General features: G+C 38.9%; 5 protein-coding genes across 5 annotated transcripts in view; 3 read left to right on the forward strand and 2 right to left on the reverse strand.

Annotated features, from left to right (window-relative positions):
* LOC107779323 (transcription factor JUNGBRUNNEN 1-like) overlaps positions 1–1,270 on the forward strand; it is a 3,562-nt gene extending 2,292 nt beyond the window's left edge. The window contains exon 4 of the mRNA XM_016599727.2: positions 683–1,270. Within this exon, the coding sequence (XP_016455213.2) occupies positions 683–1,069 (387 nt within the window). The 3' untranslated portion in view covers positions 1,070–1,270. The remainder of the gene's footprint in view (positions 1–682) is intronic.
* Positions 1,271–2,472: 1,202 nt separating this feature from the next.
* Positions 2,473–12,376, reverse strand: LOC107779317 (KRR1 small subunit processome component-like). Its single transcript, XM_016599722.2, has 14 exons — positions 12,177–12,376; positions 11,968–12,033; positions 10,761–10,970; positions 10,173–10,249; positions 7,173–7,283; positions 6,312–6,380; positions 4,975–5,031; positions 4,351–4,389; positions 4,085–4,189; positions 3,886–3,968; positions 3,702–3,783; positions 3,213–3,356; positions 3,047–3,121; positions 2,473–2,930 (listed from the first exon to the last, which is right to left on the reverse strand). The coding sequence occupies exons 2-14, from the start codon at positions 11,993–11,995 to the stop codon at positions 2,820–2,822; spliced, it is 1,191 nt and encodes a 396-aa protein (XP_016455208.1). The 5' UTR covers positions 11,996–12,033; positions 12,177–12,376; the 3' UTR covers positions 2,473–2,819.
* A 4,125-nt stretch (positions 12,377–16,501) lies between these two features.
* On the forward strand, positions 16,502–23,844 carry LOC107779318 (WPP domain-associated protein-like). The gene is made up of 6 exons (XM_075235082.1): positions 16,502–16,750; positions 17,084–19,486; positions 21,387–21,513; positions 21,907–22,008; positions 22,450–22,528; positions 23,521–23,844. The coding sequence occupies exons 2-5, from the start codon at positions 17,097–17,099 to the stop codon at positions 22,525–22,527; spliced, it is 2,697 nt and encodes an 898-aa protein (XP_075091183.1). The 5' UTR covers positions 16,502–16,750; positions 17,084–17,096; the 3' UTR covers position 22,528; positions 23,521–23,844.
* Positions 23,845–24,219: 375 nt separating this feature from the next.
* Positions 24,220–26,777, forward strand: LOC107788331 (caffeoylshikimate esterase-like). The gene has a single exon (XM_016610014.2). It carries the CDS (start codon positions 25,567–25,569, stop codon positions 26,524–26,526), a length of 960 nt encoding a protein of 319 aa, XP_016465500.1. The 5' UTR covers positions 24,220–25,566; the 3' UTR covers positions 26,527–26,777.
* Positions 26,778–26,881: 104 nt separating this feature from the next.
* LOC107788339 (2-succinylbenzoate--CoA ligase, chloroplastic/peroxisomal) lies at positions 26,882–31,682 on the reverse strand. The gene is made up of 10 exons (XM_016610020.2): positions 31,267–31,682; positions 30,829–30,901; positions 30,052–30,217; positions 29,860–29,958; positions 29,349–29,446; positions 29,068–29,261; positions 28,594–28,721; positions 27,917–28,296; positions 27,488–27,702; positions 26,882–27,357 (listed from the first exon to the last, which is right to left on the reverse strand). The coding sequence occupies exons 1-10, from the start codon at positions 31,464–31,466 to the stop codon at positions 27,228–27,230; spliced, it is 1,683 nt and encodes a 560-aa protein (XP_016465506.1). The 5' UTR covers positions 31,467–31,682; the 3' UTR covers positions 26,882–27,227.
* Positions 31,683–72,089: the final 40,407 nt, after the last annotated feature.

Raw genomic sequence — 72,089 nt, forward strand, 5'->3', positions numbered from 1 at the left:
ACTAAACTAACCGTGTTTGACCAAGCTTTTTAATTAGAAGGAAAAAGTGTTTTTAAGTAGAAGCAAAAATAATCTTTGAGAAGCAAAAAAAAAGTACGTGGCTTCTTTCCAAATCACTTGTGGGAAAATCACTTTTAAAAAAAATACTTTTTACAAGGTTTGGTCAAACACTAATTGTTGTCTAAAAATATTTTTTTAATTATTTAACTAAACACAACATGTTTCTCACTTTCTTTTTTGGTTCAAACGAAGATACCAAAAGCACTTTACAAAAAGAAACATTTGAAACTAAACTTATTTTAGAAGTTTGGCTAAACATGCTATCATACTAATTCACTTTTGTTTATCAACGGAATCTAAATCTTCAGAATTAAGTTTGCCAAGATGGGATATATAGTTGTTATTAATCGATATATTTTCTTAAGCTAAATAATCATCTCTCATTCCGTAATTTTGATAGTTTACGAGGATATAAACTTATAAGCATGCCAGCATTTTTGTTGCCTGACGTATAAGTAATCAAGCTTATCATAATCTATTCTAATATCAGAATCTCTAATATCATATTGTATTATATGACAATACTGTCAATCTGGTACCATGCTATTAAATAAAATATAATTTTATCTACAATTAATATATAATTCTACATGCATGAATTAAATTGAAAATCTCTTTCCAGGAAGCATGGACTCTTTGTCGTATCTTGAAACGAAATGCTTCATATCGAAAATTTATACCAGATTGGAAAGTAGCAGCAGCAACGCCGCAGCCCAAAATATGCAGCAGCAATATTGATTCTTCAAAAAGTTCTCAGATTTACATCAGTTTTAGCACACCTCATGTGGTCAAACAGAATACCTGTAGTGATCATGTTGAAAATAAGCAGCTGTTAAACGTAGGGCAACAAAGCTCAGGATCTGCAAATGATGAAAGTATGCTATCGATCTCTACTGTTGCAACTGCATCCAATTCGAATAGTCCTCTCGACTTTAATGAGTGGTTAGAGCATGGGAATTGGGATGAACTTAAATCTATTTTCGAGCTTTCTTTTGATCCTTTCTTTTAATTTTCTACTATGGTTAAGCTCGACATGCATTGTAATATACTGAGTTTTCCTTTTCCTGCTGGATATAACTTATATAACCTCGCAGTATTTTAATTTAAGCTCTGAGTGTATTTGAACATATATATTCTAGTGCTTTATTTTTCAGGTTACTAGATGAACTTACCGTAGACGGTATCTTTTTCCTCCTCAGATGATCTAATTAATAATATTAGTTAAACACTTAATGCTATATCGACTAGACTTACATGTCGGAGTTTTAGGCCATTAAATCATGTGAACATACAGGTATTTGTAAAGAATTTTTTATACTATCAGGTCATATAAATTAAAAGATATTTACATGTAAGCTTCCTTAAATTGTAAATTTATAATCTTGAAAATAAGACAGGTCACCTGCTAATGACCATGTATATGACTTAAACTCTTTACAAAATGAATTAATGGGATTAGCAATTAAGATGAGTCTCACAGTCACAAATTAGTGAAACGCCTGAGTGCATGTAATTTAGATGGCTTCTAGTCTCTATAAGATTTGGTGTATTAATTCCATGTTCCAGAAATATACCAGTTCATGTTTTATTGATTTCTGTTGCTAGCTTACCTAGTGTTTTCTTGGTCCGAAAATTTTAGTACTCGTTTCTTTTGAATCTATAGCCTCATTTTGCTTAGGATATAACTTATATACATTAACGTTATAGATAATATTTACATTATCAGTGCATTTAGCTGGTTAAAACAAGCTATTCAGGGGTGACATTAAAAAAAATTAGAAGTATGTTATTATCATTGATTGGTTCCACAAAGCATCATTATTTGACAAATAATCATGATCAACAAACTAATTTAGATGTGGATAATATTGCTGAAGGAGATTAATAATAATCATCCACAGTGTTTCACAGTATACTTTTGAAATGATCATTAAGCAACGTGTTCAAGACAAACTTTCCTTTGACTTCAAATAAAAGTTATAATTATTGCAACTGATTTACTTCCCTGGCTGCTTTTATATCTCCAACCCTTACACAAAATAATACATGCACTTATACTCGATGGAAAACCAAAAGATCCTGAAGTGGATGGGAGAAATCTTTCTACTCAATGACTACTGATGATTTGTTGAACAAATTTGCTGCAATTTACCAAGGTTTCATTTACATTGAGATTGTAAATTCCCATTGAAGTTTGATTTCTACTGCCTTGAGTCATTAATTATGCTTTTTTGATTTCTATGTTTTTTTTGTTCCTAAACAAGTAAGCTCTTTGTGTTATCTGCGCTTTACTAAACCTAATTGACAGATCAGGAATGAATCGATGTGCTGCTGGCAGTTTCTTTCTTATGTTGCAAGTAAAGAAGCTCTAACATTTCCCTATCCATACACAGACGAGATGATGAAGAATTACTGGAAACAAAGACTAAACCAAAAGAGTAAATGATAAGTACAGAGAGAAGAATAATTGATCCATGTCAGTAAATTATTTGTAACACAAAGCAACGACATTTATCAGAGCCAGTACACAGAGCAAAACTATGGACCTCACCCATCATCACAACAAAGGGGGAAAAAGAGCGTGACCCCATTTCCAAAATCGCCAGATACTAAGACTAGCTGACAGGCATGGATGGGAAGGTCCTCCAGAATTCTAACGTCAACATGGTGGCCGAAGGAAGATACAAGATAGTGACAACACAGCAATTTACACAGCTGCAGGTTTTACAAGCACAAGCAGGCTTTCTAAGTAGTATTCCTTATCTAGAGCTCTTCGATTTCTTTTTAGATGGCCTGCTGGAACCTGCAATAAATTCCTCCGCATCGATCTTGTCAATTGATTTTTGCTTCCTAAACTCCTTTGCCTTTTTCTGCAGCAAGACCAATATGAATGCATCAAATCATTAGCAATCCAAGAATCAAAGTCCAGACACAGAAGGCTGCATATTTTAATACATCTATGAAGAGCATCATATGTTTTGTTTACCTTCAATGACGATGCCATGGCAGTGACGTCATCTTTATCCACATTGGACACGTTTTGGTTATGTGTTTTTGGTTCCTGTAAAAGTGCATACAAACAATGTTCAACAGAAAATGCATATACGGAGTGCAAAATAAAAATGCCCTGATGAGATTATGTGAATACAAACCTCAGGTGGAACAAAAGCTTCTTCCCGTTTTTTCTTGTTTTCGGCAACTCTCTCTGCCTGTTTTTCTTGCTTCTCTTCCCACTGCTTTGCTAACTTCTTTTTGTCACTTAAGAAGTATTCACCACTTTCCAGTTGTTGATCAATCTACAATCAAAAAGATTATATATGTTAGATTAAATTAACAGCGGATATATCTTAATCCCTGTCACTGTAAGAGAAGACGAGACAACTGAAAATTTAAAGATAAAAATGAATAAACCACAAAATCCAGTGAGACAATAGTGAGCAAAGAAGTAGCAGGATATACAGCAGAATTACTCTCTACAACACCACACCAATAATTGCCAAATGACAATTTACACAGCACTTAAATGTAGTGCAGAGAGTATATGATGCTTAGCATAATACTCTACACATAAAAGAGATATAGAAGAGAACGAAATAAATGGACAAGAAGTGACCTTTTATAGAACCAAAAAGATAACTCACCTTACTAGGTTGCTGAGGTGGTGGGAAGGGTGTATATGGTTTCTTTTCTTTGGTCTTAACTTTCTTTTGTTTAACATTCTTCCTGAATGGACAAAAACGAACAAAATAATATTTAAGCTTTGTAGTTGGAACTGCAGAATAAAAAGTTAATACGACTCCAACACCATATGCAAAGATGCCTTACTTCTTAAACTGCGGAAGAAATCTGTCCCAGTTCTCATTGGCCAGAGCTGGATTTTTTGCAAGCTCTCTCCTCAGCATGAGGATCTACGGTCACAGAGATACGTCAGGGGAAGTGCATTAACAGACCTTTTATCCATAACATACTGTAATAAATAGTTGAAGACCCTACAAAATTCAATTTTATAATCAGGCTCGGTTACCTTGATATGATGTAGAGGATGCATTTTGTTCAGTACACAGTCCTCTACAATCCTCCTCACTTGCTTTAGACCTTTAAAGGAACCCATAGCAGCAACCGTGTTTCCCTAGTCAATTTTAGGCAAGATTCAGGTTTGTTCTCAACTATATTTTATATCATACACTTTAAGAGTCAGTAATAAGGCCAAAGCTTTGACCTAAAAGAAGAAAATGAAAAGGACACTAAATTTGAGATTTACATGTAAAGCAAGTTATCAGATGGGTATACCTGGACAAGAATATAGCAGCCGGTCAAAATTTCCAGGGCCTACATCCAAAGTGATACATATCAAGCTATATGGCAGAAAGTAATAATTCAGCATGATGTGTCAGTATATTCACCAACATTCAAGCAATCTATAACTCTACGTTTTATAGCAGATTTGGTCTGGATGAGTGGCTGGCACAGGTAGGGGGTAGGACTAAACCTACGTGATTCTGGTCAAGGGTCATCCATTTACCAGGCAATACCCATGATTAACTACTAATGTAAAGGAGCAGTAAAATTATTACCCACAATCAGATAAACTATCTACTGTTCAGTTTAATTTTTGGCAGTTCAGTATTACATATCCATATTACTGATTCAAGACAAATATTCTGGGAAAATCTTCCAGTTGGAAGTTGGGCCATTCACTATGAATAAATAAATCATTCTAACAGGTAAGCAAATACAGAAACAAATGCTCTCCAGTTCAAGCGTGGTCCAAAGAAATCAGAAAATACTCCTTGACAAAATGATCCTTAGTCAAGAGAATGGTATTTTGGCTCAGTCCTACATAACACTGGCAGTAGAATGTTCTCCTAACCAATTGCAATTGTCAGAGAATGGTGCAAAAGCCAATTCACCAACCTTTAAAGTTGACGAGTTGGGACCCACAAGATATTGTCTGCGTTTAACAAAGCACTCCTGCAAAAAAAAAGTTTAATAACATGAATTTGGACAACGCCAACCAAATGCACATGACCAGGAATACCAACAAAATTCATTATCTAACAATGAGTATTACATCCCATTATTATCACTATTTTTTCTATCCTGATTCCAATTTATATGCCATTGTTTACTTGTCCAGGACATTCCAAATGTTTGACACTATTCAACTAACAATACGATTTTTACACAACACTCAAGCATTCACATTTTGAACTTTTATATGAGGTCTTTCCTATGGAACTTCCTTTGCAGCCACTACTTTAATATTTTCTCCACTGCCACTAATATAATATATAAGTCAAATTAACATCTTAAACTCTATGCCTAGTAAAATACAGTCATATAAAATGAAATGAAGTAGTATTCTACAAAAACCACCATTTAGTTCAAGCAAGAGTTAGTCCAATCATGCACTGTACTTCTCAAAAGCTTATCTCACCTTTACATCTTGCTAACAACTTATCTCTATTTTTTTTATAATGAATAACAAAAAGCTAAAAGGGATAACTAATGACACCCACATGTTCCAAGATTTATAGTGAACTAATCTTAAGTTTCAACTCTTAGATTAATATGCATGCCAGCCAAAGTTAAATTAAGATATGTAATCTAGGGGAAGAAAGCAGTCTTTAATCAAGAGGAAGCTTAATGTTATTTCATATTTGAGTTACAAATCTCCCAAAAATTATAGGTAAGAAATATAATTAATAACTTAAATATATCTTGTAAGTTCAGAAATAATATCCATTTTACTAGTACCTTTTATGTAACAGTGATAACCAACAAGGCAAAAGGAAACATACTCACTGCATACAGTGCAACAATTCAAGATGCCTTTGTGAAGAAATGGTCGGCCCCACGGTGTGGGATAATACTGGGTATGTTGTTGTTGTTTGTAAAGAAATGGTCGACAGGCAAACCTTGAAATAAATCTCATGCTAAGGAGAGCAGAGGTTCAAAAGTCTCTTCAAGGCATATTTTTGGGAATAGCTGCTGGGTGAACAAATAGGCGTGCGGTCGAGTGACAGGGGGCTTACTAGTCCTCTCATACTTGTCAAAAGAATATGTAATATTGTGAATGAGCATACTTATCAAAAAGTGTGTATATAGAGTGAAAGAGCATTCTGATTCTACGAACGTTCAACAAAGTGTTTGACAACTATATTAATGCATGTTCTCATCAAGATCATCCACCAGATTATAAATGAAACTGAATACATGTACTTAATTTAAGTAGGGATAGCATAGCCCACCTTGTTGCGAACCAGGCTGCCAATCTTGATGATATCACATTGCATCTCATCATTCAGGATTTTGATAGCCTGCAAAAGCACATTTCTTTTGAAATTAACTAAAAGATGAAGAGACTATTGAATGATAAAAACAGATAAAAATAGTGAAGAAATCCTACAACTTAACATTCAAATTCCAGTGGAGACAAGTTATATGGAGCAAGAACGAAACATTTGTCAATAAATGAATGTATTTTCGCTTCTCCTGTTATACTACAGATGGCGGAAAATGATAAACAAAAATAAATAATAGAAAAGTAGAATAGAAGGACATTGAACAATATGCAATAGGCAGCTGAGTGCAGATTTGCTTCCTGTGAAACAAAAATCCAAGCAGAAAGAAGATGAATTGTTCAGATGAGCAAATAAAGTGACACCTAACTCTCAAATATCACATAACAGTGTCTCGGGAAATTCGTGGACCATTAGAGGCTACAAATTTTGGGTATTTACTTATTAACACACTTTTTTTATAACCATTTCCACTGCACGACCATTGCGATTATGCGTAAGATAACCACTGGTCAAAATAAATATAGGATGGCAAATAACTTTGTAATCCATGCATTGAAACAAGGTGATACATGCATAGCAAGTCCAACCTTTCCTGGTTTATTGATAATAATAAAAAAGTCAAGCCTTTCCTGGTATTGAAACAAGGTGAGTACTATTCCATAAACTGAAGCAAGGGCTCACTCCTAAAACAAGGCTATTTACTGATTATTACTATTTAAAAAAAAAGTCTAACCAAGCATGTTAGCATGCGAAATAAGAAGAGAATCAGCGACGATGAGAAACAACAGGGATAAAAGAAATACAAACCTGGGGAGCAGGGACACTTCTTGACAAAAGTTTTACAAGATCCCTAGCTTTTACTATAATATAGGGATCCCTTGTCTTCATAGTAGTAGAAACAGTCATGGAGCCTTCAACCTGACCAGCAACAGAAGATAAAAGAAACAGATAATACAACTTGCAAAAGTGCCGACTTTTTTATGAAGTAAATTGCATTAGTAAGGCATCAAGAAGATGCATAAATACAAAAGGGATCAAAAGGCTAAGCTCTAGAACAATTCCTACAAGGAGCTAACAGCGCAAAAAACCTGTCAAACAACAAAAGGCTAGCTCCAAATCAGTATCTATGCTAATATCAGGGAGCTAACAAAATTCAAAAACTCTTTACAGGGGTGTGAAAATTTCAACTTAACAATGCAGATCTAATATTAGTGCTCATCAGAGAGGAAATGTCAGAAAAAATTTCTGGAAAAGGAATAATAAAGTAATAGACAGTCAAGGTAATAGTGTGTGATGCTCTTTGAAGTTGCTGACAAATCACGAAACTTGGAAAATTACCAGAATACAACCTCTATCAACAACACCAACAAACCCAGTATGTTCCCAACAGGTGGGGTCTGGGGAGGGTAGTCTGTACGCAAACCTTACCCCTACCTAATGCAGGTAGAGAGACTGTTTCCAATAGACCCTCGGCTCAGAAAGGGTGAGAAGAAGAAGAAGAAAACCAAGAAAGGAAGAGAGAAGAAAAAGAGGGAGATAATAGATAAGTAGTACCAAATAATAGCAACAGGGAATACAATACCTGAGGCGAACACAACCACATAACGCAATAAAAATCTAAGAATATGAAGGGACTTGCGTGCTACTAAGACTATCGGTGAGCAACTAAAAAACTACTCACTAACCTTCTACCCTAATTCTCGACCTCCACACCCTCCTATCAAGGGTCATGGTCCTCAGTGAGCTGAAGCAGTGCCATGTCCTATCTACTCACCTCTCCCCTCTTCTCAAACTCGCCGTGACCAACCTCTCACACCTCCTAACAGGAGCATCAACGCTTCTTCTCTTAACATGTCCGAACCATCTCAGCCTCGACTCCCGCATCTTGTCCTCCACGGAGGCTACTCCCACTCTGTCCCGGATAACTTCATTCTTAATCTTATCTCTCCTGGTACACCCACACATCCATCTCAACATCCTCATCTCTGCTACTTTTATCTTTTGCACATGGGAGTTCTTGACTGGCCAACACTCAGCCTCATACAGCATAGTCGGTCGAACCACCACTCTATAAAACTTTCTCTTAAGTCTTGGCGGCACATTCTTATCACATAAAACACCGGAAGCGAGCCTCCATTTCATCCATCCCGCTCCAATGCGATGTGCGACATCTTCGTCAATCTCCCCGTTACCTTGGATAATAGACCCGAGATACTTAAAACTAGCTCTCTTGGGGATAACTTGAGCATCAAGCTTTAACTCTACGTCTGCTTCATGGGTCCCGTCACTAAATTTGCACTACAAGTATTCTATTTTGGTTCTACTCAACTTGAAACCTTTAGACTCCAAGGTCTGTCTCCAAACCTCAAACCTCGCGTTAACTCCGCTTCGCGTCTCGTCAATCAACACTATATCATCGGCAAATAGCATGCACTAAGGCACCTCCCCTTGGATGTGTCGCGACAGTACATTCATCGCCAAGGCAAATAAAAACGGGCTAAGAACCGATCCCTGGTGCAACCCCATCACAACAGGGAAATGCTCTGTCACCACCCACAGTCCTCACCCGAGTCTTAGCACCATCATATATATCCTTAATCACCCTAATATACGCTACCGGAACGCCGCTAGCCTCCAAATACCTCCACAGGACCTCCCTCGGGACTTTATCGTACGCTTTCTCAAGGTCAATAAACACCATATGCAAGTCCTTCTTCCTCTCCCTGTACTGCTCCACTAATCTCCTTACCAGATGAATCGCTTACCAGAATACAACCTCTATCAACGAAATAAACTTCTTTTCTACATACTTTCTCTATGTAGGATACTTATTTCTCCAAAGCCCCCTAACAATGAAATAAATTTCTCAGATATACATGCTTTCTTTATGTGGGTAACTTTTTCCCCAAAGCCTCACCTTAACATCACTTGATATTAAGTAGATAACAACTAAACAAGATGTTGAAATATGACATAGCAACCTTAACCCAGTAGCACTCAAGATATTTTTTTTTTGGATAATGTAACGTAGAATTTTCATTAAAATAAGTACCAAGAAGGTACTGAGAAGTGTACGAGAGGAAAGGGTTACAAATCTTAACTATGTCCCATGCTGTCCAAAAAGTTCAAAATTGTGACACACTGTCTAACATATGATCCTTACACCATAAGTATAGATTCTTAAACACTGTTTTTTCTATTGTTAAAGGTAAGTATTTAACTTCAGCAATAAGAGAGTGCTGTAAAATAAGTACAATAGATTTCGTAAAAAGCTATGCTTAACAAAAGCAATGTGAGCAACTCAAGACTCCTGTTAAAAACTTGGAGGTTTATCTATAGCCACTTTGAATGAGGAAATCCAAAAGATTTCAACGATAACTTAGATTTCATCGTTTCAACTCTGCACACTCATTATTGTATGCGCAGTTGAACCGCCCTAGGCAAAGCCCCTCATATTAGTTCCCCAGGGAGTTCCAAGAGAATCAATGTTAAGCCAGAGTTTGGGTGCCTGGTGCCCCCGTCAATAAGGTCTAATTCCGGATTAATACTGTTTAATTCAGGATAATGACGTTAAACACTATTTAATATTTTAATTCAGGAATGCAATATCCTAGAGTTAGCACAGAGTAATTTTAATTCTCACCAAAATACATGAGTCAGAGTTAAGCAACCTTGGTTCTCAAGTTCGCAGATACGAGTTAGCACCTTACCGGTTAACAAATAATACATAGTTCTAGAAGTATTCTAATAGTTATAGACAGCAATGAAAATGTGTGTGAGAGGGGGGGGGGGGTCAGAATGACTTACCAAGTTAAGTTCACAAGCAATTCCATGCTCTTTCAAGGCACCTTTTACAATAGGCCAACACTCTTGCAAATATTTCTCTGATAAAAAAGCTCAATTGTTACATATCCTACACTAATGTTTCAATTATTATAGGTTCACAAGAAACATGGATAGCTTAACAAAGAAGTAGAAAAGCATACTTATCAAGAAAAAGTTAAAATGCAAACATCATCAAGTAAGATTACAATTTATAAGGAGAGACTCGGTCAGGCATTAACTAATAGATTCATTGAAATCCCTACCTGCTAAGTGCACCTCCTGTTGTCAGTTCTCGTTAACAAATCATTGAAGAAAGAAGTAACTAAAGAGTGCACCAATAGACATAGCAACTGCCTGCCCTTTCTTCTATTTGGTATCATCAAAACATCAAGTTAAGTTTAACCATATCATGTGCCTGAATATTGGCGAACAAAAAGTTCATATGCTTCAGGCAGAATTTTACACTCTAATGCATAGAGTACAAACAAGATGTGCAACTGTTGGAGCTTTTCATTAAGAAAAGCAGACGCTAATTTCTTTTGGGCAGAGAATATATTTTTGGGACCAAACCTCTGTACTGAGGGAAGAGAGTGGAAAAGGAACTGACGACAACCATCCCACTCTCATTCCAGGAAGGATCAAACTTCTCAACCTTCCAATGGTCGATGCTTGGATCATCCCATGGCTTTGGCTTGTCATGTTTTCCCTTGTGCTTCGGCTTGGGATTCGGCTCTTCATTAACATTGGGGCTTTCCTCATCTGCCATTTTAGTTACTGGACCTGCCCCACAATTCCACAAATTATTAGTCCAAAGTGACATTACAATCCAGAATGGAATCAAAAGAGAAACAGATGCTAGTAGTCATCAGAAGCACAAAGTGCAAAAAGCAAATAGCGCTCCTAAAGCTTTAAGTGTCAATGACGCCCTTCAAGACAGCCAAAAAAATTATGCAACATATGCTTGCAAACTAGGAAGGGAAACAAGCAAAGGGTAAACAGGAGAAAAAACCAAGGGTAGAAACTAGTGGTGCCCAAGATAACATTTAGTTTCCTCTGGTCTCCATTTCCTTCCTCTTTTTAAGACACTAAAACAAACAAAGGGAATTAAAAAAACCTGTTTTTACCCTTCCTTTCTCTCCATCCCCAGTCTCCAAACAATGCTTTAAAGAATATGAAGGAATGGAATGAAAAGTAAAGGACCGACAGTGCAATTAACCCAATAATATACTATCTTACTCCAAATGTTTCCTCTCCAGTACTTTCCTTTTCCATTCTAACCAATTCAGCCCTTACAATTAAAAAAATGAATTTCTCACCGCCTATAATATATACTCAAAAATTATAAAGTGATAAAATCAGATCATTATAGATCAATCAAACAGCCAAAGAATTACAAAACTCAGATTCGACACATAAATTGGGTTTCCAATAGCAAAAAAGAGACAGAGCTAAGTTACAACATTTAAGAGCAATCTCAACAATAGAATTATAGCATTCACTATAAAAATTTATTTCATCAAAATGAGGCTTTTGAAGTCCAACTTGTGAGCCTTTTATATACTCAAAAGCAAAAAACATAAATTTTGTCACTGAAAGCAAGCAGCAAAAAAAAAAATCTAGAAATCAGCTGCCTTGTTCTCCGTAAGATATTATTTAAAAACAGTTCTTTCAAAACCAAATACGCCCACACACATGGTTGCTTAAAAATCAAACCATAACCAAACTATTTAAGGAAAATGCGAAGCGGAAAAAAGGAGAAAAGAGACAAAATTCACACCTCGACGGTTCATAGTTATCTTCACCATCGGAAACTATGATTCACAGCAATTAACAATAAGTTCCCCTACAAAAAGTAGAAAAGAGCAAAAAAGAGTTTCAGCATATAAATTGGATTCCAATCAAACAAAAATCCAAAAATTCAACAGCAAAGACCAAAGTATCAGCTAAAACGAGAACAAGAAGAGAATGAGAAAGGAGAAAACATACAAGTGGAGTTGGAGAGGAGGCTGCGTACTGAAACAGAGAAAGAGAGAGATATAGCCGCTGGTTGCTCCTTTTTTTGGTACAAACCCTCTGAGAATTTATAATAGCAGAGGGTGTTTCAACAAGTTTTCGAAAAGTACCCGATGAAATAACACAAATGGTCCTGTTATTTTTTGGAATATGTTTAAAATAATTTCTTAAACATATTTCTGGTAATTTTTGTCCTTTAAATTTGCTAAAAATGGATTCTTTTGATCTCCAACAAACCCTAATGGTTAGATTTAATTTGAACTATCAAGTAAAAATGATTTAAAAAGTAATGCTACTAAAATCCCGTCAAATTCAAAAAAAATGCAATACAAAAAGTTGCACCATACAATGAAAAGGTTTTGATGCACCATATTTTCCTTAGACACCGCTTCGTGAGAAAACGGATACGTACAAGAAAATGACACCACTTGGCATGCATATTGTCTCCTGACGCGTTGATTGTGCACATGATTTTGCTTAAGATTCAATAAAACTAATTGATTAAAACTATTTATTATCTAAAAGTATGATAATTACAACTATTTATTTTCGTTCTTCTGTGGCTTATAAAACATTTTGTGTAGGCCCATGTTACTTACTATCCAACTTAACTTTTTTTCGGGTTTTGCTTCCATTCAGACTCTGACCACCTATCGATCAATGGCTATATTTCATTAGCTTTTGGTCTTCCTCTCTTCATGTGTTGACTAAGACATCATGTAGATACCGTTGCAGTTTGTGTATATTTCATCTATCAGTATTTCAATTGATTATTTGAAGACAGAGATCCAACCTGCAAAATGTAAGTTAATATCAAACAATGCATAGCCATCGCAGGGCCGGCTCTGACATTGTATGAGGTAAGGCAAGTGACTTAGGCCCCCAATTTTGGGGCCATTTTATATATATATATATATATATATATATGTATATATATATATATATATATATATATATATATATATATATTTTTGTATTTTTCATAGTAGAAAAATAGGTTTCAATTTGATTTGATTTGACAATTCTACTTTTTACTCTTCCCAAGTAAATCCCAACGTCACAATTTCATTTCACTCCTCGTATATGATATTCCATATATGAGACATACTTTCTTCCTTCCTCTTATTCATGCTCATCTTTTTTCTACAATTCTACTAGATTTCTTTCTTTCTCCTACAAGCCAACAACTAGATATTTTGGAATCAAAGTCTTCAAACTTCTTGAATCAGTCATTGGGTAATATCATTCTAATTTCTAGTATTATTTTCATTTATTATTTATTATTTTATTAATTTTACTCCATACATATTGTTTAATTTTTTTTTAGAATATAAATATGTCAACAAGAAAATATGAATCTGGTTATTCAAAAATCCAAAAGAAAAGAAAAGTTGAAAGTTTAATAAAATGTCAAAAGAGAGCCGTTGACAAATTTTTGACAAACAATGAAAAAACTAAATAACAAAATGTAGTAGAATGTTCTGTAGATGAACAAGTCACTAACTTAGTTAAGTTAGATGATGACAAAAACGATTGCAGAATGTCAAGAGTAAATAATAATAATTAAAAAAAATTAAGGCCTCACTTTTTATTTTCGCCTTAGGCCCCATATTATGTTGAGCCGCCCCTGAACCATCGTCACAAGATTGGCATGCAAAAAAAAATAAAAATATGATACAAAAGGAATAAAAACAAAAAATGAATTTGGATCGATTTATATAATACTAATAGCCTATTTGGCCAAGTTTCTAAAATCTGCATATTTTGAGATGAGTTTTTTGTAAAAACTTTTCAAAAAAGTACTTTTGTTGAAAATTAGTTCGTGTTTGGCTAATCAATTTGAAAAGCATTTTTGAGCAGCAATTAGTGTTTGACCAAGCTTTTAAAAGTGTTTCTAAGTGTATTTTTTTCAAAAGTACTTTTCAAAAAATTGTTTAGGGGGAGAAGTTACTTTCTTCCGCCTCTCATAAACCACGAGGGTGTTTGGTTTAGTTTATCTACGCGTTTGGTAAACACTCAAAGTGCTTATAAGCTAAAATCAGCCATAAGTCATAAGCTGGTCACCTCCAACTTATGACTTTTCTGCTTATAAGCACTTTTAGTTTGACCAACACTTTTACTAGTTTATCCTTAATAATATTTTCTAATTCACAAAATACTTTTCCCAAAATAAATTTCTTGACTTTCTCTTCATTCCATATTCATTATTAATTCTTTTCTTTACAAAGAAATTTTTAATTTATAATCCTTTGAAAAAAATTCAAGGGTATTTTAGTCATTTTAACAAAAGAATAGATTATCATAACTTTTTAATCAAACACATCAACTGTTTATTATCAGTTTCAACACTTCTATCTAAACACGTAAATGATTATTTTAAAAATCAGTTTCATCACTTAAAAATACTTTTCAGCACTACAAGCTTATCAGCTATTTACAATCAGCTAATCCAAACGGGCTTTATTTCTGCTTCTTCTCAAATTTACTTTTTTTCTTCAAAAATATTGATCAAGCACCTTAACTTTGAAAAAAAATCACTTTTGACCAAGTAAAAAGCTTGGTCAAACGTGCTATAACACTGCCATTAGTCTTTCTCTATATGACTAAAGGTATGCTTTAACAATAAAACAAATTAGTTGTTGTTGTCTTCTTTCTATTTTCTACTATACTAGTTATTACATTTATCTATAATGTTTTAAAGAGTATGTGTGTTTTAACGGAGGAGAAACGAGTAACTTAAGCGGAATAATATTGTGATGAGTCATGGTGGTTTATGTCTTTGAATTTGTTGGGAGAGAAGAGAGAAAATGCCGGTTACTCAATATTAATTTTATTTTTTAATTTAAATTAATATTTTTTCTTAATTCAACTTTATTAATTTTCTCCTGTAACCAATGAAATTATACTTTTAATGTCTTTACAAGGAATTAAAAGATTAATATGAAAATAGTTGAAAAAGGTATGAATAGAAAAAGACACATACATTGGGTCGTTTAGTTGCGGGTTAGAGTTATGCAAGTATTAGTTATACATGTATTAGTTATGCAGAAATAAGTAATGCATGGATTAGTTACGCATGTATTAGTTATACATGAATTAGTTACGTAGGGATTATTTTTTTGAATATTTGGTTTGTTGTATTAGAAATTGATACACATTATATAAAATTTAAAGTTAAATACTTATTTACTGATTTTGTCTCTAATAGATTGAGAAGAGGAAGAGCCTAGCAGTCAGGCATGAGTACTCTCCAAAGGGTTTGATACAAATCAATTAATCGAAGGAGGCCTTTATGTGTAAAGTAATAGGGGTAAATTTGTTATTTTAATATTTTATACATGTATTACTAATACATATATTAGTTATTCCATCTTTTACCCCGCATAAAATAATACAAAGATTGGCTCATAACTTATACGTGTATTATTTATGTAGAATTGTAAAATGACAACCAAATATGGTATTACTTATGCTTAATTTTGTACAAAATAACTAAAGGCTACCAAACATTGTATAAGTTATGTTGCCCCCAATACATGGGTTCAAATTGCAAATAACTCAAATTTATAAATTTAATATATTATATTTTAAAAGGAATTTAAAAAACGAGTTTAACCTCTTTTGCCAAAATAGTTAAGAAAATTTAGCAAAAATTTAAAAATGAGTTTGATTCCGACTACCAAGTTTGCTTCCGACTACCAATTTCTAACATGCAACATACCAGTGTTATTTTACAAGTGGAGGGTCGGGGAAAGATAAGTTGTACAAAGTGAGACTCTTTCGATAGAAACTCGGCTAAAAAAACGTTTTCAAAGCAAATTTATAAATATAAGAATAAAGAAGAAAGATGAAAATGTTAAAGAAAATAAAAGTATTGATAGAAAATATAGTAAAGATAATCAAAATATCCATTTCAACTTTTCAGGAAAGAAAAATCAAAGGTAAAAAAAATGAAAGAAAAATCAAATTCAATAAAATGATATTATTATTTTTTAATTTTATCCAAATACAAACAAATTATAAATGCGGTCAACCACTTCTTAGGACTCTCTGCAGCTTTCCCCATTTCTTCGGCCACTCCCCTTTAAAAATAAATTATTACCAGAATTACATATTATAATTAATTATCATCATCTATACAGTTTAGTGCAATATTTATTCTTAATTAATATAATATAATAGTGTATATTGTTTTCCTAATTGACGTACTATGACCATCTTTCCACGAAATCCAACTATTTTTCTTATTGGAATCAAACTCCATAATCAACGTTCCAATAAAAATCAGTCAAAACTAAAAAGCGACGGCAGTTTGTGTAAATCATCTAATTTAAGCCTCATTTCTTATATGTAATCACTCCCGCTCATTCCCCCCAACCTTCTCCTTCTAATCTTCCTCTCTCAAAACCCTAAAGCTAATACTCCACTGACTCTGAGAAAAATTCAAGAGCTCTCATACATCTTAGCATTTACCAAAGACCCATTTGAACTTGTTATTGCTCTTTTGGTATCTTTATTGCTTGAAGGATAATATCAGTTCTTTCCTTGTAAGTTCACACATTTAAGCTTTTTTCTTATATAAATATCTGCTTTAATTAATTGTTGTAATAATTGAACACCCTTTTCCCTATTATGCTTGCTCTTTAATTTTTGGCAACTTTTTTGCTTACTTCGAAAGTTGTTTTATTTGTTGAGTTTTGTGTTAATTTAGCTTTGAGTGTGTTCACTTCCTCCATCATTTTGGGTTTCAGTGCATTTTCCGCGTAGGGTACGTCTGTTTGATGGTTAATTTGTTAAAAACATTTTTGGGTTAAAGTGGTTTTTTTCTTGATAATGAAATGATTAAGTGGGTTTTCTAATATTGGGAAAAATATTTGCAGATATGCTTGTGTTATGGGAAGTCCAGAGGTATTAGAGAATGGGGCTGTGAGTAATGGGAATGGTATAAAATCACGCGATGAGGATGACCTCGAGGGAATGACAAACGGTGGGTTTGAGAACATGGTTAATGGTGGAAAGGAAAATGAGAATTTGGGTGATGAGATATTGGAGGATTTTGATACTTATTGGGAAGATATCAATGACAGCTTAATGGTATCGAGGATGGTGAGTGACTCGGTGATTAAGGGAATGGTGACTGCTGTGGAGCAAGATGCGGCTGAGAGGCTAGCTGCTAAGGAAATGGAATTAACCAACTTGAAGGAGTATTTGCAATTTCATGATGGGGGTCTTAGCAAAATTGAATCTCTTGGGTCATTCACGTTGCAGGATGAGCTAGAAAGCATGAAATTTCGGAAACACTTGAGTCTATCAGATGTTTTTATGGAGCATGACAAGATGGGAGACTTTCTTGATGGGCTAAGAAGTTCGGCAAAGGCTGAATTCAAGAAGTTGAATAAGAGTATTTATGAGGTTAGAGGATCCAATTGTATCAGGAACATCAGCCCTCGCTCTGAGATGGTGGGACTAGAAGGTATTCTTCAGGAGAAGGATTCTGGAATCTGGGATCAGGTGGACAAAACAATAGATAACCTGAAAATGATGGTGGAAACCATCTTTAAGCGAATGGATGATATGCTACAATTGTCCAAGACATCACTTGGTCAGTGGCAGGAGGAGCATCTCACTGAAGTGGAGCTTGAGGCCATGGTAATGCGCAGTGTAATTCGGACTGTGCAGGAAGACTTTGAGTACAAATTGTGGGACCAGTATGCTCAATTATGTGGTGACCGAAATGAGAAGTTGAATGACATCTCTAGTTTACGGACGGATTTGGAAGCTGTTTTAAAGTCATTGTCAAGTTCAGAAACAGGGCATATGATTTCCCATGGATTGCATGATGCTGATTTCTTTGCACGCAAGACATCAAGTGAGCATGTGACTTCTTCAAAAGCTGTTTGGGATGGAAATGAGAAGATGGGCGATTCTAAGACTGATATACCTGAGAACTTTGATGCTGCCACATTGAAGCACATGTCAAGAGACGAAATAGTGAACCATTTCAATAATATACTGACAAAGATGAAGAGACACCATGAGTCCATTCTGCAAAAGAAAACCGATGAATATTTTGTTCTAAGAGCAGATTATCTAAAGCTTAGAGGAGGCTCTGCTGTGCCACACAAAAAGGATAAGGGTGAATTTGATGTTTTAAGGAAGAAGATTCCAGAAATTATATTCAAATTGGATGATATTCTTGTGGAGAATGAAAAACATCCTGCATTTACCCAGGAGACTCTAAGTTTCGGTAACTTGAAGGATAGGCTTGATAGCCTTCTTTCTGAAAATCACCAGTTCAGAGACTTGCTTAGAGATAAGAAAAATGAAGTTAAGTCCCTTTTGTCCCAGGTTTCCGATGCTACGGAGAAGAGGCTGCAACATTCTTTGGCGGAAGCAGACATGCTAAAACAGATAGGAGATCTCAATGTAGCCATGGAACAGTCACTCATAGAAGCTTCTGTAAGGGAAGAAGTGTATACCTGTTTTCTAAGGGATCTTAGCAGGGGGACAGGAAATGAAGTTGAGGAATTAAACTTGGGATTTGATATGATTAATGATAGTAGTGATACTGATGCTGGACGTACTAGAAAGGTTGAAATTGAAGATTTAGATTTGGAGTGCCTGATTATGCAAGAAACTTGTGGAGTGATTTTCGGTGAAGGCATCAAGGAGGCTAAAGACATTCTCAAAGAACTGTATTGTGAGTATTTGAATGAAAAAGAAATTCGAATATCTCTTGAGACCAAAGTTAGTCAGATGGAAAACGAATTGAAATTCGAGGTTGAAGAGAAGGACAGGCTAAAGCAAAATGTTTCTGAGCTGGAAACGTCTGTGAACGAAAAGGAAAGGTTAGCAACAGATGCTTCAGCTGCTCTTGCAAAAGAGAGGAAGCAATTTGAGCAGGTGTGTCAAGAGTTAAATACTGTGAAAGAATTTGCAAGTCAGCAACAAACATTAGCTTCTGGGTGCAACAAAGAAGTAAATGTAGTAAAAGGCCAGTTGGCAGAAGCATTGGAGCAAATTGTAGTATTGAAAGAGGAGGCAGTACAATTAAATAAAAGTCTTGAGGAGAAGGCCGAGGAGTTAAAAGAAGCTAATCACAGGGAAGATATGGCCCTTGCTATCTCTGAAGAGAGGCAGACTGTTTTGTCCTCACTTGAAGCAAAAGAAATAGAGCTAAGAAAGCAGGTGGAAACAATTATTGGTAATATAAATGAATCATCAAAGATGCTTGCTGATTTTGAATGCAGGGTGACAGGAAGTTTGATAACAAATAATGCCAGGTCAGTGCTTCCCTAACCATTTCGATAAGTAATTGGAATATCATAGTGCCAATATGTACAGAAAGGCTTTTTGTCCCTTCAAATACGCAGAGAATCCAAAAGGTTGACAAAAGAACACCCAAAAGTTACTGCAGATTACACCAAGAACATAACATTTGTAAGACACTACTTTCTAAAACAAACACTGATATGGACTTGTTTTCAGAACACCTGTGTTCTGTTCTTGTCATAAGGACCTAAAAATAAATAAAGGGATGCTATTCTGGTGACCGTTATACTTTTTTGTTTGTAGCAATTTACCAATTCATCTGATTTTGTGGCATTGTGCCCTTTCATCTTTTCAAATTGCAGCAATCTCCCCCTTTTGTTAGCTTTTTCTCTCAAAACAAGAGCCTAGACCTCATGTACCTCACAAGTCAATGATACTAGTGTAAAATTGATAAGATCTATGTCTTGAGTAGCACCAATTCTTTTTCTATTTTCTTCTCCTCTTCTCTACATTGCTAGTGCCCCTCCCTCCCCCCCCCACACAAGCTTTTATGGCCCCATGCCTTCTCCTCCTTTCTCTTTTCCAACAAAAAATGGCGTCCATTCCACCCTAAGGAGGCAAGGACCAAGCTCAACACAAGCGATTGAAGCTGGGGAAATTTGGGAGGAAAGTTGCTGGCATGGCAACTGGGATGAAAGACACTAATGAGAAGGAAAAGCTGGATTGACGGAATGTGGAAGCTTTCCTTAGCAAAAGCAGTTTGGGGCTGCCATTTAATTTTGGAGTAAATGAAGCAAATCAAAAGCTTATTTACTTTAGATTTTAATTTTTCTCAACCTATCAAAATATTCCACAATGTAAACTAGATACAACTTAGCCAAAGGCTTTTAGCAAATTAATAAATACTAGGTTAGAAATTCCTATCAGGGAGCTGGCAGCAAAGGAACAGTGTGTTTAGGAGATGAAGTTGAGAAGGAAGAAGGTGAAGAAAAGCGCAAAACAGGAGAAAAGAAAGGAAGGAATAAAAATTAAATCTTCTCTCTACTTATTCCTTCTCAAAAAAAATAATCTTCTCTCTATTATCAAAAAGAAGGAAGGAGTAAAAAACTGACTACATTTTTGCCCTCAGATTTAATGGTTGTCTAACAAAATGACTGATGTGCATTTCATGTGGAAAAAGGGGTATAGTGCCACAAAAACTAGTTAAGGGGGTAAATTTCCACAGATTTAATAGCTTGAGAGGCTGTGTAAAACTTTTCATCTTTTCCCTTAAATCTTTCTTGTTTTTGATAGTTATTAACCTGCATATTTCCTTATTTTGAAAAAAGGTTTAGTTTTTGGTGTCACCATATCCATAGTATTGGATATTTTATGCTTTGTTGACCTATTAACTGATATATCCTTCTACCTTTTCATTTCTCGTCCCATATTTGCGTATCCAGAAGTTTAATGGTCTAGGCTTCCTTTGCTTTTAATTAGCTCTCTTCCGATAATTAACTTGGTTTTGTTCCATCTGCCAACTAAAAGATAAAAAGAAGAAAATGGACATTTTGCTTTATCAATTTTTTCGTTCTACAAACCTCTTTAGTTGCTATTTGCTTTTGTGTGTGTATCTTTTTCAATCGATATATCAATTGTGGTGTATTCTTTGGGTGATCAATTCTAGCTCCACTTTTGTTTCAGAAGTATTGGTAGTGTTTTGCATTTGCCGTCATGTTTCTAGGTAAGATTGGCATAAACATTCAGTTCTAGTAGGGGAAAAAGTGGGAAAAAGATCACGTAAACAATTTCGGTTAACTGGTAAACATATACATTCAAAACCTTATTCTGCTTAGAAGACACGACTCTTGCGAAGTTTACATTGGATTATCTGCAGTCAGACCTAACGCAATTTGTTGGTAATACTTTCAGGTTTGAGCACTCGTCTTCTCAATTGGATTCTCTTGTTAAAAAGGCAAATTTGCTGAGAAGAACAATTCTACTATACCAACAAAGGCTTGACAGAAGATGTTCAGACCTTCAATTGGCCGAGGCTGAGGCAATTACATAAAATGCATCTTTTGTTATATTTCTGTAGTTTTTGCTGATAAATAGCAAATTAGCAATTAACTATGCAATAATTTTAATTGAAACATAAGCTTTTAAATCCAGAGGTGGATCTAGAATTTGAACTTGATGGGTTCGATCTTTAAAGTTCTTAGCACTGAACTCACTGTAGTTCTTAAATTATGGGGTCAGAATCTGATATTAGTTGAAATATGTGATTTTTCACATATAAATCTATGTTCCATGTCAAAAATACTGTTCAACCCGTAGCTCAAATGCCACATCAGTATTGTTTTAACCTACTACAAAAGTGCATCATGCTTTAACTTTTTGATGTTTTACTATGGTTTACCTAGTTTTTCTAAGAGGTTTCTTGTACATTCAGGTTGATCTTTTGGGTGATGAGGTGGATACACTTTTAAGCCTACTTGAGAAGATTTATATAGCACTTGATCATTACTCGCCAGTTTTGCAGCATTATCCTGGGGTAAGATGAATCGTGTCTTAAAAGATATGTGTTATCATTCCTGTGAGACTAGTATTAGTCCGGTTTATTGATTCAGCAATATGTGTCTAATAGTCATCTCTAAGTTCCAATATGCTTCAAGTATGTCAGATAGGCTGCACACTTGAAAATCTGTCCTTTGCATCTGAACATAAAGTAGTCACTCCTTCCAATCGAAGGATAAGTTGTTAGCTGGGTATCTAGTTGTTAGCATGTGCAAACTTTTACAAACCAGTGGCTAAAGGTCCAGTGACGAGGGGTAAATGACTATACTCCTACTGTTCTTGCTCTGCCACTGAAGATAATCGGGTATTTGGGGGGGGGGGGGAGCTACTTAGCATTTGCTTCACCTCTGAATCATGCAATTGCATTTATATGGGGCTAATATTATACCTTATTCACATGTCGCTTACTTAAATGCAGATTATAGAGATTCTGAAGGTGATCAAAAGGGAATTAACTGGCGAGTCTACCAAGCTAGTAAAATCATCTCCTGCTTAAGGTAATTTTTCTTCTGCTATAGTATAGTTTTCAGTGGGTGATATGCATAACTTTTGGTTTTATTGTTGTTAGCTAGAGCACCCTCTAAGACAAACTTTATGGGAATGTCTAATTATCGATATGTATTTGCTAAACACTAAATTGCTACTATTTGTTACTCTCTCTTTTCCACTTTATGTAGCACTCTTTCCTTTTTTGGTTGTTCTGAAAAGAATGACACAAATTCTAGCTGTATGGTATGTGCCAAAAGTCGTCTTTTCGTTTGTTAAACTCCATTCCCAGTCAAACATCGCTATATAAAAATGAATAGAGGGAGTATTAAAAACATTTACTGAAAATTAAAACTTTTAATTAAGCTATTCATTTTGTTATATTTGACTGTAACATTTATCATATATCGTCTTACTCCTGCTCAAGAAAAGGAAAAGAACCTGAGTAAAATAATGGGTTTTTAGTAACCGTGTTCCATTATTCCTCAGGGATTCTCCAACAAAAAAAAGAAAAAAAAAGAAACTGAAAAAGAAAGGAAAACGGCTGAGTTACGAAAAAAATTTGAAGGTTGAGAAAACTAGGGCTTATGAAAAAAGGAGTGATCTTGAAAGGTTGCTTTAGAAAATTTTAAAAAGAAAACAAGAAAAGAAAAATCAAAGTGAGTTGGTGAAATCCTAGTATGAAGATGTTAGAAGCAACTGGTGGCAGAAAGAGAAAAAACGTGCAGATTCAGCAGTGGCGAAAGCCATAGAGCAAAAGAATATTGCAAAAGCTAACTGCAAAATGGCTATTGATAAAACATGTTGTTCTGATGATTTGTCATAGCACAGATAGAAAATAAATTGAAAATTCGGAGGAAGTGAACTCTTCATTTGGTAAATTGGTACACATCCCAAAAACAGCAAGCTTGTTGCAAGACATTGCAATATATCTTAGGATATCTTTTAACTGTTTCTTTCATAAATCAATCTTTCTTTGATTCATGTTTCTTTTGTTGAACAGATAAAGACATTGCATTACTCCATCCTGAAGGTAGAAAAACAGATTTTAGTTAGTGTCACAGAAATGTATTACCTTTTGTAGCAGACAGCTTGAAATAGGGAAAGGTTTATGAAGTTTCAACTGACCGGGCTTGTAGAGGGGATCCCTAGTTAGTTTTGTATATTCTTTATCATCAGTCAGGAAAACCAAACATATATAGCTGCAGCTGTGAATTTTCTTAGGTATATTAGGTACATTTTGTCAGCTTTCTTGTATATAAAGATAGAGAAGCAAAATGTACAGACTACTTTGGTTAGTTTAATTTAACAGAAATCCATGTGTTTATCATCTTTCGTCTCATTGAATATTTCAATTCTGAAACTGGCGACTATTTGTTGTCGACAAATCAGTTGAATTCTTCCTTGTTGCCCATTGATAGTGATTTAAAATAATTGCTCGAGCTTTTGTAGAATTTCATTTTGTTATTGACTCATTGTCAATTTTTTTTTTTCATTTTGAGACGTTTCAAAAACTTTGATACGATTTTACTTTTAATATTATTTTGTACAATTTTCACAATTTTCAAAATGTTCAGAATCAGTCTAACTGTTTAAATTTTATGCTTTGATATGATGATTTTGTTTAATCAAACAATTTTTTCAATCACCAGTTCAATATGATTTTTTTGGTTTTCACCCGGTGTCCAGTACCTGCATTGGAGTCCGACTATATCCGGATTCGCGCCGGGTAAGGCCCCATTCGGGAGGTAGCGCTCCCTACCAAGGATTTATCCATACCTAGGGCTCGAACTCGAGACCTCTGGTTAAGGGAGGGACAGCCTCATCCACTGCACCACATCCTTCGGTGGTCAGTTCAATATGATTAACTTTTAGGTATGTTTCAAAGTTTATTCTTAGTAAAAGGCTTTTCAGATGTCTGATTCTTTCTTATTCATCGTCCGAAATTCTTAGTAAAAGGCTATTCCCTTGTGGTCCGGTCCTTCCCCGGATCCCGTGCATAACGAAAGCTTAATGTACCATGCTGTCCTTTATACATAAATTTTTATACCATCATGTAAATACAGATCTCCACCTATCATTCATAAAAATGTGAGACTGAAAAGATAACAGATTTCAAACATAGAATAAATATACTTCAAAAATTCTTAGCCAGAAGTCATGATCTTCGGAAAAAAAAATAGAAAACAAGTTTAGCACATCCCAGCTTGTGACAAAACCCTGAAGTCTCCATTGAGGCCACTTACTTTGAAGAAGTAGCTTGCTTCGCATTTAAGATCTTTTTTACTTTTTCTTGTAACCGATAATATTACATTACTTTTAGAAGATACCAATTTTTTTTCTTGCGTTCTCCTTGAATACTAGAGTTTGAGTTGATATTAGGCTTAATAATTTCCATTGCCCATTCAAGGATGTTTGGGGTGGCCCCTCCCTTGTCTTGTGTTGCAACTACTTGTTGTGTAATCTCAATTAAAAGTTGCATTGTAATAATGCCTGTTTGCTGGCAATGTTTTTGAGATTTGTGGTTTAAATGTGCCAAGTCAGGGGTAATGAGATACTCTCTCTTAAATTTAATAGGTTTCGGTTTTAATGCATAAGTTGGACAATATGCATGAAATGCCCTAAGGACGTAGCTAATTGCCCCTTAATCTTATCCTTAGAAGAACATGTAGGATAACTATGAAGGAAATCAAAAGAAGGTTGCCAATTCAACAGTGCCAAAAAATAAAAATAAAAAAAGCAAAAGGAAACACAAATTTATTCCTCAACTTAATAGAAGCCAAATTTGGTACGGAAAGAAAATCATATCTAATTCTATAATTGATTCATGTCTCTTATTTCCATTTATAGCTCCAGCATGAAACAGTTGGGAGGCTAAACTCCCAACTGATCTGTACTCTTGAGCAACATAGACATATCATAATATCATATGTGTATATATATATATCAACTCAAAGTAGTCACATTCAGCACCTTCACAATCCCAAACAAGACTATTGTATCCCCACCAAAAAAGTAGGAGCTAAACAGACAAACTCACTAGTACACTATGTCTCATCCAATTTTCCAAGCTAACGAGAACAGCCCTTACGGAGACCTTCCAAGAGAAGAGTTTTACAAGCAACAGAAAATCATGCATAAAGAAAGCTTCATGTTAAACAAACAAAACATGAAGATATTCACACAATCTTGGCAGCCTGAATCAAGTAATCAGTTAAGAGGTCTTGTGGGCATGATTCATGGTTATACATCCGAAAGCAGCTGGCTTTTTGAGCTAAATGCAGTAACAATGGCGAAAGCCGGATTTTTCGTTTGTGCTCTTGACCTACAAGGTCACGGTTACTCAGAAGGCTCACCTGGCTACATTCCGAGTATTCAACCCTTAGTCGAAGACTGCATACAGTACTTCGACTCTGCTTGTGCCAATCACCCGAAGCTCCCTGCTTTCCTGTATGGTGAGTCATTAGGTGGTGCAATTGCTACACTTATATGTCTAAGGCAGAAGACTGTATGGAAAGGTCTAGTTTTAAGTGGACCAATGTGTGGAGTGTCAAAGAAATACAAACCTGTTTGGCCACTGGAGAAGCTACTACCATTGGCCGCCTTTGTAGCACCATCTTGGAGGATTGTGATCACCAAACCACCTGGATCTAAATCATACAAGGAGGGATGGAAGAGAAAAATGGTCTCAAAAAGTCCGAATCACATGGCTTCCCAGAAGCCACCAGCTGCCACTGCATTAGAGCTTCTGAAAGTCTGTGAATATATACAGAGGAACTCTCATGAACTAGAAGTCCCTTTGCTGATTCTTCAAGGTGGGGATGATAAGGTATGTGATCCTGAAGCTGCTCAACTTGTGTATGAAACAGCAGGAAGTAAAGATAAGACGATGAAGATTTTCCCAGGAATGTGGCACCAATTGATAGGTGAACCAAATGAAAGTGTGGAGCTTGTTTTCAACACTATGTTGTCATGGCTTGAGGTGAGAGCAGACTTGGCGAAAATCTAATAGATATGATCTTGAGTTATTCAGATGTTTATACACATCGTCAGAAATTCTCTTTTCCTGCACACATAACCTACGACCAATAACTTGTAAAAGCTACTGGCAATTACTGATATTGCCAGAGCTGCTTCTGTCCTACTAAGGTAGTATACATTTTCATAATGTTGTTCCATATGCTTAAATGATGGAACCTTCTTGGCATGATGATAATTGCTTTGGAACCGTTAATTTTCAGAAGTAACTACTACTCAGAATCAGTTGTTTCATTTGACTTCCTGCAATAATGGTGAGCTTCTATTTTGACTAGCAAAGACTAATAAACAAGAAATAATAGAAATTGGGGAAAGAAGTGCACTACGATATTCAACTTCGCGATCATTCAGATTCGATGAATCGGGATGTTATTCAGCTTGATGGTACATATAATAAAGAAGAATTTGTATGGGTATATATGAGTAATGAAATAAAAAGTATCTCGTCAATTACAACTTAATGGGGAAATAACTAATACACATTAAATAACCTGAGATAGAGAATTAAATGGATAATTTGCTGTGAGAAACAGCTGCATTTTTTTTTTTATTGTTGAGGAACAGCTGCATAGTTTCCGTGCACCATGTCAGATAATTCCCAGTATTTGTCTCTGTGTATTCTCTCACCATGTAGTTAGTCACTCAAAACAAATGCAAGAGGAGGATTTGGAGTCATAGTCTGCTGGGCTGTAACTGCCTATAAGACATAAGTTCTGCTCTGACTTGATCTCTTCTTAATTTCCCTGTTGTTGTCACTGGAAATTGATTTTTCCACAATACAAAATTCTTGGGTATTTTGAACCTGCAAAATATTACAGTACATGTCATCAATATGAATCAGATCACGCAAGGCAGGGGTGAGATTGGAGTGGAGTATGAGATAGCCTTGCTGCAATCGAATTCCCTTGACCAACATAGAAAAAGAAGAATACCCCGTCAAATCTTTCGCTCTACAGAAGTTCTGGAGGAGAGTGCTGGACAGATAATGCTCCTTCTTGTTAACCGGATGATTAGAACTGGAATCAGTCCACTGCCAATTGTCTTTGAGCCTAATACAGGCAATGACCATCTCGGTCAAGCGAGAGTCGGGAAGCCCAATAACAACACTAGCAGATATCCCTGGATGTTGGGATAAGACAGCTTCCACCTGCGCCAAAACAAACTTACTAAATGGATTTATAGGGCAATTATGTTCCTATAGAAACAATCAAAAAGAAATCATGGTTTTCCATTACCAAAAGTTAATTAAAATATATCTATCATTTGGTCATCAAGTAATAAGATTTCAAGTAGGCAGTTCTCTTTGTGATGATAGCTCAATGGAAACGAAGAAACAAAGGAATTAAAGTCTGGATGCTTACCTCTTCCGGATAAACATTCTCGCCCCCACTCTTTATTCGACCTTTCAAACGCCCAATGAGCCAGACATTTCCACAATCATCTATATGTCCTATATCACCAGTGTCAAGCCAACATTCATCAGTTGGAGAAGAATTCTTGCTTGGCATTTGACCCCAGTATCCAAGCATTACATGGGGTCCTCGTGTCAAAATCCTCCCTATACAAGATGAATCATCCCCAGCAATCCATATTTCAATATGTGGAGCAGGCTTTCCAACACAGATACCATCTGGTTTATGTGACAAATTGGAGCTATTGGCACAAGAATTCTGGACACAACTCTCTTTCGTCGGGTCATAAAGAGTCATGAAAGTTAGAGAAGAACATGCCTCGGTCATTCCTAAAGAACAATTAAAGAATTCTTATCAGGAGAGCACGACCGACACAGAATGCTTTGTTTACCGAAGGGTAGATATTCGTGAAGCTAACTATACAGAATACATCAAGAAGGTTTAAGGTTAGGACTTGTGCCACTATAAATTTGGAAAGCATAATGTCTAGTGGATGATATATATCATACATCAGGAACACCACTTTAAAGCTTGCGATCTCCTGCTACAACAGAATATTTTGTTCAGAAAGGATAATTTTGGAGAAGATGGGGAAAATATGTCAAGTAGTCACTAAACCAACATACCATAGGCTGAAAGAATTTTAGCCCTCGGGAAAATCTCAATCGCATTTTTGATAAGATCTGATGAAAGACCCCCAGCTCCATTAAGAACCTTCCTCACAGATTTGGACCCTACAGATGTGTGCTTTGTCCTACGACAAGTGAAAGTAGAATCAAATATTTGCACTTATCATGAACTCAGTGGATGTGCTAAATGTCCATGGAGAGAAACCTAGAAAAGAATCAAGCACCACTAGAAACTGGGCAAAAAGAGAGCAAAATTCTTTTAATCTTGATCAGGACATCACAAAAAGTATTCCTTGCAAAATCTAAAGGAGATAATGTCACAAATTAATATTGGTAGTAACTTCTAAGGAAAAAGCCTGATTAACCAATCATATGGATGCCCATACAGTTATTATTCACTTCAACTTTGTTCAAAAGATAAATCCTATTGAAATTCATCTTTGCATCGTGTAGGACAACTGAGTGCTTTACCTATAAAAAGAGATTACATCAGACATCATAGCTGGAACTGTGATAAAAGAAGTAACATTATGCTGCTCTATGGATTCAATAGCCAATTTAGCTTCAAACTTTGGTAGTAGAATATGACAACCTCCTGCCATTAACAAGGCCAAGGCTGATGATATACCACCAATGTGGCACAATGGTGCAGTGTGTAAATAGACCTGCAAGAAAACCATAACACGAATCAACTTGTACTATATCAAGGTTGAGACATTCATATCATGTTTTATCATAGTAGATAAGCATACATCATCCTCACCATAACCAACAATTGCAATTTTTGCAAGGGATTGCACCACCAAAGCTGAATGGCTTATGGTAACTCCCTTTGGCCGCCCGGTGGTTCCTATTGTCATTAGGAAACAGAATAAATGATAAATACAAGTCAAAGGACTTACAAATACTCCTTGTACCAGAACAGCAGTTCTATGACTCAACCCACACAACACATTTCTCAGCGGAGCAAATGGTTAGTATGACATACAAAATGACCTTTTCCTTGCTCATGAATTTTGCTAATAGCCAAAAAACTTTTACTGAGACTAAGAAACAAGATATTTGCCTAATCTGACCCAGATAAAATTTTGAGGGAGAAATTACGTTCCTTGGTTCAAAAAGAGGTTTCCACAACTACATTTCTCTTAGAACTTATTTTTGTCCATCTCCTTCGGTGTGAGAGGATTTGAAATCACTTTCTGGATTAGGGAAAAGAAAAGGAGCAACGAGAAATGAGCATGTAGAAAGGTAGTTAGCATATACCTGAGGTAAAGCATATTATAGCAGCTTCCTGAGGTGCCCACAGGTAGTCTGCAACTAAATGCCTTTTGAAACTTCTTTTAAGCTGTTTAGTAGTTAATCCTGGCAGATGTAAGAATGATAAATTAATAAACAGAAGAAGAATACTCTTTTTTTATATATATTCATTCTGGTCATGAATGCTTTAACACATACCAAGCTTAGTGCTATTAACTACACTAGGATTATCCATTAGCACTTGCCACCTCAGAGAAGGTACAGAATCATCATAGGACTCGAACTTCCAGAAATTACAGGTTGCATCGTGGACCAACATTGTTGGCTTTGCTACCTGAAGAGCTGTTCTTGCTTCTTCCAAGCTCTGCATGCTGAGAAGAGTTACTAGGAGAACATGCTTATATCCGGAACAGTTTCTTCAATCTTATATTATACAGATATTGATGCTTTGCTGTGATAGAAAGTACTTAACCATGATATCATTTTCAGTTTCCTCATAGAAAGTTAAGTTTACATATGTTTAAACTGTTTACAATCAAGAGCTATGTTACATGGTTTTTTCATACTGCGTAAATCTAAACAATGCAACAGGTATGATATTGGTACTTTGAGTGAATCCTTAAATTACAAACTAGTGTGACCAGGAGGTCAGGGGTTCAAGCCGTGGAAACAGCCTCTTACAGAAATGTAGGGTAAGACTGCGTACTATAGACCCTTGTGATCCGGCTCTTTCCCGGACCCCGCGCATAGCGGGAGCTTAGCGGGCTGCCCTTTTTTTCAAGATTGAAAACTCCTAGGTGCATGCATAGCGGAATAGGATAATGATACTTCCAGGCAACTCCATGTAACACAGACCAAGAGAGTAATAACTGTTACTGATATTGAAATTCACCCATTAATGAATTAGAAAATACAAAAAATAGTCTTCCAGTTATGTCAATGGAAGATAAGAGAGTAGGTGCTTTGCTTATTTACCCAACGGTAGTTGAAAGGTGCAGTAATTCCTCCTACATACGCAACTGCGAGTAACCACTCCAAGTACAGATCACTGCAACAAAAATTGGATGATGAAAAAGAATTCCTAACAATTCAAGAGTAGTTCACTGGCAAATATGATGCAGTCAAATTTGAGTACCTTATGACTATTTCCAGACATAAATTCATTTTTCATGCCAATTCTTTTTAATTAAATGCTCAACGTTCCTTATTTCAGAAGAAAGGTAATATCATAAAATAAGATCGATGATAACATGAAACAAATTGTTTTGATTAAAATGTAAAATAACAGCAATAAGCCAGTTCCCCTTTTATTTTCTGTTATTGCCCATGTGGTACTGGGAACTGGGAAGGAAATGAAAGTTGTACATTAGCAGCTAGAATTAAAATGGCAGCAGTTCCCATAATAATAAGAACCTGTTAAGAGCAGAAATGGCAACTACATCACCGGGCTTAAGGCCCAGCTGAAGAAGCCCATGGGCCAGGCCCAATACTCCGTCAACAAATTCCATGCCGGTCTTCCTTCTTTCTCCCATTATCATCACCGTTGAGTTCCGGCGAACCGTCAGCAGCCGGCTCAAACACTGGCAAACGTGGGCCTTCGAGTAATTAGCCATTTCTCTTGAGCATAAATTCGGAAATTCGTAATTTTCCTTTGCGTTTGAGCAAACAAAACAGCAAATTTTTTAGCTCAGTATTCAGTTTTGCATGTCCCGTTTTTGAGAATTGAGAATGAATGGTAAGAGTTTCATTTGGGGTTGACTATCGTTTGGTTGTCTTTAAACGAATTGGATAACTATTCTTTGAGGGTGAAAATACATTGCGTCTATAGCATAATATTGACCATTCAAAATATTGGCCATTTATAGTTCGGAGAGTCATTTGGTTAAATATCCAAGTAAAATTTTGGAAATAATATTGAGAAATTATACCATACTTTTATTTCTTGATTTTTCTAAGTGAATTGTTCAAACAATGAAGAAAATATTAATTTTTCAAATAATTTATATCATCAAGTGCATTATTCCAGAATCTAAATTTAGCTCAATCATCACCCACGACGGCCAATATATTTCGCGATAACAAAAATATATTATCCTTGAGTATATCTAAGTTCAGTTTTCAATTAATATTTCGTTGGCCAGTCCTTCCTAATTCACATTTCATATTTCGGGTCATTTACGTTCTATAAGAGATCAAAGAACTAATCACATTCAAGAAATTTTAAAAAAAGTTAGAACGCATTTTGAACATTGTAAGTAGAAATTTAGTACATAGACACCTGATAAGTGTAAATTTGGCAGATTTTTTAGGAGTGAAAGTACTACTAGTACTTTATCAAGGATTGTACAGTAAAAATTGAAGGAAATTTGCGTGAGAAAATGCCAAAAGAGAGACGTTCCAATTGGATAATTGCTTTATGAGGAGTTGCGGTGCGGAGGTGCAGTGGCTCTGTCCGGCTCCTATCCCTATCTTATCCTTTACAAATTATAGATAGATTGTGAAATAGAGGAAATCAAGAAGAATTGAAGAGAAATGATCAAAATGGTCCTTAATGTACGGGGTTTGGACTATTTTAGTCCTTGATATATACCACATAACAGATATGGTCCTTGACGTATACAAAAATATTTACTCGTAAAACGGTACAGTTGAATTTATACGTGGTTTCTAGACAAGTGAACTAATTTGATCCTGAAATAATGCGATAATAAAAAGAATGTACAATACTTAGCCTTAAAATGTAGATGAAACAACAGAGATGACAGTTCCGGAAACAAGGTTTCCGGGTACAGTAATGATGAGATCAAAAAGCGGAAGAGTAAGATTGTATTAAGCTTTGTATAGAATGTAGTATAAGTTTTGCCAGAAAATTCGTCCAATTTACAATGATAACTAGGCTCACTATTTATAGTTGTGTCTAGGGAAGGAGGCCCTAGGATCGTGTCCTCCTTGAATGCCAATTATAAGGGTCATTGATGAAGATTTAACGGTGAATATAAATGCCAAATTCTCTGTAACGGATCGTCGCTCTTAATCCTGCAGAATATTCCCTATTAAATGCTACCGGGCACAGAGCATTTAATACACCTTTATGAATGTTATCTCTTCCGGTGACATGCTGAATGGTTGCGTTTGGTCTTCGGCCATCCCCGTCTTGGGTTCCACGTGTCTTTCCTTTAGATGACCATATGTCATAATATTTCACCCTATACAGATAGTCCCCCTACTTTCCGGTGACATAACTTTGTGTTACCAAAAAGTTGGTAGAAACACTCTTTTGGCGGAAATTACAATAATTCCCTCCGAAGGCTTGTGACAGTTGATTAGACGTGCGTCTCTCCGCATTTAATACCCCGATCACGCGTCATCCCATGACTCATCACAACTTTTGCCGATTATCGAGGTAATCATGGCCATGAATTTAGCTGCCAAAATTTTACTTATACGCATCATTCTTTTCCTTTGTGCTTCATAATTTCCCGAGCTTCCGATTTGCATCTTTGTTTTCCATCCTTTCTCTAATTCTCTTCAAATACAAAACCTGTTCCTTCTTCTTATTCAATGGCTTCTTCCTCCAAGCGTGCTGGTTCTTCAAAGAACAAGAACAAAGCCGGGGACTCTACTCCTCTAACGGTGGGTTCCATCATCCCAAGAAAACTCAGTACCACAAAGGACTTTGAAGAGAAATTCCCTACTGCTAACCCTCGTACATGGGATATAGGTACCCTTCTTCCATTCGTCATTCCAGTATTCCTGATGTGAAGGAAGACTGACGCTACCATGCGTTGGGTATCATTGCTCCTGATCTATCAAAGCGAGTGACCCTTCCCAAGGAAGTTTTACATATTTTTACACGTATCCCTTTACTTTGGGTGCGTTTTCTTTCAGTGGAGAACTTGATTCCGTGATTGCGGAGTTTTGCTTTCGCTACCAAGTGTGTTTGGAATAGGTAAGTCCTTCAGTGTGGAGGACGGTCGCATGTCTTCGACGTTTGTGCTAAGTGGCTGGAGAGGAGCTAACATTAACTCGTATGATGAATCTCTACTCCCCCAAGATTTTCCGTGGGGGTATGATAAACCTCTGCAAACGTGGTCACCATGCTATGTTGACCAGCATGGATGATGATAACGACCGTGGGTGGATGGAACGGTTCGTTACAGTTGCCACCAATAATATCATTCCAACAACGGCTTCATCCTTTTCGGCCCCTTGGAATTGCACTCGTAAGATCTTTATTTAATATGTTTTCTTTCACTAAATATTCTTCTATGGCCGTATCGACTCTTAACCCTTCGCATGTCTTAGCAACTCGATGGATCCCACCAGTGGTGGAAGGTTTTGACCGATGGGTTCAGAAGATTTTGGACGTCACGACGCCCGAAACTCGTTTATAGAAAGAACTGGCCCTTAAATACGGGTGGAAGGCCAAAAATTATAGTAATTTTAACTTACCTTCCTTCCCATCTTTGGTTGAGTACCGCGGGGCTGAGTACCGGGTCCTTCCCATCTTTGGTTGGAGAGAATCCAACAGCCAGCATTGTATTTGATGCAGCTGCTTCTCACTCTTCAACTCCATCAGCTTCATCTCCACCTTCACCAATACCAGCAACTACTGCATCACTTCCATCTCATCCACTCTTCTACCACCACTTGCTACATCACCTCCATCGTCCGCATCTGACCAGTTCATGGGAATTTGGGGCAAAATTATGCTGCCCTTTCTGAAGATCCATAAAGGAGGAGGAATGTTACTCTTTCGGTCTCTACCGAATGCAACTTGCTATCCCGACTGGTGTAGCTTGCTAATTATCTGAAGCCTTTGGCTTCAGAGAAAGACTGGGAAAAGATTCAGGCACTCTCGAGAGAGTGTTTGTTGAACAATGCCATGCACAACGCCGTTGCAGTATGTTTTTTTCTTTCTTCATTACTTCTTCTTCTTTTGTATGAATGTATTCTAAGTTTTACTTTTTCTTGTTTTGTAGGCCAACTTCCTTGCTTCTGAGGGCCTTCAGAGGTTGATTCGTGAGAAGGAGGAACTTACTTTCGAACAGAATCAGTTTTTGGTGGAACGGGATCAAACAGTTCTATGCCTCTCGGAACTGGAAACCAAAGCTACTGAGTCCGTTGTTTTGGAGGCTCGTTTGCAGCAAAGCAAGCAAGAATTGGTAACCCTTAGCCAAGAAATTAGCCCGCTGAGTGTTATATTTGATGAAGCTAAGGCCAAATGGGCTGAAGTCCAGTACGTTGTTATTGCTGCAACCGAGCGCGAGGCTGCTACTGCCGAAAAAGTAACTAACTTAAAAGCTGCCTTGAACTCCATAATCGAAGAACTTGCTACTGTGAGGGAAAAACATGCCCAGTTGGAAGAGAAGTACAAGAAAATTATCGAGCACAACAAGCTCTTTAGTTCTACCGTCCATGACCTTGACGTTAGCCTTAGATCTTTTAGGTTCGCCAGGGAGAGCCTTTCTGCCGAGGTTACCCAACTCAAAGAAGAACTTAAGCACCGAGCGACTTCCCTTCTTGTTGAAAAAACTTATGTCATGTACATCATGAGGAGAAAAACCTTGGAAGAGGCCAAAATTGTATCATTTTTGATGCCGAAATTGTTAAGACCTGAGAGCTTGAGTTGGCTACTAAAAATGGATTCGTAGTCTGATGCTCCTGGTTCTTCTGGTTCCGGTTCCGAGTTTTCAGGAACTGAAAAGGGATCGAAGGGAGATGATGCTGAAGACTAGACTGGGGAAAACGTCGGGCCATCGATGGACCCACCTACTTCTCCCGGGGACACGGACACTTCTCTTACTACTGGTTCCGGAGACACTGCAGTTTAGCTTTTCTCTTCTTTTTCCCATTTTGTACTGTTACCATTTTGGCACGTTCTTGTAAGTAAATACATGTTTTTGCTAAAGTATTGTTTGAGTCTTACTCTCGTTTGAATGTCCATGCAAGTCTTTAACATTTGCTTAAGAATTATGTGCACGTTTTTCTATTTGTGCTTTATTATGTGTAGTCCTGGATGCGTTTTTCTCGAAGCATTTTGGTTCCGAGCATTATCCCTTTTATGTGAGGGTTTCTATAAGTATTTGCATAAGTTTACTTTTTGCGTCCTTTTCTTATGCGGCTTCGGGTGTATTTTTCCCCGATGGCATTTTTTATTATGGGCATAGATTCTTCCAGAACCAACCCTTTAATGTGAGGGTTTTTATAAGTATTTGCACAAGTTTACTTTTTGCGTCCTTTTCATATGCGACTTCTGGTGTATTTTTCCCCGATGGCATTTTGATTCCGGGCATAGATTCTTCCGGAACCAACCCTTTAACGTGAGAGTTTTTATAAGAGAGGGCCCTTTTATGTTTACGGTGCTCTTGAAGAGGACGTCTCCTGTTCATTACGATACTAACATTTGAAGTACTTGTTTAACATTCAAATGACAAAGTTAATTCATCGTTCGGACAAGAAACAAGATAAAAACAAATGGATTTCATTTTATTTCTTCTATTTTAAAAAAATACATAAACATTTGCTATGCTAAAAAAAAATTGCCATTACTTGTGGCTATCTTGTACAATTTGGTTCTTCGGGGCTGGCTGCGCAGTCCCCAGTCTCGATGATGCATTTTGTTTTCGAATTTTCGTTTCCCAGTTGACGTGGCAGTTATTGTTGTCGTATCCTCATATCATTCCCCCAGTGTTCAAATGCGAAGGGTGCGAATTGGAACACTGAAAGTCTTGTATCTTCGAAGATTCCACTAATGAATTGCTAGATGATCCTCAACTTGGTAACACACTTTACTTCCCTTCAGGAAACTATGTTATCGAGCGAAGGACTATCTAACAACCCTCTAGTGGTTTGTGCTCGTGAACGGTCGGGTAACCTTTGTTCGGTAGCAAACTTAACTTCCCAGTGGGAATTTGCTATCGAACCAAAGATTATCCAACCGTCCCTGAGTGGAAGCTTGTTTGTTTGCCTTTCTATCAAAGGTCTTATTGATGTTGTCTTAGTAGTATGCTTTCTGTTGCTGCTTTGTTAAAAATGAGTCTCTCTTGTACTCGATTTGGCCATTGTTCGGTAGGCCCATAGAACTCCGGGCAATTCTTCGTGCCATTTTCCATTTGCTGCTTCCAACCTTTTCTTGAGGTTTTGAATAATCACTTTGTTTTTTGACTCCACTTGACCGTTTGCACTTGGATGATAAGGAGAAAATGTGATCCTCTTTATCTTCAAATCTTAGATGAATTTTGTAACTTTTGCGCAGATAAATTGTGGCCCATTATCGCATGCTATCTCTTTTGGTATTCCGAACCTGCAAATTATATTTTCCCACAGGAAATCGACCACTTCGAATTCTCCGATCTTTTGATAAGGACCTGCCTTCACCCATTTAGAAAAATAGTCAGTCAAAATTAAAAGAAACCTTACCTTTCCGGGAGCCGGTGGCAGCGGTCCGACGATGTCCATATCCGATTTCATGAATATCCATGGGGATAGAATCGAATATAAGGGTTCTGCTGGTTGGTGTACTAGTGGTGCGTAGCGTTGGCACTTATCACATTTTCGTACGAAGTATTTGGCGTCTTATTCCATGCGAGGCTAGTAATATCCTGCATGTACCAACTTCAACACCAAGGAATCTGTGCCCGAGTGATTGCCACATTTCCCTTCGTGGACTTCTCTCATGACATAATTAGCTTCTGACGCTTCTAAGCATCGGGCCAGCGGGCCTTTGAAGGATTTTCTATACCTTTGTCCTCTCTTGAAGCTATAACGTGAAACTTTGGCGCGTAACGCCCGTGATGCTTTGGGGTCTTCGGGAAACTTCTTGTGCTTGAGATAGTTAATTATTTCATTTCTCCAGTCCTAGACCAGACTAGTCGAATTTACCTCATAGTAACCATCCGTATCCATGTCTAAGCTCTTCAGTTATACTACCGTCCCGGATTCCAATCCCTTTATTTCCGTCGATGATCCTAAGTTTGCTTATGCATCCGCTTATGCATTATCCTCCCTCGAGATGTGAGTAATTGACCACTCCCGGAATCACGCTAAAAGAGCATGGACCTTTACCACGTATTATTGCATACGTTCTTCTTTGGTATCAAAGATCCCGTAGACCTGATTTACCACCAGCTGCGAATCACATTTAATTTCGATAAACTCGGAATCAAGTCCCCGGGCCAATTTGAGCCCTGCAATCAAAGCTTCATACTTTGCTTCATTGTTAGTTAAAAGGATCGTTCTGATGTCTTGCCTTAGGGTTTCCCTCGAGTCCAGGATTAAGACTACTCCGAGTCCGGACCCTTTTACTTTGGAAGCTCAATCCATAAATAAGGTCCAAACCCCCAATGTCGATCCCGACACCATTACTGCCTCCTTGGTTGCCAGAGGCAGTAGTTCCGGACTGAAATCAGCCACGAAGTTAGCCAAGACTTGCAACTTAATTGCAGTCCTTGGTTTATATTCTATGTCGAACTTACTCATTTCGATGGCCCATTTGGCCAATCTGCCCGGAAGTTCGGGTTTATGGAGGATGCTCTGCAAAGGAAAAATAGTCACCACAACTATCGGGTGACATTGAAAGTAGGGCCTCAGCTTTCGAGCGATGACTAAGAGAGCTAAGGCCAGTTTTTCCAAATGTGGGTAGCGAGTTTCTACTTCTGTTAAAACTTTTCTAACGTAATAAATGGGAACTTGCATACCTTCGTCCTCCCGGACTAAAACTGCACTTACCGCAATTTCTAAAACCGCGAGGCAGACCAGCAATATTTCACCTTCTTTTGGTTTTGAGAACAATGAAGGGCTTGATAAGTACTTCTTCAAGTCCCTCAGAGCATGCTGGCACTCCAGTGTCCATTCGAAGTTATTTTTCTTTTTGAGCAGTGTGAAGAAGCGATGACATTTTTCTAACGACCAAAAAATGAACCTGCTCAAGGTTGCTAATCTTCCTGTGAGCCTTTGGACTTCCTTTACGTTTGACAATTGATCCGGGATATCCTGTATGGCCTTTATATGTTCGGGCTTTACCTCAATTCCCCTTTGTGAGACCAGGAATCCTAGAAACTTACCAGAACTAACCCCGAACGCGCACATCTCAGAATTAAGTTTCATGTTATGCTTCCTCAGGATGTCGAATATTTCTTGCAAATACTTAAGGTGTTCACCTGTGTTCAAAGACTTAATGAGCATATCGTCTATATAAACTTCCATAGTCTTTCCTATTTGCTTTTCAAACATCTTATTTACGAGCCGTTGGTAAGTGGCTCCGGCGTATTTCAACCCGAAATTCGTTATAAACGAAGTCTTTTCCTAATCTTCTAGGTTCATCTTGATTTGGTTGTACCCGAAATAAGCATCGAGGAAACTCATTAACTCGTGCCTGGCCGTGGTATCAATCATTTGATTGATATTTGGCAGTGGGAACGAGTCTTTTGGGCACGTCTTATTAAGGTCTTTATAGTCTACACACATGCGAAATTTATTGTTCTTCTTAGGAACTACTTCAACATTGGCTAGCCAGTCCGGATATCTTACCTCTCGGACCAAATTGATATTAAGCAAGCGGTTTACCTCTTCTTTGATGAATTTATTCCTGGCCTCGCCAATAGGGCATTTCTTCTGTCTTACCGGAGGTACGTTGGGATCCAAACTCAGCTTATCAGAACTGAGGTACGTTGGGATCCAAACTCCCGGAGGTGTCGGTAGTCCCCTGTTTGGTAGCCGTTTGACCCATGGTATTTACACCATAAGTTGGGATCCCTCTGGTCGGAATAGGATCTCTTAGGTTTCGGGAATTGCGCCTCTTTAATGTTTCTCATGGCTGACACCAGCTCCACTATACTGGCGTTGAAGTTATATTCCGATAACTTGGGGTGAGGAGGATCCCGAGACCCCTTATCTTGGAGTGATCTATTATTTTGACCATGATCGGTCCCTCAGTCAACGGTGAACTTGTTTGCTACCCGAAGTTTCTGCCACGGCCTTCGGTCCGCTCGTAAGGCAAAAACCGGCCCCTCGAAATCCATCTGTCCGCGTCGTAGTCATCCTTTGATTTTTCTATGCTCTTCTCTCGTCCTTTGGCCGATGATGCATAACCGACCTGGTCGTCTTTAATCCTTATCTTTGACTCATACCGGTTATAGACATCTGCCCAAGTTGTTTCTTGGAACTCAAGCAGGCTCTCCTTCAGCTTTCGGGAAGCATTTGAGCTTCTCGGATTTAATCCTTTGGTGTATGCTTCACCTGCTCATTCACCCGGGACAACCGGGAGCAACATTGTTTCTTTCTGGAATCGGGTAAGGAACTCTCGTAGTAATTTGGATTCTCCCTGTGCAATCCTGAATATGCCAGCCTTCCGGAATTGTACTTTTCTGTCACCAGCATGAGCTTTGATGAAAGAATCCACGTGCATCTCAAAGGAATCTATGGTATGCTCGGGAAATAATGAATACCATGTTATGGCTCCCCTCGTGAGAGTTTCTCCAAATTTCTTTAGCAGCACAGATTCAATTTCGTGAGGAGCTAGATTATTTCCTTTTACCGCCGTTGTGTAGGTGGTAATATGCTCATGTGGTTCTGAAGTCTCGTCATACTTTGGCACTTCAGGCATTTTGAACCGCTTCGATATTAGTTCTGGTGCTGCGCTCGGCTTGTACGACAATTGAATATACTTCTTCGAGTCCGGGCCTTTCAATACTGGTGGCGTGCCCGGGATTTGGTCTATGCGGGCATTTACTTCCCTCATAAACTATACAAGTTCATTTTTGAATGGGTCATTCTCGTTGTTGAGACCGAATCTGCTCCCCCAGCCCCGTCGGAGCCAAGTTCACCCCTGGGAGTGTTGTTGTCGACTCTCTGCATTATTTGGTTTACGGGAACACCGAGAGGAATTAGATCTCGTCTGTTTGCATTATTCGAAGCTCCCGATAGAGCTTGCTTCAGTTCTGTCATAAATTGATCCTTCCGCGTGAGATGACCTAGAATTATTTCCTGTTGCTCTTGCAGGACCCTCACCGCATCCACGGCATACTCCTCATCAGCATCATCGGGAGTTGTCTCCCGAACCTGTCATGCACTGGCATGACGTCATGTCTCTCATTGCGGGTGTCACTGATTGAATCCTCAAAATGAGGTTGATCCCCTCGAATTTCTGGGTTGTACATGTTGTTAATAGTGTTATCTGTCATTTTTTTGTGATTTTTTCTAAGACAAAATAATCAAATCACTTTAGTAAAAAAGGCAAGGATCAATTTAATTGCACGATTTTCTCGGCCCCACGGTGCTCACCAAACTGTTTACTCGTAAAACGGAACAGTTAAATTTATATGTGATTTCGAGATAAGTGAACTAATTTGATCCTGAAATAATGCGATAATTAAAGGAATGTACAATACTTAGCCTTAAAATATAGATAAAACAACAGAGTTGATAGTTCCGGGAACAAGGTTTTCGGGTACAGTAATGATAAGATAAAAAAGTGGAAGAGTAAGATTGTATTAAACTTTGTATAGAATGTAGTATAAGTTTTTCTAGAAAATTCGTCCCCTTACAATGATAACTAGGCTCACTATTTATAGCTATGTCTAGAGAAGGAGGCCCTAGGATCGTGCCCTCCTTGAATGCCAATTATGAGGGTCATTGATGGAGATGTAACAATGGACATAAATGCCAAATTCTCTGCAACGGACTGTCGCTCTTAATGCTACAGAATATTCCCTATTAAATGCTATCGGGCGCAGAGCATTTTATACATTTTTACGAATGTTACCCTTTCTGGTAACAAGCGGAATAGTTACATTCGGTCTTCGGCCATCCCCGTCTTGGGTTCCACGTGTCTTTCCTTTAGACGGCCACGTGTCATATTGATCTCATCCAAGTTCACACGTCAATTTGAGGTTATGAAAACTGTCGATGCAATAGTAATACCCAACAAGAGTCGGTGTCGAATTTTACAGGGAGAAAATAGTAATAAGTTAATTACAGGCCAAATGTCTCATAGTTATCAAAATATAGAATCATCAGAATGTTAAAGAAACTCCACCCCAGAATAAAACTAAGCATTGTCACCAATGCTTAACAACATGAGAGTAAAAGAAGGGTGAGAGTGAAGAAAACTCCCTATGGCTCTGTGGCCATCTCTGTGTCCCCAGCAGTGGCACCGACCTGGGTGGTGCGGGTCTATCAACATATCAAATGAAATGTCTTTGGCTGCTGCAATCTTGGTAACCTGTCGCCGGAGCTTGTCCATTGACTTCTTGGAGGACTGTGACTTCCGCATCTTCTTCACTTCCTTTCCCAACTCCTCTATGACTGACCCATGCTGTAGTAAAGTGGCCATAATTGTGTTCTGGTTGTCCAAGATCTTCTTCAAGGATTCTTCAACTGTGGGGGGAATCTGGGGTGCCGTAGAGGATGAATGTGCTGCAACATGACTGTATATGTCAGTCAGATTTGCAGTAGCTGTCTGCATCCAGTTGTTGAGGCTTGCCAGTGTCTGAGAGACTCGCAGCACAGAGAGTGGAGCAGATGGCATAGGTACCGGTTTCAAAGCCGAGGTGGGAGGCACTGAGGCTGAAGGTGGAGGCATGGCAGCTGCACTGGTAGAATGCTCTGCTGAAGTGGATGGCATATCAGCTGTCTCTGTAATCATCAGACTGTCCTACGGTGGTAGTCAGTTGTCCCTTTCTCTTTGGGTTGTGTGCATCCATCAGAGAATACCAAGAGAAGGTCTTCTTCGCTCGAACCTTTGTGTCATAATCTCTAGGCTCTACCCGTGCATCCGTAAGGTACTCAGCGATGGTGTTGGAATACGGGTAGGAGGTATTATCTTGCCTGACGACCACTTAAATGTTAGCCGACATCACGACACCCACATTGATCGGGTACCCGATCATAATAGAGGGGACTAGAACAGCCCGTGTAATATGTAGGTTGGTTTCATTCTGGCACGGGTCTAGTCTGCTGCATACGAAGGTCTGCCATCCCTTCGCCTCGAAATTTAGGGTGTTCTGCTGAATAGGTACCCCTGCAGTGATCCATGGTAGTGGTGGCCCCGGGGATGCAAGAAGCTCAGCTAGCCATGGGCGAACTGCATCACCCATCGCCAGCTTCTCCAAATACTGTGGTTGCTCAACGTCCTCAAACCCCAAGTAGGAGTTCAGTGTGTGATGGTCGAACCGCACTTTCATGTTTCTCACTTTTATAACATTGGTCCCTTTTTTTATGTGTGCCACATTGGCATAGAACTCCCAGACCAAATACTCCTTGGCATCCATAACTGACTGGGTGAACCACATCCACCCTTTCCTCTCTCAGAACTGTCTCAACACGACTGGATTATACTTGTCAAGATCTTTAAGCTGGAATTGTCGCTCAAGAGTGAGTGATCTCACCGGCCACCACCCATGGAAGCTGGTGAAAGCAGCTAACCTCACAAAACATTCCTCCCAGACCTCTTTCTTCTTCGACCTCTCAAGGCCGACAACTGTAGTATCACCCCCTCAACCATCATCCGGAATATCATCAATAGTAATTGGTGGTGCCTTAGGGACCAGTGTAGAAGAGGGATCTGAAGCTTGACTGGCACTCTCCGAACCCTCGGAGTTGCTATGTGAGGAGGAAGTCTTGTCCCGGAGTTGATATCTTCCCTGTGGTTGTGATTGGATAGCAGGCTGCTCTTGCACTGAGTCGCCCTCCGATGCTTCCCGAAATGGGACATATGAACTAGATTCGGAGGGCTCGGGTTGTCTTCCTCATCCTCCTGTATCTTTCTTGGTGATTATCTTCTGGAGGGTGAGGGGTATATTGCTTTTGCCTAGACCTCTGGAAGGTTCACCCCTCCCCTTTTAAGTGTCACCGCGGCCACAAGACCCAACCATTTTCTGTAACAAACAATAGCAGCAGTTAGTTATGGTTCAATTTTAAATTTCAAAGAGACAGTATAACACAATGTAGAACATGAGTGCAGGGTGGGGAAGTGCAGTCCGCATAATTACAAGTGCGACCGCTGACTGGGTTGTGCGGACCGCACAATTTGAACTTGCGGCCACAGATATGGAACTGTGGTCCACACAATTTTGAATGCGATAGCAAGATTGAAGTGCGGTCCGCACAATTATGGTTGCGGCCACACATTGGACATCCTAAAAGTGCCAACTCTCTAATGACAGAGATTGGTCTATTCTGCAGCCGCTCACATTTTTCTCCGGCCGCGGTGGAATTTTTGCGCTCCACACAATTTCAAGTACGACCACAGAATCATCCTTGAACCAAGAACCCTATTCTCTTTTTCTGCGGACCGCACAATTTCTTGTGCGACCGAAAATTTCAAAACCAAATCAATCAGACTTCTAGGGTTTTAAAGTTTTGCACAGATTCAACATGGTATTAACAAATAAGCATGCCAATCAATTTAGCCAGTTCCCATAAATCAGTTAGCAATTGGCCCATTACAGATTAAACCCCACATGGTAGTAAAATTAAAATCTATTGACAAATGACTTAAATCTACTTAAAAAATTATAAATTTAACTAAAAGTTAAAAAATTCTATGAGAAATTAAGCATACCAGATATGAGAAATTAAGCATACCAGATATGGAGTGTGGCAGATGATTGAACAGATAGTTTCGAAGTGTTAGAGTTTATAATGCTCAGAGAGGGAAAAAATTCGTACAGTAGCCAAAGGCTACTATTCATACTTAGACGAGTTGACTTGAGGAACAAAGGAGGAGTGCGACCGCAGAATCTGTTACCTGAAGGCTCAAAAGACTTTGCTGATATGCGGTCCACACAATTTGAGGTGTGACCACAGATTTTGACTGCGGACCGCAAAATTTGATGTGCGACCGCAGATTGGTCATTTCTCTGACAGACCAAATTTCATAGAGTTTGCAATTTCCCATCTCAATTTGTGCGGTCCGCACAAGAATTGTGCGACCGCAATTCCCTTATGCTATATCACTCAAAATTGTGTGGTCCGCACAATACAAGTGCGACCCGTACTTTTTTCACACTTAGCCAATTTTCTAAGCACAATTCCTGTAAAACACACTCTTTCCTACAGCACACTTCAAATTCATTTAGCACAAAATAACACCTATCTACAAAAGAATAAAAGAAAAAGAAAAAGAAAGCATGGGTTGCCTCCCAAGAAGTACCTGATTTAACGTCGAGGCATCGCGTAGATTACCATCACTTTAAATGAATAACTGCCACCACGTGGCCATCATTAGCTTGTCTCAAATAATGTTTCACCTCATGACCATTGACTCGAAATACCTAATCATTTTTGTTCTTCAAGTCCAATGCACCAAAAGGTGTCACACCCACAATTTCAAAGGGATCACTCCATTTGGATTTCAGCTTTTTGGGAAACATCTTCAATTGTGAGTTGAACAACAAAATAAGATCTCCCACCTTGAACTCCTTATTTTGGATATATTTGTTATGAAGGTACTTCATTCTCTCTTTGTACAAGGACGAGCTTGCATATTCCTAGTACCGGAACTCATCCAATTCATTCAAATGTGCAACCCGTAATTTAGCGGTTGCGTCCCAATCAAGATTCAACTTCTTTAAAGCCCACATGGCTTTGTGCTCAAGTTCCACCGGAAGATGACAAGCTTTTCCAAACACCAACCGGTATGGAGACATCCAGATAGGAGTTTTGAAAGCAGTCTGATAAGCCCATAGTGCATCATCAAGCTTCTTTGACCAATCCGTCCGGTTAACATTCACTGTTTTGGACAAGATACTCTTTATCTCCCGGTTGGAGACTTCCACTTGATCGCTAGCTTGAGGATGATAGGGAGTCATAACTTTATGAGTGACACCATACTTGCTAAAGAAAGTTTCAAAAGCCTTATTGCAAAAATGTGACCCCCTATCGCTTATGATAGCCCACGGAGTACCAAATCTTGTGAAAATATTCTTCTTCAAGAACGCCACCACACTCCTCGCTTCATTGTTGGGTAGGGCAATGACCTCAACCCATTTAGACACATAATCAAACGTGACCAAGATGTAGGTGTTTCCACAAGAACTCACAAAAGGACCCATGAAGTCAATACCCCACACATCAAAGATATCGATCTCCAAAATGGTAGTGACAGGCATTTTATTCTTCTTCTAGATTCTACCAGCACGTTGGAATTCATCACATCTTTTCACCATATCACTTGCATCTTTGTAGAGAGTGGGCCAATAGAAACCATAACTTAGCACTTTAGCCGTCGTTCTTGCTCTGCCATGGTGACTACCATAAGGCGAAGACTGGCAAGCCTCAAGAATAACATTTTGCTCTTCATCTGGTACACATCTTCTAATTACCCCATCCGTACAAATCCAGAAGAGGTAAGGCTCGTCTCAATAATAATTTTGACAATCCCGTTTGAGCTTCTTCTTTTGATTTGAAGAGAACTCATCTGGGATGATTCCACACATAAAAAAGTTTGCTAGATCGGCGAACCATGGCACCTCCTTCATTAAAATGGCCAAGTGTTGCTCATCAGGGAAGGTGTCATTGATTTAAAGGCCATCATGCATCCTCCCCTCCTCCTCCAAACGAGACAAGTGGTCTGCCATTTGATTTTCACTCCCCTTTCTGATCTTGAATGTCAATATCAAACTCTTGCAACAATAGCACCCGTCTCATCAACCTAGCTTTTGAATCTTTCTTGCTCATAAGATAACAGAGTGCCGCATGGTCCGTATGAACAATAACCTTTGCACCCATCAAGTACGAGCGAAACTTCTCAATTGCAAACACAATGGCAAAGAGATCTTTCTATGTAATGGTTTAATTGACTTGGGGATCATTCATGGTCTTACTATCATAGTAGACCGGATGAAAAATCTTGTTGATATGTTGCCCCAAAACTACTCCAACCGCCACATCACTAGCATCACACATGAGCTCAAAAGGAATACTCCAATTAGGACCGGTGATAATGGGAGTAGTAATCAACTTGAAGTTTAGCAATTCAAAGGCTCGCATGCAATAATCATTGAAGTTAAATTTAGTATCTTTCTCTAAAGGCTTGCACAAGGGGTTCACCACTTTAGAAAAATCCTTTATAAAGCACCGATAGAACCCCGTGTGACCCAAGAAACTTCTCACGCCTTTCACTGATGTTGGAGGTGGAAGTTTAGAAATCACCTCTATCTTCGCCTTGTAGACCTCAACGCCCTTCTTTGAAATTTTGTGGCCAAGGACAATGCCTTCCTCGACCATGAAATGGCATTTCTCCCAATTCAACACCAAGTTCGTTTCTTCATACCTTGCCAACACTTATCCAAATTTGCCAAGCAATCATCAAAGGAATCCCCGACTACCGAAAAGTCATCCACGAAAACTTCAAGGTAGTCCTCTACCATATCCGTAAAGATCGCTATCATACACCGTTAAAAAGTTATCGATGCATTGCATAAGCCAAATAGCATCCGCTTCAAAGCGAAAGTGCCATAAGGACAAGCGAAAATTGTTTTCTCTTGATCTCCGGGGCAATAAAGATTTGGTTGTAGCCTGAATATCCATCTAGAAAGCAATAGAAAGCATGACCGGCCAAATTATTAAGCATTTGGTCAAGAAAGGGGAGTGGGAAATGGTCTTTCCTTGTGACTTTGTTTAGCTTCCGATAGTCCATACACACTCTCCACCCGGTCACCGTTCTTGTTGGAATAAACTCGTTCTTATCATTGGTGACCACAATTATGCCCCCCTTTTCGGAACAAAATGCACTGGAGAAGTCCAAGAACTGTCGGAAATAGGGTAGACCACCCCAACATCCAACCATTTGATAATCTCCTTTTTGACCACATCTTGAATGCCTTCATTGAGTCTCATTTGATGTTCAATGAAGGGTTTGGCATCTTCCTCCAAGTTAATCTTGTGTATGCAAAATGCAGGGCTTATTCCCCGAATATCCACAAAAGTCCACCCAATAGCTTTCTTCCTCTTGTGGACACCACCAATGTAGAGTCAACCTGCACGTTAGTCAAACAAGAGGAAAGAATAACTGGTAAAGTAGAACAAGAGCCAAGGAATTCACACCTGAGATGTGGAGGCAATGGCTTCAACTCCAAGATCGGAGGCTCTTCAATTGAAGGCTTTGTAGGAGGAGTTTTCCCATTCTCAAGATCCAAGAAAAGTTTTCGATTCCTTGCAACGAATTAACACATTCCATAAAGCCATCCATCTCGTCATCATCAAAATTGAGCAAGACGACCTCCAACATATCACCCACATTAATCGTGGCACTTGTATCATCAATAATCACATCGATCACCAACTCCACGAATGAACACACTTCATTTCTATTTGGTTGCCTCATAGATTTGCACGCGTGGAACACCGTCTTTTCATCACCCATCCGGAAAGTGAGTTCTTCGGCTTCCACATCAACAAGAGCCTTCCCCATAGCAAGGAAAGGTCTTCCAAGAATAATCGGCACCTCATAGTCCACTTCACAATCAATAATAACAAAGTCCGCCGGGAGAATGAACTTATCGACACAAACAAATACATCTTCAATCACCCCCAACGGTCTCTTCATTGTACGATCAGTCACTTGTAACTTCATAGATGTGGGTCTTGATTTCCCAATTCTCAATGTCTTAAAAACCGAATAGGGCATCAAATTGATACTCGCCCCAAGATCACAAAGAGCTTTGGAAAACTCGGCACTTCCAATGGTGCAAGGGATTGTGAAAGCGCCAGGATCTTCCAACTTAGGAGCCATCGAATGCACAATTGCACTCACTTGGTGAGTGACTTTGATAGTTTCAAAATTCATCGACCGCTTCTTTGTCACCAAGTCCTTCATAAACTTTGCATATTCGGGCATTTGCTCCAAAGCTTCAACTAATGACACATTTATCGAGAGACTCTTCATCATATCAATGAACTTTTTAAATTGATTCTTACCATTTTTCTTGGCGAGCCTTTGAGGATATGGAGAGGTGGCTTAGGCAATGGTGCCTTAGACTTTTGCACTATCGGTTCCGGTATGTCAATCACATGCTCCCTAGACGGGTTCACTTCCTCTTGATTCTCGTCCACCGTGTCATCAATATCAATCTGCACTTCATCATTAGCTTGCACTACATTGGTTGGGATCTCCTCTTATTCTACCACTTGCTCATCATCCACAAGTTGCCTTTAACTTGAGGTAGGTGCATTCCCACCTCTTCCACTTCTTGTAGTAACGTCCATGTCATGCCCCGTATTGTTCCCACCCTTTGGGTTCACCACCGTGTCACTTGGTAGTACCCCCTTAGGACGAGAATATAAAGCTTGAGAGATTTGGCCCATTTGCACCTCTAGATTATGGATCGATGTGTTGTGTGAAGGAAGTTGGGCATAGATAAGTAGGGATTTTGATCGCTTATTTGCTCTCTTTTACTTACGTTTTAGCTCAAAAATACTTAAAGATATTCCCGAGAACTAATAAAATGTCCTTTCATGTAGAACTATCAGGAAACGAGCCAAAGAAGTAAAAGTCAACTCAAAAGGGAGTAAAATTGGACAAGAATCCAAACAAGGCAAAAAGGGCTACAGTGCGGACCACACAATACTGTGCGGCCACACAATACTGTGCGGACTACACTGATAGAATTTCTTCATAGAGTGCGGACCGCACAATTATTGTGCGGCCGCAAAAGACTAGATTCAGAGACTTGTAGTTTGTGAGCTTAAAGATGTGCGGACCGCTCTATTACTGTGCGACCGCAGGACGCCAAAATACGGCCGCACTCATAAATGTGCGGTCCGCAGAATAAAGCCCAAATCCAATCCAAGAGTACGACCGCACTCAGAAATGTGCGGTCCGCACAATTAGAGGAAGTGCGGCTGCATCTCACTTTTATGCGATCGCAGAAAGACAACCTGACCAGTCAATCTCAAAGTGCAGACCGCACAACCTTCGCAGGGAAAATTTTGTCAGATATTTTTAACTGGGTATAAATAGATCTTTTTGTCATTTTTAGGTTAAGTTTGGTGCACCTGAACACTTAGAGCCTTTTTTATTTACTGTATTGGGTAAATTTGTTTTATTTTAGCATTTAAACCTTATATTTTCTTTCTTTAATCAATTATTATGCATTTTATCTTAGTTTCTTCTTTAATTTCTTTATTTTTCCTGAGTAGCCAAACCCTTAGCTAGGGTTGTGACTCAACCCTAGTATGGGTACTTAATGGATGATTGATTTAGGGCTTATTTATGATTGGGTATATGATATTTAGCCTAGTTCTTGCTTGAATTTGAGAATTGATGGTTGCAAATGTTGATTCATGCCTAATTGACTTAGTCTTTACTTGAGAAAGTGAGACTAAGGCTAGGAAAACTTGGCTAACAAGAATTTGGGGGTGAACTCAAGAAATTGATAGTCCTAATTAAAGGGTCGAATCTAGATATAGTAAGACCCGACTTGAGCATTTATCACTTATTTCATGAGATATGCATTTGGACTTGAGAAAGCCAAATTGGGCAAAATCACTCAAACTACCAAGAGGTATAGAGTGAGTAATTGAGTGTGATTGCTATATTGTATCCCGATCAACCAAACATTCCCTAAAACTCTAAATCCGTTAGGTAACCAACTAGGCGGAAGTCGCAACCCTAGATCTTTTATAATTTGAAAAACAACCAAAACCAAAAACATTGTCTCTTAGCTTTATAATTACAAGCATTAGCGTAAAAGTAGAAGTAGAAACAACAATTAAAAATGTGGAAGTGTAATCTTAGGCACGTCATACATCACACTAGGTATATACCTAATCCCACATCAAGCTCCCTGTGGAGTCAACCCCGACTCGCGTTGGGTTTTTATTATTGCATCGACCGCCTCGCAACCTAAGTGAGTTTGGGCGACATCAATTTTTGGCGCCGTTGCCGGGGAGCAAAACGGATTTAGCTATATATTTGGTTTTGTGTGTTACTTGTCTTCTTTTCCTTCCGGGTTACTAACTTTTTTGTGAATCGATTGTAGGTACAAAAATAGCTCTCAACAATGATCCTCTCGGAAACATGCCTTTGGGGGATATGGACGTGGAATATGACCAGGTTAGAGAGGTTCCTCATGAACCTCAACAAATAGACGAGGTCGACCGCCTCAAGACAACATTCCCGTTCCTCCCCCAAATCCACCAAGAGCGGCTCCACACCGGGTATTGCAGAATAAAGGGTACGCAAGTGCCATAGTCCCGCCCCGCATTAGGGCGGGCAACTTTCAAATCACAAATGTTATGCTTACATTGCTTGAGCAATAGGGATTCTTCACCGGGGCTCCAAACTAAAATGCGTACAAGCACTTGAAAGGATTTATGGACATCTGCTGGGGGAGTAAACAGACCAACGTTTTCGAGGATGCTTTAAGGTTGAGACTATTTCCCTTTTCTCTATGGGGGAAAACCTTGGACTGGTTAGAAAGATTGCCAAACCATTGTATCCCTACATGGGATGAATTGGCGGAAAAATTCTTTGCCAAGTTCTTTTGTCCATGGCATATGGCTACTCTTAGAGACGAGATTATAGCATTCAAACAAGAATCCTATGAGCCTTTGCACGAGATATGGGAGAGGTACTGCACTATGGTAAAAGAGTGCCCGAATAATGACATGACCGAAGCTATGATTCAACAAACCTTCTACAGGGGGATCAATACTACCAATCAATGCGTGGTCAACCAACTTGCCGGTGGAAATTTCATGATAACACCATATGCCGAAGCTTGTGAAATCTTAGATGAAATGGAGGATACTTCATCGGCATGGCAAAGTAGAGCAAATGTTCCTCAAAGTGATCCAAATGTGATTCACCTACACAAAGAATTGCACGATCATGGGCAAGCAATTGCCGAATTGACCACTACAATGAATCAATTGGCCAAAGCTCAAGTTCAACAGGTTCAAGGTCCTAAGAAAGTAAATGCAATGGAAGATGTTAATATGATAGTGAACAAGCGAAGGCAAAAGGGTCAACAAGTGCAAAACCATGTGGAACAATTTATGCAAGATGATTGTGGGTTCGACCAAGACGAATCATACAATGAGCAAGATGAAGAAGTGCAATATGTGAATAACTACTAAGGGAAAATGAACAACTCTCAAGGCCCGAATTAACAACAATGGCGATCTCAAGGAAATCAAGGAAATTGGAACAATAAAAACCACAAAGGCAATTGGAGTGATGGTACCAACAATCAAGGTAACTGGAACAATAACAATAATCAAGGCAATTGGGGTGGCAACAATCAAGGATATTGGGAAGTCAACAACCAAGGGGGATGGAATGGTAACCAAGGGAATCGGGGGTCGGGCTCTCAAAGGCCCCCGATGTATCAACAACCAAACAATCTGCTTCCTTATCCGTCTCAAGGTTCTAGTTCTTCCAACAATGAGATAGGACAGATTGAAAATATGTTCAAACAAATGATGGCGAAAAATGCCAACTCTAATTCTCAATTAGCCTCTCACAACACCAATCCGTAATTTGGAAGTTCAATTGGGACAAATCTCGCAAGCTTTAAACACTCGTCCTAAGGGGGCACTACCTAGTGATACGGTGGTGAACCCGAAGGGTGGGAACAACACGGGACTTGCCATGGCCGTAATAATAAGGAGTGGAAAGGTGGAGAGGCAACCACCTCAAATCAAAGAAGAATTGTGGATGATGATGTAGTGGTTCAAGAAGATGAGATTCCAAGAAATATGGTTCAAGCTAATAAAGAAGTGATAATTGATATTGATGAGAATGTGAAGAAGACCCAAGAAGAAGTGAACCCGTCTAGGGAACATGTGATTGACATACCGGAACCGGTAGTGCTAAAGGCCAAGTCACCAATGCCAAGGCCTCCTCCTCCATACCCTCAAAGGCTCGTCAATAAAAATAGTGAGAACCAATTCAAGAAGTTTATTGACATGATGAAGAGTTTTATCCATTAATATGACTTTGGTTGAGGCGTTGGAACAAATTTCCGGTTATGCAAAGTTCATGAAAGATTTGGTGACAAAGAAAAGATCAATGAATTGTGAGACTATCAAGATGACACATCAAGTGAGTGCTATTGTGCATTCAATGGCTACGAAATTTGAAGATCCCGACGCTTTCACAATCCCTTGTGCTATTGGAAGCACCGACTTTGCCAAAGCTCTATGTGATCTAGGAGCGAGTATCAACTTGATGCCCTACTTGATGTTCAAAACTTTGGGAATTGGGCAACCAAGACGCACATCTATGACGTTACAAATGGCGGATCGTACTATGAAGAGACCATTGGGTATTATTGATGATGTGTTAATTCGTGTTGATAAGTTCATCCTTCCGGCGGACTTTGTGATTCTTGATTGCGAAGTGGACTATGAGGTGCCTATTATCTTGGGTAGACCTTTTCTTTCTACGGGGATGGTTCTTGTTGATGTGGAAGCCGATGATCTCACCTTTCGGGTGGGCGATAAAAATGTGGTTTTCCATGTGTGCAAATCTATGAGGCAACCGAATAGCAACGAAGTTTGTTCATTTATGGACTTAGTGACCGGGGTAATTGTTGTTGATGCTAGTGTAATGATGAATGTTGATGATACTTTGGAAACCGTATTGCTTAATCATGATAATGATGAGAATGACGGCTATGCGGAATGGAGTCGTATACTTATGAACCCCGAAAATTATCCTTAGATCTTGAGAACCGGAAGGCTCCTCCAACAAAGCCCTCAATCGATGAGCCTCCCACTTTGGAGTTAGAGCCATTGCCTTCACATCTCAGGTATGAGTTTCTTGGCCCATGCTCTACTTTACCTGTTATTCTTTCCTTTTGCTTAACTAACCTGCAGGTAGATTCTACTTTGGCGGTGCTCCAAAAGAGTAAGAAAGCTATAGGATGCATATTGGCAGATATTCGGGGTATAAGCCCCGCTTTTTGCATGCACAAGAGTATTTTGGAGGAGGATGCCAAACCCTCTGTTGAACATCAAAGAAGATTAAATAAAGCAATGCAAGAGGTAATGAAGAAGGGGATCATTAAATGGTTGGATTCCGGGGTTGTCTACCCCATTTTCGATAGCCCGTGGACCTCTCCGGTGCAATGTGTCCCAAAGAAAGGGGGCATGAATGTGGTAACAAATGACAAGAATGAGTTGATCCCCACAAGGATGGTCACCGGGTGGAGAGTTTTCATGGACTATAGGAAGCTCAACAAAGTCACTCGGAAAGATCATTTTTCACTTCTATTTCTTGATCAAATGCTTGATCGGTTGGCCGGACGTGCTTTTTATTGTTTCCTTGATGGATACTCCGGCTACAATCAAATTCTTACTGCTCCTGAGGACCAATAGAAGACTACTTTCACTTGTCCCTATGGTACTTTTGCATTCTCGCGGATGCCATTTAGGTTATACAATGCACCGATAACTTTTCAACGGTGTATGATGACCATCTTCACCGATATGGTGGAGGATTTTCTTGAGGTCTTCATGGATGACTTTTCTGTGGTGGGGAATTCTTTTGATGAGTGCTTGGACAACTTGGACAAGGTATTGGCAAGATGTGAGGAAACAAACTTGGTTTTGAATTGGGAGAAACATCACTTCATGGTCAAGGAAGGCATAGCCGTCGGCCACAAAATTTCAAAGCATGGTATTGAAGTAGATAAGGCCAAAATTGAGGTGATCTCCAAACTCCCTCCCCTAAATCCGTGAAGGGAGTGAGGAGCTTTTTGGGTCATGCGGGGTTCTATCGCCGATTCATCAAGGGCCTTTCTAAGGTGGTAAACACCTTGTGCAAACTTTTGGAAAAGGATGCCAAGTTCCATTTCAATGAAGATTGTGTGAAGGCATTCGAATTGCTCAAGTTTAAGTTGACTGCTACTCCTATTATCACCGCACCGAATTGGAGCTTACCTTTTGAGCTCATGTGTGATGTAAGTGATGTGGCGGTTGGAGCGGAGTTAGGGCAATGTATCAACAAAATCTTTCATCCGGTCTACTATGCTAGTAAGACCATGAATGATTCCCAAGTCAACTACACTGTGACCAAAAAAGAGCTCATTGTTATTGTTTTTGCTATGGGAAAGTTCCACCGGTACTTGGTGGGTACAAAGGTAATTGTTCACACCGACCATGCGGGGCTTCGATATTTGATGAGCAAGAAAGATTCTAAAGCAAGACTAATGCGGTGGGTGCTTCTTTTGCAAGAGTTTGATCTAGAGATTCAAAACCACAAAGGTAGTGAAAACCAAGTATTGGACCACTTGTCTCGTTTGGAGGAGGAAGGGAGTCCACATGATGGCCTTGAGATAAATTATTCATTTCCCGACGAGCAACTCCTAGCCATTTCTATGACCGGGATGCCATGGTTCGCCGACTTTGCCAATTATCTTGTGAGTGGCATTGTACCGAATGAGTTCTCTTCAAACCAAAGAAAAAAGCTCAAACGGGATTGCCTTGACTATTATTGGGATGAGCCTTATCTCTTCCGGATTTATACCGATGGTGTGATTCGACGATGTGTACCGGAGGAGGAACATATGGAAATTCTTGAGGCTTGCCACTTTTCGTCATATGGTGATCACCATGGTAGAGCTAGAATGACAACAAAAGTGTTGAGTTGTGGATTCTATTGGCCTACTCTTTACAAGGACGCTAGAGATCTCATCAAGCGTTGTGATGAATGTCAAAAGGCCGGTGGGATTTGTAAGAAGAATGAAATGCCCCTCACCACCATCTTAGAGATTGACATTTTTGATGTGTGGGGCACTGATTTCATGGGTCCGTTAGTGAACTCTTGTGGGAACACTTACATATTGGTAGCTGTGGATTATGTGTCAAAGTGGGTTGAAACTGTGGCTTTGCCAAACAATGAAGCTCGGAGTGTGGTGGCTATCTTGCAAAAGAACATCTTCACAAGGTTTGGTACTCCAAGGGCCATTATTAGTGATGGGGGATCGCACTTTTGCAACAAAAATTTTGATACCTTACTTACAAAGTAAGGTGTTACTCACAAAGTGTCGATGTGAGTGTCGACCCCCTATCATCCTCAAGCAAGTGGGCAAGTCGAAGTTTCCAACTAGGAAGTCAAGAGTATTTTGTCAAAGACCATGAATGACAACCAGACGGATTGGTCAAAGAAACTTGATGATGCTCTTTGGGCTTATAGGACGGCTTACAAAATACTGATTGGTATGTCTCCGTATCGGTTAGTGTTCTGGAAAGCTTGTCACCTACCGGTGGAACTTGAGTACAAGGCTATGTGGGCATTGAAAAAACTTAATATTGAATGGGATGTCGCCGCCAACTTAAGGGTGGCACAATTGAACGAGCATGATGAATTCCGGTTCCATGCATATTCAAGTTCGTCCTTGTACAAGGACAAGATGAAGTACCTCCATGGCAAGTACATCCGGAACAAGGAGTTCAAAGAAGGCGATCTTGTGCTATTGTTCAATTCTAGGTTGCGGATGTTTCCGGGAAAGTTGAAATCCAAGTGTAGTGGTCCATTTGAGGTTGTGCATGTGACACCCTTTGGTGCATTAGACTTGAAAAACAAGAATGATGAAGTGTTTAGAGTCAATGGTCACCGGGTGAAACATTATCTTGGCAAAATTGATGATGGCCACGTTGTGGCATTAATTCATTTCAAGTGATTGATGGTAACCTGCGTTGTTCTGTGATGTTAAATCAGGCGCTTCTTGGGAGGCAACCCATGTGTTTTGTTTTTCTTTTTCTTTTTCATTACATAGGCTTTATTTTATGCTAACTAGTTTTAAAGTGTATGCAGGAATGGATGTGCATTGCAGGGACTGTGTCATAATTTGGCTAAGTGTTGAAAGAGTGCAGACCACACATTAATTGTGCGGACCGCACAATTTTAAAGGCAGCAGCAAAAATCATTCTGCGGCAGGATAATTATGTGTGCGGTCGCACAATTCTATGTGCGATCGCACAACTGGAAGACCAAAATTATAAGTTCTCTAAAGTTAGCCTGTCAAAATTCATAGCCAATCTGCGGCCGCACACAAAATTGTGTGATGTGGACCGTAGAGTTGCTTCAAGGTCCAGGTAAAGAGTGCGGTCCGCACTCAAAATTGTGCGGCCGCACTCGCCTTAGGTTTGGGGCGACTTGGTCAACCTATAAATAAAACCTCAAGGAACTATTCACAACTTTACCACTTTGAGTTCTTGAACCCTAAGCAAACACAATGTATGATCAATTAGTTCATAATCTTCCTTCATTTCATCAGTGTATATTTTTACCTGTATCCTTCATAACTGGTATGTTCATTATATCTTTAGATTTTGCAATTTCTTTTAGTTTTTGTTCTTTTGTGGTAGAGTTATTGTTAGACCTAAAATGTCAATTGTTAGTCATGGGTGCTTAAAATCATGTGGGTAGTTTCATATATGTTCATTAGGAACTGGGTAGACCATTAATCATGTTAATTTGTGCATGCCATGTCTAAATTGTGAAAAATTGCATGAACCCTAACCTTATTGTCGTAAATGTTCAAATTGTGCGGCCGCACACAAATTTGTGCGGTTCGCAGACCACGTGATTAGGGCAGATATTGTGCTTGGAAAGTGCGGACCGCACTCAAAATTATGCGGTCCGCAATAAAATTATGCGGCCGCATAAAAATGTATGCGGTCGCACTTTTGAACTTCAGAGAATCAGTATCTCAGGATTGGACTTGTGCGGCCGTACTCAAAATTGTGCGGTCCGCACTTCAGGATATGTGACTGCACTCACAATTATGTGGTCCGCACTTCAGGGGGTCGCGTACTTCAAAATTGTGCGGTCCACACTAGACAGTGTGCGGCCACACTCAGAATTGTGCGGTCCGCACTTTCTACTTTGATGACTGTTGTTCTGCAATTGTTCTGCAAATGTTTGAATTGTTTTGAACTCAACTGACCTATGTACCTTTTATTGCAGACAATGGTTAGATCACGTGGTGAAGGCGATACATCAAAAGGGAGAGGTGAATCATCCCGAGGCAGAGGAAAAGGCACTCGTCCTTTGCGAGTGCAATCGAAGCCTATTGCTTAATAGCCGACCACCGGTAGAGGAAGGGCCACAGAGCCCTCAGAATCCAGTTCCTATGCCCCATCCAGGGAAGCCTCCAAGGGTCATTCAATGGAGGTCCAACTTGAGGCCCAATCCCAACCATCCCAACCCACTGGGCGTTATCAATTGCGCGACAAACCTACATCTAGTTCTTTTGGGGGTTCTGATGTGGGAAGCCAGGGTTCCGAGCCCTCCTCTACACCTACTTCTCCTGCACCAGTAGCTATTGATGTCGATGATGATGATGTCCCGGATGATGGTAGGGGAGGGTCACTCGAGTAGGCGGCCTTGAGAGGTCGAAGAGAAAGGAAATATGGGAGGATCGGTTCGTGAGCTTGACAGCCTTCAACAGGTTTCGGGAATTGTGGCCCGAGAGGTTGCTCACACTTGAGCGACAGTTCTTAATGAAGGATTTGGATATTCATAATCCAAATGTCCTTAGACAGTTTCACGAGTGCAAGGGGTGGAAGTGGTTCACCCATAGTGTCATCGATGCAAATGAGCACTTGGTCAGGGAGTTCTACACCAATGTGGCTCACATCAAGAAGGGGACAAAAGTGACAAAGGTGAGAAATTTGAAAGTCCGCTTCGACGCCTGCTCTTTGAACACTTATGTGGGATTCGAAGAAGTGGAGGAAGTCTAGTACCTAAAGAGGTTGGCTCTGGGTGATGCAGCTCGCCCTTGGCTAGCTGAGATTTTGGCCGCTGATGACGTCTAAATCCACTACTAAAACGTAAATGGACACGGTCGCATGCAATATAATTTACCCAACTATGAGTTGGGGTCAAATACCACAGAGAACTATATGTAGGCGATTAGGAATGTAAGAGAATTATCACTTATCATGCAATGCCAAACACTTAGAATGGTTGTTGAGAAAATATTATAGTTAAATGCGAAAATATAAACTAACCTAGAAAGAAAGTAAAATGATCAATGGCTACAAGTATGGATACAATGGGAATTACACTCAAGTAACGATCCAATATATTTCACAATTTTTTAAATATGAGTGAGTTTATGTTAATTAGCCTCGGATAATAATTCTATATTAGCTTCTCCCGAAAACTAAAAAGACTTCCTAATTGAATTATCCCTAAAATAATTAAGAGATTAAGCACACCCGAATATGGCTACAAGTAATTCATTCCTATCTCTAGGTAGAATCTATAAAGTGAGGGTTAACGCCTCAAGTTCTTGTTAATTAATCTTTCCCAACCCCGAAGTATTTTTCTCAAAATTAATCCGAGGTGAATGGGAGAGTCCTAGGGTTAGCTAATCCCTTTGGAAATATTAAATAACAAGAATAATTAAAGAAACAATAACTCACTTCATAATAAATAAAAATTATTCAATACATAAGCACAACAAGGTATTTAATTCATACTTTAAATATGAATATTCTCATAAACAAGATTCAAGTGTTGGTAAAAATACTACACACTTAAATATTCAATACAAAGCAAGGAAATGAAGAAATGAGCATAAACGAGTAAGAAATTTTCAATCAAAAGCTTCAAATCTTCAAGACCTAAGTGTGTGTGCAAGAACCCTAGCTCCAAAACTTGTCTCCTCTCGTCTAAGAGACTGAAAAATAAGCCAAAGATATTTTACAAATGAGCTAGGTCGTGTATTAAATGGTTTGGGGTCAAAATCGTGAAATTCCAGAACTGCCTAGTTTTTCCGCCCAGTTTCTTCTTCGCGTTCGCGAAGGTTTGATTTCTGCTTCTTCATGTTCACGAAGGTTTGTCTCCTTCTTCTGCGCGTTCGCGATTATACCTTCGCGTTCACGAAGGTTGGCTTCCTCCTTCTTTGCGCTCGCGTATAGCACCTCGCGTTCGCGAAGGCTTGTTGTCCTGATGCTTAAAGTTCGCGTGTAACCCTTCGCGTTCCCGAAGGGTAATTCACTAGGCAGTATTTTGTTTGCATTTTAGCTCCCTTTTGACTCATTTTCACATAGTTTCTTCACCATCACTCCTAAATCACTTGATACCTGAAATATGCCAATAAGCCTCAATAAATACCTTAATTTCTCAACAAAATCATACAAAAGCTTAAGTATCAAGAGGAGATAAGTTAGTAAAATACCAACTTATCAGCCGCCCGAGGACTATCACCACCATGGATTACAACAGGAGTTCTTATCCTCCGGCCACCCTCAATTTTGAAGTTAAAGGGTGGCAAACCTTTGTGTGTAGCCATATTGATCTGAGTTTGAATGAGAACAACCTCCCACTTCCCCGGGCAGTTATGGTGGCTTCTATTATAGTGGGGTACCCGATCAATATGGGTGCCATCATGTCAACCAACATCACATTGGCGGTCCGAAAAAGTGAAAAGTCCTACCCTTATCCAAACACCCTCACAGAGTATTTCAATGATGCCAAGGTGGAGCCGAGGCCATATGACACAAAAGTAAAGTCCAAGAAGCCTTTCTCATGGTACCACCTGTAGGGTGCTGACAACCCAAAGTTCAAGGGTAAGGTCACTACCACCGTTGTTCAGTCTGACAAACCATCAATGGTAGGGTTCCGAGGCTGCTGCTGAGCCATCTACAGCTCTCATGCCTTCCACAGCAGCCGGGCCTTCCACCGGGACAGCCGGAATGCCACCACCTTCATCTTCTAGGCCATCAGTTGCAGTACCAGTGCCAGCCTCATCCACTTATCCTCTCACTGCGCTGTGAGTCTCCCATACTTTTGCGAGCCTCAACAACTAGATGCAGACAACCACTTCTAAGCTGTCTGACATATCCAGTAATGTTGCAACACAGTCCTCTACCCCAGCAGCACCACAGGTCTCTCAGTCAGTGGAGAAAACATTGAAGAAGATTCTAGACAACCTATAGACTATTATGGATACACCGGTGGCTCACGGGGGTGCTATTGAGGAGTTGACCAAGCAGGTGAAGAAGATGAGGAAATACCAGACTTCAAATAAAGTAGTGGAGAGTTTGAGAAATGAGGTGACGAAGATAGCAGCATCATGTGATTTGCCTTTTGACCTACTGATGGAGACAGATCCATCAGCACCAGCTAACCTAGTGGCACCATCAGCAGAGGCACTAGCTGGCCAGTCTGACGAGCCAGATGTCACTGCCCCTACTTTTGAGGAGATGCTTCAGATGCTCACCAACCCTGTTGTCCCTCAGCCCGGTGATGATGAGATACAGTTGGAGGAGACTAAGGGTGGTGATGCTGCCAGTCACCCTGAGACCACATAGGGAGTTTTCTTTACTCTCTATCCTCTTTTGTTTTGATTTTGCAAAGCATTGAGGACACTGCTTGTTCTTATTCTGGGGGGTGGTCTATTTTGGTTCATCTTGGATGACTGTGATGATATTTTGATGACATTTAATTACTTTTAGGCCTGTAATAACTTTAATACTCTTTTTCTTTTATTTTTATTTTCTCCCTCATTATGTATATATTCATCCCTCTTGTAGATATTCTATTCCTCTCGGTTTGTATATTCATTTGCCTTACTTTCAGTAGTTTATTTCATAGCTTCTTCATTTTGTTTTCTTAATAATATAGCTTCTTAGTTACTTTATTAGCTTCTTTTTGATTTGTTAGCTTCTTTTTCTGTTATAGTGAACACTAAGCCTTTGGTTTTCTTAATGCTACATTTCTTTCCAAAGGTGGGTCTTGTGTGAACCAGGTGACTCTTCCCAACGATGGATGGTGTGATAACCTTCTTAAGGGATCGAGTCAGTTTTTGATGATTAGGTAGAAACGAGTAGTATTAATGAATAAATAAGGGTCAAATATGTTTCACTTGGTACCAACACACTTAACTATGCGCTTATGGTTAAAAATAAGTTTTTGTAAAGAAATAGCCCTAGTTAGTGACCTTGTGTCTCTTGTGTTGACTTAGGCAAATCATCGGGTGGTTTAGTTAAACCATTAGCGATTTTCAATCTTGAATGCATTGTTGTGGGCCCTCGACTCTTTTCTCTTTGACAATCCGGTTGTGTGAGAGGTGAGGTATTTTGTTACAAGTCCAAGTACCCGTGCGAGTGGTCTAGAACTTGCCCTGAATGTGTTTTTAGGCAAAATTCTAAGTTAGCCTGGCTTGAGAAGTGATTGTAGGTTTTCCTTAACCCGTTTTGAAACCTTCCATTGTCCACCAATGATATCATCCTTAGTAAACCCTTTTGAGCCTAAAGCCTTTTTATTCGATAACCACATTACTTTACCCATTTTATAGTGACTCTCTCTTGTCACCCGAACTTTCTTTAGCACTCATGTCATTCAAATGGCAAAAACATAAGTTTGGGGGAGAGACGAGGAGTTTAAAGATGGTCTCAAGGCACAAAAAGAGAAAAAAAATGAAGAAGAAGAAAGTAAAAGAAAAAGAAAGGAAGAATAAAAGGAAAACACAAAAAGAAAGGGAATAATGTGAAAGGGTTGAAAAGATGCAAAAGAAAGTAAAAGTTCAAAGCATGGAGATAACAAAGAAGTAAGTATGAATAGCATGACAAATAAAGAGTGATGTCAAGTCTCTCTAATCCCCCTAAGGGAAAAGAAAATGACTCAAAGAGTCGGCAAAGTAATAGCCAAAAAGAGAATATGAAGTGCTAAAGGAAAGATGAACCAATTCCATTATGATATTTCCCTCCTTAGTCCAAAAGCCTTCATTACATGCCGAAAAAGCCCTACGTGATTTCAAGCCGAGCGAGCTTACATTAGTGGTGATATATATGAGGGGCAAGTATATGGTACTTAGAGCCGGGCTTGTGACATTCTTTTGAGAGTGATGAGCGAATCTTCCTCGAGTCATTGAATTGAATTCTTCATTCGTGAGTGAGATGAGCTTCCGGAGAGTATAGGAGGAGGAGTTTGGGATCCACAGTGACCTGCATGAAAGTGCGAGCTTCCTTGATGAACAAAGTCAACCCTTGATGCTCAAGCGTCACATTAGAGCCATTTGTGCTTTAACATTCAAATCATAAGCTTGTTAATGATTCATGAGCGTGTGGGTAATTTTTTGTCCCAATTGATTTGTGTTTGATTCAACTTAGGCCACCTGATATAGCCCTTTTTCTAGTGGAGGTGGGAAATTGCCTTAATTGCTTGAGGACAAGCAAAAGCTTAAGTTTGGGGGAGTTGATAAGTAGGGATTTTGACCGCTTATTTTCTCTCCTTTACTTATGTTTTAAGAAATGAGCCAAAGAAGTGAAAATCAACTCAAAAAGGAGTAAAATTGGACAAGAACCAAAACAAGGCAAAAGGGGCTACAATGCGGACCGCACAATACTGTGTGCGACCGCAAACTCTGAAGATGCACTGATAGAATTTCTTCACAGAGTGCGGACAGCACAATTATTGTGCGGCCGCAGAAGACTAGATTCAGAGACTTGTAGTTTTGAAGCTTAAAGATGTGCGGGCTGCACTATTATTTTGCGGCCGCGAGATGCCAAAATGCGGTTACACTCATAAATGTGCGGTCTGCAGAATGAAGCCCAGATCCAGTCCAAGAGCAAGAGTGCAGCCGCACTCAGAAATACGTGGTCCACACAATTAGAGGAAGTGCGGCCGCACAACCATCGTAGGGGCAATTTTGTCAGATATTTTCAACTGGGTATAAATAGATCTTTTTGTTATTTTTAGGTTAAGTTTGGTGCACCTGAACACTTAGAGCCGTTTTTATTTACTGTATTGGGTAACTTTGTACTAGTTTGGCATTTAAATATTAGATTTTCTTTTCTTAATCAATTATTATGCATTTTATCTTAGTTTCTTCTATAATTTCTTCATTTTCCATGAGTAGCTAAACCCTTAGCTAGGGTTGAGTTTCAACCCTAGTATGGTTACTTAATGGATGATTGATTTAGTGCTTATTTATGATTGGGTATATGATATTTTTTCTAGTTCTTGCTTGAATTTGAGAATTGATGGTTGCAAACGTTGATTCATGCCTAATTGACTTAGTCTTTACTTGAGAAAGTGAGACTAAGTCTAGAAAAACTTGGCTAACAAGAATTTGGGGTGAACTCAAGAAATTGATAGCTCTAATTAAAGGGTCGAATCTAGAGATAGTAAGACCCGACTTGAGCATTTATCACTTGTTTCGAGAGATACCCATTTGGACTTGAGAAAGCCAAATTGGGCAAAATCACTCAAACTACCAATAGGTATAGAGTGAGTAATTGAGTGTGATTTCTATATTGTATCCCGATCAACCAAACATGCCCTAAAACTCTAAATCCGTTAGGTAACCAACTAGGCGGAAGTCTCAACCCTAGATCTTTTATAATTTGAAAAACAACCAAGACCAAAAACATTGTCTCTTAGCTTTACAATTACAAGCATTAGCGTAAAAATAGAAGTAGAAAAAACAATTAAAAATGTGGAAGTGTAATCTTAGGCACGTCATACATTCACACTAGGTATATACCTAATCCCACATCAAGCTCCCTAAGGAATCCACCCCGACTCGCGTTGGGTTTTTATTATTGCATCGATCGCCTCACAAGCTAAATTAGTGGTGTGAGTTTGGGCGACATCAGGCATCAGAATCAAGATTCTTGTCCATCATTTGTTTGAACATGTTCTCAATATGGCACATTTCATTGTTGGACGAACTGAGACCATGGGAAGGATAAGGAGGTGGGTTGCTCGGTTGTTGAGACATCAGAAGCCTTTGAAAACCCGACCCCCAATTTCCTTGATTGTTGTTCCACCCGCCTTGGTTGTTGCCCCCAGTTGCCTTGGTTATTATTGTTATGCCAATTCCCTTGGTTAATGCTTCCACTCCAATTGCCTTGATTGTTTCCACTACTCCAATTACCTTGATTTTGAGAATTCCAATTGCCTTGATTGTTTGAAGGTCTCCATTGTTGTTGACTAGGGCCTTGGAAGTTGTTTCTTTGCCCTTGAAAATTGTTCACATACCCTACCCACTGGGAAGGCGTGGGCTATAGCAAACGAAAATATTGGAATCAGGCGAAATTCTAGTTTTTTGGCCGAAAAATAAAAAAAATGAGGAACGCTCATGGCGGGGCAGTGACTATGGTACCTTAGGTCGTATTTGATAGCTCGGAAAAATTTTAGGCGATCGGGGTCTGGGGGACTCGGGCCCACTCGGAAGGCGTGGGTTATAGCACACGAAAATATGGGAATCAGGCGAAATTCTAGTCTTTTGGCCTAAAAATGCAAAAAATGAGGAACGATCATAGCGGGGCGGTTACTATGGTTCCCTAGGTCGTATTTGATGGCCCAAAAATTTTTTAGGCGATCTGAGTCAGGGGGCCCGGCCCACTAGGAAGGCGTGGGCTTTTGCACAAGAAAATATGGGAATCGGGCGAAATTCTAGTTTTTTGGCCGAAAAACATAAAAAATGAGGAAAGATCACGGAAGGGCGGTGACTATGGTTCCTTAGTTCGTATTTGATGGCCCGAAAAACTTTTAGGCGATCCTAGTCTAGGGGGCCCGGCCCACTCGGAAGGCGTGGGCTATAGCACACGAAAATTTGGGAATCGTGCGGAATTCTAGTTTTATGGCCGAAAAATGGAAAAAATGATGAACAATCACGACGGGGCGGTGACTATGGTTCCTTAGGTCGTATTTGATGGTCCGGAAAAATTTTAGGCGATCCGGCTCCGGGGGGCCCTACCCACTGGGAAGGCGTGGGCTATAGCACATGAAAATATAGGAATCAGCGAAATTCTAATTTTTTGGCCGAAAAACGCAAAAAATGATGAACGATCATGGCGGGGAGGTAACTATGGTTCTTTAGGTAATATTTGATGGACCGAAAAAATTTTAGGCTATCGGGGTCCGGGGGGCCGGGACCACTTGGAAGGCGAGGGCTATAGCACACGAAAATATGGGAATCACGTGGAATAAAAGTTTTTTGGCCGAAAAACGGTAAAAATGAGGAACGATCATGGCGGGACGGTGACTATGGTTCCTTAGGTCGTATTTGATGTCCCGAAAACTTTTTAGGCGATCGGGGTTTGGGGTCCTGGGACCACTTGGAAGGCGTGGGCTATAACACACGAAAATATGGGAATCGGGCAGAATTCAAGTTTATTGGTCGTAAAATGCAAAAAATGAGGAAAGGTCATATTGGGGCGGTGCCTATGGTTCCTTAGGTCGTATTTGATAGACTAAAAAAAATTTAGGCAATCCGGCTCCGTGGGGCCCTACCCATTGGGAAGGCGTGGGCTAGCACACGAAAATATGGGAATCGGGCGGAATTATAATTTTTTGGCCGAAAATCGCAAAACATGAGGAATGATCATGGCGGGGCGGTGACTATGGTTCCTTAGGTCGTATTTGATGGCCTAGAAATATTTTAGGCGATTGGGGTCCGGGGGTCCCGGGACCACATTGGAAGTTGTTTCTTTGCCCTTGAAAGTTGTTCACATATTGGACCTCTTCTTCTTGATCATTGTAAGAATCACCTTGATCAAATCTACTATCATCTTGCACAAAATTGTCCACTCTTTGTTGCACTTGTGGACTTCTTATTCTTCTCTTATTCACCATCATATTGACTCCCTCTATTGCATTGACATGCCTCGGGTTTTGCAATTGTTTAAGTTTAGCCTTTGCCAATTAATTCATGGTGGTTGGCAACTCACCTATGTCTTGTCCATGGTCATGTAACTCTTTATGATGAAGAATCACATTGGGGTCACCTTGTGGAACATTGGCTCTAGATGAAGTATCCGTCATCTCATCCAAAATATCACATGCCTCCACATAAGGCGTAGTCATGAAGTTTCCACCGACAATTTGATTCACTACACATTGGTTGGTTGTATTGATCCCCCGATAGAAAGTTTGTTGAATCATGTTCTCCATCATATCATTGTTGGGGCACTCTTTCACCATTGTTCTATATCTTTCACATATCTCGTGTAGTGATTCATTGGGCTCTCTCTTGAATGCTATAATTTCATCCCGAAGAATAGCCATATGCTCGAGAGAGAAGTACTTAGAGATAAATTTCTCTGCTAGTTCATCCCAAGTATGAATGAAATGAGTTGGAAAACGTTCCAACCAATCTAAAGCTTTCCCCCCTAGGGAGAAGGGAACAAACCTTAGCCTCAAAGCATCCTCGGAGAAAATTGTTTATTTGCTCCCCCAACACGTATCTACGAACCTCTTCAAATGTTTATATGCATTTTGACCCGGTGCACTGGCGAAGAACCCTCGTTGCTCGAGCAAAGTGAGCATCACGTTGGTTATTTGGAAGTTGACCGTCCTAATATGGGGAGGGACTATAGCACTTGCATACCCTTCATTCGGCAACACCCGGTGTGGAGCTGCTCGTGGTGGAGTTGAGGGTGGAGCGGGTAAATTGTCTTGAGGCGGTCGGCCTCGTCTATTCGCTTGAGGTTCAAGAAGGACCTCATCCATTTGATCATCCTCAACATCCACATCCCACACGGCTATGTTTCCGAGCTCGTTGTTTTCGATGATTGCACCTACAATACTCACACGTTAGTAACAATGAAGGAAAAGAAGATATCCCAAAAATACACTTAAATATATAGCTAACACTGTTTTTAGTTCCCCGACAACGACGCCAAAAATTAATCTCGTCCAAGTTCTCACCTCAATTCGAGGTTATGAAAATGGTCGATGCAATAGTAATACCCAACAAGAGAGTAGTATATATCTTAGCATGTGAGTTTGTATATCTAAATTTGCACTTTCGCAAATATTGGTTGTTTTAAAGTTTAATCTAAACTACAATTGCAATTTAAGAAATAAAACTAGAAGATTGTTTTTGTTGTTTTTCAAATGTTGTAAAAGGATTAGGGCTATGACCTTCGCCTAGGTATTTTCCTAACGGGTTGTAAACTTTAAAGCGTGTTTTATTGGTCGGGGTATATTATAGCTATCAACACTCGGTTACCCACTCAATACCTCTCGGTCAGAGAGTGATTTTGCCCAATTTGGCTTTATCAAGTCCAAATGGATATTGAATAAAATGGTTGATAAAAAGCTGAAGTCGGGTTTTACTATCTCTAGGCTCAACCCTTTAATTGGGCTTATCAATCTCTCGATTGACCCAATTTCTTGCTAGGTAAGTTTTTCTAGACTAAGTCTCTCTTTCTCAAGTAGAGACCAAGTCAAATAGGCATGAACTAATATTTGCAACCATTAATTCTTCAAATCAAAGCAAGAACAAGGCTAAATAATAAACACTCAATCATAAACAAGCAATAAATCAAACACCCATTAAGTTTATACACTAGGGTTGGGTCACAACCCTAGTGAAAATCTAGCTACTCATACTTAAAATGGAAGAAATAGGAGAAGAAGTGATAATATTGCTAATTAAATTGATAAACTCTATGTTCAAAAAGCTCAAAGTAGCAAAAACTACTAAAAAGAGTAAAAGGAATTGTCTACTGTAGCAACCGATGTCAAAAATTGACCTAAAAAGTGAAACTCTTCTATTTATACAAGGCTGGAAATTTCGGATAAAAATACCCTTTCGGAGGTTCTGCGGCCGCACAATTCCATGTGCGGTCCGCACTTTTCTTCAGCTTGACAGGATAGGAAGTCTGCGGCCGCATAATTCTGAATTGCGGCCGCACTGCATTCTTTCTGCGGTTTGCAGAATAGTAACTGCGTCCGCACCTTGCTCTTCTGCGGTCCGCATAATTGTAACTGCGGCCACACAACTCTTCTTCTGCGGCCGCACAATAATTGTGCGGTCCGCACTTTTGGTAGACTTGAAATGCAGGTTCTCTGAACTTTGCTCTGACCCAGCTTCTACGGTCGCACAATTCATGTGCGGACCGCACTTCGCATCAATCTCTGATGGGTTTTTCTTCACAACCTGCGGCCGCAGATGATATTCTACGGTCCGCACTTCTGAGTTTTTGTGCCTTTTTTGTCCATGAGTTCAGATTACTCCTTCTTGAGTTGGATTTCATCTCGGGGGCTCATCTTCCAATATTCTTGCAATGAAGCACATTTCATAAGTTTTCGGGAACACAATTAAACGCTTTTGGACTAAAACGAAACTAAAAGGCGCTAATAAGTAGTCAAAATTTTCACTTATCACATATCATATTTCACCCTATACAAAAAAGTGTATGCTTTTGGTCTTCAAACCTAAAACTAAAGGTAAAAATAAAAAACTTAGCTAAGAAGAAGGCTGATACATAACTCATTTCACAATAAACTCATTAGCATCGTTGTGCGCCAAAAGAAAAAAAAATGAAAAATATCATAATTTTATTTAATTATTGTTTTACTTTTAATTTTAATTTCTTATATTTAAATTTTAAAAATGAAAAATTCTTGAGGTTTATGAAGCCACGTGTCTTAAAACTTACACCTCACAGCATGATGCTATGAAATTGTCTCGCACATCTTTACTGGTAGTAATGTATGTGAGGACGTGTTTGTTGTCACGTTTCTATTGAATTAATGTAAATATTAGGCGCCCGTAAGTTTTTACTAGGGTTTTAGTATGGTTACATCATAGAGGTGGCAATATCGAACTCATTTTTTAGTAAATCGCTCAAGCTAAAACGGGTTAGATTATGACATATTTGTTGACTCGACCCAACATATCAAGGCCAAAATGACCTGTTAAATAGTGTAACCTAACTGGTAAACATACAAAATAAAATTTGAAGATTGAATTACGTAGACTTGCAGAACTTAAACTAATAATATAAGGAAAATATATTAGCTTTCATATTTTTGTTCATAAAGTTTAAAAAAAGAGGTTGAATCATGTTGGACGGGTTAGGTTGACGACCTTTATTTACGGCCAACTTAACATAGACATTTTCATCAAAGCAAACTTTGAATAAATTATCATGATTTGTTTATTCATTTGTTCCTATTTGACACCACTATTCTAAATCAATGCCAAAAGGATGCACGTGTATATGCAGGATTAGGGGAAGGACTGCGTCGGGATGTGATGTAGACAGCATGTCCAAATGCAAATATCAATGATTGCTTTGACGGCTCGAACCCATAACCTATAAGTCACACGAAGTCTACCCTAATTCTTATGTACGCATATACAAGAATTGATTAAATGTTCGAATCTTCAGATACAAAACTACAAAACACAACCTGAGAATACTTTCCCGTGAACTAAAGGAGCTTTTTCATGTGCAACACTGTGCATATATCAACAAGAACTACCATTTTAAGTAACAGAAACAGGTTTTGTAGGCACAAATTTCATAAGAGGACAATAACATATGTCCACACGAAACATGAAATTACGTACTGACTACTGTGAGTTTGATTTTCTAATTGTGTGTTGGGGACCCATCCACACAAAATTTTGTCAAATATATGTCGATTCAGTGACCATGTTGGATATTTTGTTTGTCAATATTTAGCACATGAACCTTGTAACCCAGCACTTAAAGAAAATTTATGATGCTAAGAATGATATTCCACACATCTCAAATTATCTGTAACTTTTCACTTTTGTTATACAAATTATATGAATTTTGATTAATATTTAAAATATTTTTTATCTCATTAATATGAGAAGAATTATAGCTTGTAAATGCTATCTATATAGTTTCTAATATTTAAATTATAATTAAAAATATTAAATTGATCTAATTCAAAAGAATTATAACTTGTAATTGTCACGACCCAAAATTCCAACTTGTCGTGATGGCGCCTATCTCAATACTAGGCAAGCCGATAATCTCGATAAACCACAATTTCTCTTAAGTTTGAAAATACAATAATTAAACACAATACAAAATCTCATAAATATTGACATGAACACTCCCCAAAACCTGGTGTCACCGAGTACATGAGCATCTAATATGAGTACAAGTCTGAAAAATACGGTCTATAATAGTCTGAGGCCAAACACAGCGAACAAGGAGATAGAGAAGGAGAGACAAGGTCTGCGGAACACATCAGCTACCTCAAAATCTCCTGAAAATCAACCGCGCGAAAAGGATCAACACCCGCTAAGTCCGGGAATACCTGGATCTGCACACGAAGTGCAGGGTGTAGTATGAGTACAACCAACTCAGCAAGTAACAATAATAAATAAGGAACTGAAGATAGTAACGAGCTACACAGTTATGGTTCATTTCCAGTAATTCCAGCAAAGAATAGACATGCTATCAAATCTAGCAATTTAATGTCAAATCAATTTTTATACAGTTCATGTTCATGTAATCCGTATATCAACAATCTTTCAGAGATTTCACAACAATGACAGATAGCAACTAAGTGCAACAACAAATAAAAATCAAGTACCACCTCTTAGGACAACAATCACTCTCTGGGATCCCAGCCCTCATCACTCCCTGAGCTCCCAGCCCTCATCACTCACTCTTAATGGGTACCCGCGCTCACTGGGGGTGTAGAAACTCATGAGGGGCTCCTACAGCCCAAGCGCTATAAGCACGGACAACTCACGTATTGCACGGACAACTCACGTGCCATAATATAAATATCTGGATCCGCACGGCCAACTCACGTGCTGCACGTCCAACTCACGTGCAATAATAATATAAGGATTCGCACGGCCAACTCACGTGCAATAATAATATAAGGATCCGCATGGCCATCTCACGTGCTGCATGGCCAACTCACGTGCAATAATAAGCCAATAAGGCTTGCTACAATAATCATAAAATCAGCCCAAACAATAATGATATAATGTATCAATAATAATAACAGAGACTGAGATAAAATTATTAAAATATGCAAGTAAAAACTGAGACTGAGTAAATATAGCATTTAGCAGGCAATTCAACAAGTACACGACCTATGTGGGTCCCAACAGTACTATCACATAGTCTAACCATGATTTCTAACATGATTTACAGTCAAATTTTATCAACACATAGAGGGCATATAGCTAACAATAAATTATTCAACTTTACAGTTTTCCGGGACGGACCAAGTCATAATTCTGTCGGTGCATGCCCACACGCTCGTCACCTAGCATATGCGTCACCTCCAAAATAATCACATGATACCAAAATCCGGAGTTTCATACCCTCAGGACCAGATTTAAAACTGTTACTTACCTCAAACCGTGTAATTCTTTATTCCGATATGCCCTTGCTACGAGAATTAGTCTCCAAAAGCCTTGTATCTAGCCACAATTAATTCAATTCAATCAATACCAATTATTGTAATTAATTCCATAAGAAAATACTAATTTTTCTAATAAAATTCTAAATTAACTCAAAAATCGCCC

The sequence above is a fragment of the Nicotiana tabacum genome, chromosome 17 (genome assembly GCF_000715075.1).
Source record: "Nicotiana tabacum cultivar K326 chromosome 17, ASM71507v2, whole genome shotgun sequence".
NCBI lineage: Eukaryota > Viridiplantae > Streptophyta > Magnoliopsida > Solanales > Solanaceae > Nicotiana > Nicotiana tabacum.

Excerpts from the sequence above, each read along its gene's own strand:
- LOC107779317 (XM_016599722.2), bottom strand. The coding sequence starts at position 11,995 with ATGGTGAAGATAACTATGAACCGTCGAG. Across the intron at positions 10,971-11,967 it reads GATAACTATGAACCGTCGAG|GTCCAGTAACTAAAATGGCA; the intron begins GTGTGAATTTTG and ends ATTGTGGGGCAG. Across the intron at positions 3,969-4,084 it reads ATCCTCTACATCATATCAAG|ATCCTCATGCTGAGGAGAGA; the intron begins GTAACCGAGCCT and ends CTGTGACCGTAG.
- LOC107779318 (XM_075235082.1), top strand. The coding sequence starts at position 17,097 with ATGGGAAGTCCAGAGGTATTAGAGAATGGGGCTGTGAGTAATGGGAAT. Across the intron at positions 19,487-21,386 it reads TTGATAACAAATAATGCCAG|GTTTGAGCACTCGTCTTCTC; the intron begins GTCAGTGCTTCC and ends TAATACTTTCAG. Across the intron at positions 22,009-22,449 it reads TTTTGCAGCATTATCCTGGG|ATTATAGAGATTCTGAAGGT; the intron begins GTAAGATGAATC and ends ACTTAAATGCAG.
- LOC107788331 (XM_016610014.2), top strand. The coding sequence starts at position 25,567 with ATGTCTCATCCAATTTTCCAAGCTAACGAGAACAGCCCTTACGGAGAC.
- LOC107788339 (XM_016610020.2), bottom strand. The coding sequence starts at position 31,466 with ATGGCTAATTACTCGAAGGCCCACGTTTGCCAGTGTTTGAGCCGGCTG. Across the intron at positions 29,447-29,859 it reads TATAATATGCTTTACCTCAG|GAACCACCGGGCGGCCAAAG; the intron begins GTATATGCTAAC and ends TAATGACAATAG. Across the intron at positions 29,262-29,348 it reads TTGGTTATGGTGAGGATGAT|GTCTATTTACACACTGCACC; the intron begins GTATGCTTATCT and ends GTTTTCTTGCAG.